Genomic DNA, 72,089 nt, shown 5'->3' on the forward strand with positions numbered 1-72,089 from the left:
ATAAACATGGAAATATCTTCACCGCTATCTGTATAAACATGGAAATATCTACACCGCTATCTGTATAAACATGGAAATATCTATACCGCGATCTCTATAAACATGGAAATATCTACACCGCGATCTGTATAAACATGGAAATATCTACACCGCTACCTGTATAAACATGGAAATATCTACACAGCTATCTCTATAAACATTGAAATATCTACACGTCCATCTTTTTAAAATGGAAATAACTACAAAGTCATCTGTATAAACATGGAAATATCTACACAGCCATCTGTATAAACATGGATATATCTACACAGCCATCTGTATATACATGGAAATATCTACACCACTATCTGTATAAACATGGAAATAACTACACCGCTAATTGTATAAACAAGGAAATATCTACACCGTGATCTGTATAAACATGGAAATATTTACACCGCTATCTGTATAATCATGGAAATTTCTACACCGTTATCTGTATAAATATGGAAATATCTACACCGCTATCTCTATAAACATGGAAATATCTACACCGCCATCTGTATAAACATGGAAATATCTACAATGCCATCTGTATACACATGGAAATACCTACACGGCAATCTGTGTATAGATGGAAACATCAACACCGCCATCTGTACAAACTTGGAAATATCTACACTGCTATCTCTATAAACATGGAAATATCTACACTGCGGTCTGTATAAACATGGAAATATCTACACCGGTATCTGTATAAACATGGAAATATCTGCACTACGATCTGTATAAACATGGAAATATCTACACCACGATCTGTATAAACATGGAAATATCTGCACCGCTATCTCTATAGACATGGAAATATCTACAAAGCCATCTGTATAAACATGGAAATTCCTACACAGTCATGTGTAGGAACATGGAAATATCTACACTGCCATCTGTATAAACATAGAAATATCTACACAGCCCTCTGTATAAATATGGAGATAACTGCATAGGCATCTGTATAAACATGGAAATATCTGCACCGCTATCTGTATAAACATGGAAATACCTACACTGCTGTCTCTATAAACACGGCAATATGTGCACCGCTATGTGTATAAACATGGAAATATCTCCACTGCTGTCTGTATAAACATGGAAATATCTCCACCGCTTTCTGTATAAACATAGAAATATCTACAGCGCCATCTCTATGAACATTGAAATATCTACACTGCAATCTGTAAAAACATAGAAATATCTACACAGGCATCTGAATAAACATGGAAATATCTACACCACCATCTGTATAAACATGGAAATACCTTCAATATCATCTGTATACACATGGAAATATCTACAAGACATATGTATAAATATGGAAATATCTACACCGCCATCTGTATAAACATGGAAATATCTACATTGCCATCTGTAGAAAGATGGAAATATCTACACCGCTATCTCTACAGATATGTAAATATCTACACCGCCATCTCTATAAACATGAAAATATCTACACTGCCATCTCCATAAAGATGGAAGTATCTACTCCGCCATGTGTATAAACACGGAAATAACTACACCACCATCTGTGAAAACATGGAAATATCTACACCGCTATCTGTATAAACATGGAAATATCTACACTGCCATCTGCATGTCCATGGAAATATCTACGCCGCCATCTGTATAAACATGGAAATATCTACACGGCCATCTGTGTATAGATGGAAATATCAACACCGCCATCTGTACAAACATGGAAATATCTACACCGCTATCTCTATAAACATGGAAATATCTGCACTGCCATCTGTAAAAACATGGAAATACCTATACAGTCATCTGTATAAACATGGAAATATCTACAATGCCATCTGTATACACATGGAAATATCTACACAGCCATCTGTATAAACATGTAAATATTTACGCTGCTATCTCTATAAACATGGAAATATCTTCACTGCCATCTCTATAAACATGAAAATATCTACACTGCCATCTCCATAAACATGGAAGTAACTACTCCGCCATCTGTATAAACATGGAAACATCTACCCCGCCATCATGTGAATAAGGAAATATCTACAATACCATCTGTGTAAAGATATAAATATCTGCACCGCGAGGTGCATAAACATGGAAATATCTACATCGCTATCTGTACAAACGTGGAAATACCAACACCGCTATCGGTAAAAACATGGAAATATCTACAACACCATCTATATAAACATGGAAATATCTACACCGCTATGTCTACAAACATGGAAATACCTACACCGCTATCTCTATAAACACGGAAATATCTACACCGCTATCTGTATAAACAAGGAAATATCTACACTGCTATCTGTATAAACACGGAAATATCTACACCGCGATCTGTATAAACATGGAATATCTACACCGCAATCTGTATAAACATGGAAATATCTTCACCGCGATCTCTATAAACATGGAATATCTACACTGCCATCTGTATATACATGGAAATATTTACTAAATTATCTGTATAAACATGGAAATATCTACACCGCCATCTGCATAAACACGGAAATATCTACACAGCCATGTGTATATACATGGAAATATCTACACCGCTATCTATATAAACATGGAAATATATACACCGCCTTCTGTATAAACATGGAAATACCTATACAATCATCTGTGTAAACATGGAAATATCTACACCACCATCTTTATAAACATGGAAATATCTACAATGCCATCTGTATACACATGGAAATACCTACACGGCAATCTGTGTATAGATGGAAACATCAACACCGCCATCTGTACAAACATGGAATTATCTAGACTTCTATCTCTATAAACATGGAAATATCTACACGGCGGTCTGTATAAACATGGTAATATCTACACCGTTATCTGTATAAACATGGAAATATCTACACCATTATCTGTATAAACATGGAAATATATACACCGCTATCTCTATAAACATGGAAATATGTACAAAGACATCTGTATAAACATGGAAATACCTACACAGTCATGTGTAAGAACTTTTAAATACCTACACTGCCATCTGTATAAACATAGAAATATCTACACAGCCCTCTGTATAAATATGGACATATCTGCATAGGCATCTGTGTAAACCTGGAAATATATGCACCGCTATCAGTATAAACATGGAAATACCTACACCGCTGTCTCTATAAACATGGAAATATGTACACTGCTATGTGTATAAACATGGAAATATCTCCACTGCTGTCAGTATAAACATGGAAATATCTCCACCGTTATGTGTTTAAACATGGAAATATCTACAGCGCCATCTCTATAAACATTGAAATATCTACACTGCCATCTGTAAAAACATGGAAATATCTACACAGTCATCTGAATAAACATGGAAATATCTACACCACCATCTGTATATACATGGAAATATCTACAACAGCATCTGTATACACATGGAAATATCTACACAGACATCTTTATAAATATGGAAATATCTACACGGCCATCTGTATAAACATGGAAATATCTACACTGCCATCTGTAGGAAGATGGAAATATGTACACGGCTATCTCAATAAATATGGAAATATCTACACCGCCACCTCTATAAACATGAAAATATATACACTGCCATCTCCATAAAGATGGAAATATCTACTCCGCCATGTGTATAAACACGGAAATATCTACACCACCATCTGTGTAAACATGGAAATATCTACACCGCTATCTGTATAAACATGGAAATATCTACACCGCCTTCTGCATGTCCATGGAAATATCTATGCCGCCATCGGTATAAACATGGAAATATCTACACGGCCAACTGTGTATAGATGGAAATATCAACACCGCCATCTGTACAAACATGGAAATATCTACATCGGTATCTCTATAAACATGGAAAAATCTGCACTGCCATTTGTAAAAACATGGAAATACCTATACAGTCATCTGTATAAACATGGAAATATCTACAATGCCATCTGTATACACATGGAAATATCTACACAGCCATCTGTATAAACATGTAAATATCTACACTGCTATCTCTATAAGCATGGAAATATCTACACCGCCATCTCTATAAACCTTAAAATATCTACACTGCCATCTCCATGAACATGGAACTAACTACTTCGCCATCTGTATAAACATGGAAACATCTACACCGCCATCTGTGTGACTAAAGAAATATCTACAATGCCATCTGTATAAAGATAGAAATATCTGCACCGCGAGGTGTATAAACATGGAAATATCTACATCGCTATCTGTACAAACGTGGAAATACCAACACCGCTATCGGTAAAAACATGGAAATATCTACAACACCATCTATATAAACATGGAAATATCTACACCGCTATGTCTACAAACATGGAAATACCTGCATCGCTATCTCTATAAACACGGAAATATCTACACCGCTATCTGTATAAACAAGGAAATATCTACACTGCTATCTGTATAAACACGGAAATATCTACACTGCGATCTGTATAAACATGGAATATCTACACCGCAATCTGTATAAACATGGAAATATCTTCACCGCGATCTGTATGAACATGGAAATATCTACACCGCTATCTGTATAAACATGGTAATATCTACACCTCCATCTATATAAACATGGAAATATCTACACCGCCATCTGTATAAACTTGGAAATACCTACAATGCCATCTGTAGAAAGATGGAAATATCTACACCGCAATCTGTGTAAACATGGAAATATCTATTCCGATATCTGTAAAAAGATGGAAATATCTACACCGCTATCTGTATAAACGTGGAAATACCAACACCGCTATCGGTATAAACATGGAAATATCTACAACGCAATATATATAAACATGGAAATATCTACACCGCTATGTCTATAAACATGGAAATACCTACACAGCTCTCTCTATAAACATGGAAATATCTACACCGCTATCTGTATAAACATGGAAATATCTACACTGCTATCTGTATAAACATGGAAATATCTTCACCGTGATCTGTATAAACATGGAAATATCTACACTGTGATCTGTATAAACATGGAAATAACTTCACCGCGATCTGTATAAACATGGAAATATCTACCATGCCATCTGTAGAAAGATGGAAATATCTACACCGCAGTCTCTGTAAACGTGGAAATATCTACACCGATATCTGTAAGAATATGGAAATATCTACACCGCTATCTATACAAACATGGAAATATCTACACCGCTATCTTTATAAACATGGAAATATCTACACCGCGATCTGTATTAACATGGAAATATCTACACCGCGATCTGTATAAACATGGAAATATCTACACCGCTATCTTTATAAACATGGAAATATCTACACAGCTATCTCTATAAACATGGTAATATCTACACCGCCATCTGTATAAACATGGAAATACCTACAAAGTCATCTGTATAAACATGGAAATATCTACAGTGCCATTTCTATAAACATTGACAAATCTACAGTGCCATCTGTAAAAACATGGAAATATCTACACAGTCATCTGAATAAACATGGAAATATCTACACCACCATCTGTATAAACATGGAAATACCTACAATACCATCTGTATACTCATGGAAATATCTACACAGACATCTGTATAAATATGGAAATATCTACATGGCCATCTGTATATACATGGAAATAACTACACCGCTATCTCTATAAATATGGAAATATCTACACCGCCATCTCCATAAAGATGAAAATATCTACACTGCCATCTCCATAAAGATGGAAGTATATACTCCGCCATGTGTATAAACACGGAAATATCTACACCACCATCTGTGTAAACATGGAAATATCTACACCGCTATCTGTATAAACATGGAAATATCTACACCGCCATCTGCATGTCCATGGAAATATCTACGCCGCCATCTGTATAAACATGGAAATATCTACACGGCCATCTGTGTATAGATGGAAATATCAACACCGCCATCTGTACAAACATGGAAATATCTACACCGCTATCTCTATAAACATGGAAATATCTGCACTGCCATCTGTAAAAACATGGAAATACCTATACAGTCATCTGTATAAACATGTAAATATCCACACTGCTATCTCTATAAGCATGGAAATATCTGCACCGTCATCTCTATAAACATGAAAATATCTACACTGCCATCTCCATAAACATGGAACTAACTACTCCGCCATCTGTATAAACATGGAAACATCTACACCGTCATCTGTGTGAATAAGGAAATATCTACAATGCCATCTATATAAAGATATAAATATCTGCACTGTGAGCTGTATAAACATGGAAATATCTACATCCCTATCTGTATAAACGTGGAAATACCAACAACGCTATCGGTATAAACATGGAAATATCTACAACGCCATCTATATAAACATGGTAATATGTACATTGCTATGTCTATGAACATGGAAATAACTACACCGCTATCTCTGTAAACATGGAAATATCTACACCGCTATCTGTATAAACATGGAAATATCTACACCGCGATCTCTGTAAACATGGAAATATCTGCACTGCCATCTGTAAAAACATGGAAATAACTATACAGTCATCTGTATAAACATGGAGATATCTACACGGCCATCTGTGTATAGATGGAAATATCAACACCGCCATCTGTACAAACATGGAAATATCTACACCGCTATCTCTGTAAACATGGAAATATCTGCACTGCCATCTGTAAAAACATGGAAATAACTATACAGTCATCTGTATAAACATGGAAATATCTACAATGCCATCTGTATACACATGGAAATATCTGCACAGCCATCTGTATAAACATGTAAATATTTACGCTGCTATCTCTATAAACATGGAAATATCTTCACCGCCATCTCTATAAACATGAAAATATCTACACTGCCATCTCCATAAACATGGAACTAACTACACCGCCATCTGTATAAACATGGAAACATCTACACCGCCATCATGTGAATAAGGAAATATCTACAATGCCATCTGTATAAAGATATAAATATCTGCACCGCGAGCTGCATAAACATGGAAATATCTACATCGCTATCTGTATAAACGTGGAAATACCAACACCGCTATTGGTATAAACATGGAAATATCTACAACGCCATCTATATAAACATGGAAATATCTACACCGCTATGTCTATAAACATGGAAATACCTACACCGCTATCTCTATAAACAAGGAAATATCTACACCGCTATCTGTATAAACATGGAAATATCTACACCGCTATCTGTATAAACATGGAAATATCTATACCGCGATCTGTATAAACATGGAAATATCTACACCGCGATCTGTATAAACATGGAAATATCTACACCGCTATCTGTATAAACATGGAAATATCTACACAGCTATCTCTATAAACATTGAAATATCTACACGGCCATCTGTATAAACATGGAAATACCTACAAAGTCATCTGTATAAACATGGAAATATCTACACAGCCATCTGTATAAACATGGATATATCTACACCGGTATCTGTATAAACATGGAAATATCTACACCAAGATCTGTATAAACATGGAAATAACTACACCGCTAATTGTATAAACAAGGAAACATCTACGCCGTGATCTGTATAAACATGGAAATATTTACACCGCTATCTGTATAATCATGGAAATTTCTACACCGTTATCTGTATAAATGTGGAAATATCTACACCGCTATCTCTATAAGCATGGAAATATCTACACCGCCATCTGTATAAACATGGAAATACCTATATAGACATCTGTGTAAACATGGAAATATCTACACCACCATCTGTATAAACATGGAAATATCTTCAATGCCATCTGTATACACATGGAAATACCTACACGGAAATCTGTGTATATATGGAAACATCAACACCGCCATCTGTACAAACTTGGAAATATCTTCACTGCTATCTCTATAAACATGGAAATATCTACACTGCGGTCTGTATAAACATGGAAATATCTACACCGGTATCTGTATAAACATGGAAATATCTACACCACAATCTGTATAAACATGGAAATATCTACACCACGATCTGTATAAACATGGAAATATCTGCACCGCTATCTCTGTAGACATGGAAATATCTAGATCGCTATGTCTATAAACATGGAAATATCTACACCGCTATCTGAATAAATATGAAATTTCAAAACCGCTATCTCTATAAAAATGGAAATATCTACACTGCTATCTGTATAAACATGGAAATATCCTCACTGCTATCTCTATGATCATGGAGATATCTACACCGCTATCTCTATGAACATGGAAATATCTACACCGCCATCTCTATAAACATGGAACTATCTACACCGCCATCTGTATAAACATGGAAATATCTACACCGCTATCTGTATAAACATGGAAATATCTACACCGCTATCTGTATAAACTTGGAAATATCTACACCACGATCTGTATAAACATGGAAATATCTACACCGCGATCTGTATAAACATGGAAATATCTACACGGTCATCTGTATAAACATGGAAATATCTACAAAGCTATCTCTATAAACATGGAAATATCTACACCGCTATCTGTATAAACATGGAAATAATTACACTGTCATCTGTATAAACATGGAAATATCTGAACTGCCATCTGTGGAAAGATGGAAATATCTACACCACGATCTGTATAAATATGAAAATATCTACACCGCTATCTGTGTAAAGATGGAAATATCTACACCGCAATCTGTGCAAAGATGGAAATATCTACACCGCTATCTCTGTAAACATGGAAATCTCTACGCCACTATCTGTATAAACATGGAAATATCTACATCGCTATCTGTATAAACATGGATATATCTTCACCGTAACCTGTATAAACATGGAAATATCTACACCGCTATCTGTATAAATATGGAAATATCTACACCGCCATTTGTGTAAACATACAAATATCTACAGAGTCATCTGTATACACATGGAAATACCTACACAGCCATTTGTATAAACTTGGATGTATCTACACAACTATCTGTATAAACAAGGAAATACCTACAGCGCTATCTGTATAAACTTGGAAATATCACCACCACAATCTCTACGAACATGGAAATATCAACACCGCCATCTATATAAACGTGAAAATATCTACACCGCCATCTCCATAAACATGGAACTATCTACACCGCCATCTGTATAAACATGCAAATATCTACAGCGCTATCTGTATAAACATGGAAATATCTCCACCGCTATCTGTATAACCATGGAAATATCTACACCGCTATCTTTATAAAGATGAAAATATCTACACCGCAATCACTATAAACATGGAAATATTTTCAACAATATCTGTGTAAACATGGAAATATCTACACAGCTGTCTGTGTAAACATGGAAATATGTACAACGCAATCTGTGTGAGGATGGAAATATCTACACCGCAATCTGTGCAAATATGGAAATATCTACACCTCTATCTCTGTAAACATGGAAATATCTACACCACTATCTGTATAAACATGGAAATATCTACACCGCTATCTGAATAAACATGGAAATATCCACACCACAATCTGCATAAACATGGAAATACCTAAACTGCCATCTGTATAAATATGGAACTACCTACACCGCTGACTCTATAAACATGGAAATATGTACACCACCATCTCTTTAAACATGGAGATATCTACAATGCCATCTACATAAACAAGAAAATATCTACATTGCCATCTATATAAACATGGAAATATCTACAGCGCCATCTGTATAAACATGGAAATATCTACAATGCCATCTGTAGAAAGATGGAAATACCTACACCGCAATCTGTGTAAACATGGAAATATCTACAACAATATCTGTAAAAACATGGAAGTATCTATACCGCTATCTGTATAAACATGGAAATATCTACACCGCGATCTACATAAACATGGAAATATCTACACCACGATCTGTATAAACATGGAAATATCTACACCGCGATCTGTATAAACATGGAAATATCTACACAGCTATCTCTATAAACATGGAAATACCTTCACCGCCATCTGTATAAACAGGGAAATACCTACAAGTCATCTGTATAAACATGGAAATATCTACACAGCCATCTGTATAAACATGGAAATATCTACGCAGCCATCTGTATATACATGGAAATATCTACACCGCTATCTGTATAAACATGGAAATAACTACACTGCTATTTGTATAAACATGGAAATATCTACAACGTGATCTGTATAAACATGGAAATATCTACACCGCCATCTGTATAAACATGGAAATATCTACACCGCTATCTGTATAAACATGGAAATATCTACACCGCTATCTGTATAAACTTGGACATATCTACACCACGATCTGTATAAACATGGAAATATCTACACCGCCATCTGTATAAACATGGAAATATCTACACGGTCATCTCTATAAACATGGAAATATCTACAAAGCTATCTCTATAAACATGGAAATATCTACACCGCTATCTGTATAAACATGGAAATATCTACACTGTCATCTGTATAAACATGGAAATATCTGAACTGCCATCTGTGGAAAGATGGAAATATCTACACCACGATCTGTATAAATATGAAAATATCTACACCGCTATCTGTGTAAAGATGGAAATATCTACACCGCAATCTGTGCAAAGATGGAAATATCTACACCGCTATCTCTGTAAACATGGAAATCTCTACGCCACTATCTGTATAAACATGGAAATATCTACATCGCTATCTGTATAAACATGGATATATCTTCACCGTTACCTGTATAAACATGGAAATATCTACACCGCTATCTGTATAAATATGGAAATATCTACACCGCCATTTGTGTAAACATACAAATATCTACAGAGTCATCTGTATACACATGGAAATACCTACACAGCCATTTGTATAAACTTGGATGTATCTACACAACTATCTGTATAAACAAGGAAATACCTACAGCGCTATCTGTATAAACTTGGAAATATCACCACCACAATCTCTACGAACATGGAAATATCAACACCGCCATCTATATAAACGTGAAAATATCTACACCGCCATCTCCATAAACATGGAACTATCTACACCGCCATCTGTATAAACATGCAAATATCTACAGCGCTATCTGTATAAACATGGAAATATCTCCACCGCTATCTGTATAACCATGGAAATATCTACACCGCTATCTTTATAAAGATGAAAATATCTACACCGCAATCACTATAAACATGGAAATATCTTCAACAATATCTGTGTAAACATGGAAATATCTACACAGCTGTCTGTGTAAACATGGAAATATGTACAACGCAATCTGTGTGAGGATGGAAATATCTACACCGCAATCTGTGCAAATATGGAAATATCTACACCTCTATCTCTGTAAACATGGAAATATCTACACCACTATCTGTATAAACATGGAAATATCTACACCGCTATCTGAATAAACATGGAAATATCCACACCACAATCTGCATAAACATGGAAATACCTAAACTGCCATCTGTATAAACATGGAACTACCTACACCGCTGACTCTATAAACATGGAAATATGTACACCACCATCTCTTTAAACATGGAGATATCTACAATGCCATCTACATAAACAAGAAAATATCTACATTGCCATCTATATAAACATGGAAATATCTACAGCGCCATCTGTATAAACATGGAAATATCTACAATGCCATCTGTAGAAAGATGGAAATACCTACACCGCAATCTGTGTAAACATGGAAATATCTACAACAATATCTGTAAAAACATGGAAGTATCTATACCGCTATCTGTATAAACATGGAAATATCTACACCGCGATCTACATAAACATGGAAATATCTACACCACGATCTGTATAAACATGGAAATATCTACACCGCGATCTGTATAAACATGGAAATATCTACACAGCTATCTCTATAAACATGGAAATACCTTCACCGCCATCTGTATAAACAGGGAAATACCTACAAGTCATCTGTATAAACATGGAAATATCTACACAGCCATCTGTATAAACATGGAAATATCTACGCAGCCATCTGTATATACATGGAAATATCTACACCGCTATCTGTATAAACATGGAAATAACTACACTGCTATTTGTATAAACATGGAAATATCTACAACGTGATCTGTATAAACATGGAAATATCTACACCGCCATCTGTATAAACATGGAAATATCTCCACGGTCATCTGTGTATAGATGGAAATATCAACACCGCCATCTGTACAAACATGGAAATATCTGCACCGCTATCTGTATAACCATGGAAATATCTACACCGTGGTCTGTATAAACATGGAAATAGCTAAACCGCTATCTGAATAAACATGGAAATATCTACACCGCTATCTGTATAAACATGGAAATATCTACAATGCCATCTGTAAAAACATGGAAATAACTATACAGTCATTTGTGTAAACATGGAAATATCTACACCACCATCTGCATAAACATGGAAATATTTACAATGCCATCTGTATACACATGGAAATAACTACACGGCAATCTGTGTATAGATGGAAACATCAACACCGCCATCTGTACAAACATGGAAATATCTAAACCGCTATCTGTATAAACATGGAAATATCTACACTGCGGTCTGTATAAACATGGAAATTTCTACACCGGTATCTGTATAAACATGGAAATATCTACACCACCATCTGTATAAACATGGAAATATTTACACCGCTATCTGTATAAACATGGAAATATCTAAAAAGCCATCTGTATAAACATGTAAATATTTACAAAGCCATCTGTATAAACATGGAAATGCCTACACAGTCATGTGTAGGAACATGGAAATATCTACACTGCCATCTGTATAAACATAGAAATATCTACACAGCCCTCTGTATAAATATGGAAATATCTGCATAGGAATCTGTATAAACATGGAAATAACTGCACCGCTATCGGTATAAACATGGAAATACCTACACCGCTGTCTCTATAAACATGGAAATATGTACACCAGCATCTCTTTAAACATGGAGATTTCTACAACGCCATCTACATAAACAAGAAAATATCTACATTGCCATCTATATAAACATGGATATATCTACACCGCCATCTCTATAAACATGGAAATATCTACACTGCCATTTGTAGAAAGATGGAAATATCTACACCGCCATCTGTAGAAATGAGGAAACGTCTACACCTCTAACTGTATAAACATGGAAATATCTACACCGCCATCTGTATAAACATGGAAATATCTACACCGCCATCTGTATAAACATGGAAATATCTACACCGCAATCTGTATAAACATGGAAATATCTACACCGCTATCTGTATAAACATGGTAATATCTACACCGCTATCTGTATAAACATGGTAATATCTACACCGCTATCTGTATAAACATGATAATATCTACACCGCGATCTGCATAAACATGGAAATATCTACACTGCGATCTGTATAAACATGGAAGTATCTTCACCACGATCTGTATAAACATGGAAATATCTACAAAGCTATCTGTATAAACATGATAATATCTATACCACCATCTATATAAACATGGAAATATCTACACCGCCATCTGTATAAACATGGAAATATCTACAATGCCATCTGTAGAAAGATGGAAATACCTACACCTCAATCTGTGTAAACATGGAAATATCTACAATATCTGTAAAAACATGGAAATATCTACACCGCTATCTCTATAAACATGGAAATATCTACACCGCGATCTGCATAAACATGGAAATATCTACACCGCGATCTGTATAAACATGGAAATATCTACACCGCTATCTGTATAAACATGGAAATATCTACACAGCTATCTCTGTAAACATGGAAATATCTTCACCGCCATCTGTATTAACATGGAAATACCTACAAGTCATCTGTATAAACATGGAAGTATCTACACAGCCATCTGTATAAACATGGAAATATCTACACAGCCATCTGTATATACATGGAAATATCTACTCCGCTATCTTTATAAACATGGAAATAACTACAGTGCTATTTGTATAAACGAGGAAATATCTACACCGTGATCTGTATATACATGGAAATATCTACAGTGCTATTTGTATAAACAAGGAAATATCTTCACCGCTATCTGTATAAACATGGAAATAACTACACCGCTATTTGTATAAACAAGGAAATATCTACAAAGTGATCTGTATAAACATGGAAATATCTACACCGCCATCACTATAAACATGGAACTATCCACACCGCTATCTCTATAAACATGGAAAATTCTACATCGCGATCAGTATAAACGTGGAAATATCAACACCGCTATCTCTATAAACATGGAAATATCTCCACTACTATCTCTATTAACTTCGAAATATCTACACCACCATCTGTATAAACATGGAAATACTTACAAAGTTATCGGTATAAACATGGAAATATCTACACTGCCATCTGTATAAACATGGAAATATCTACACAGCCATGTGTATATACATGGAAATATCTACACCGCTATCTATATAAACATGGAAATAACTACACCGTTATCTGTATAAACATGGAAATATCTACACCGCCTTCTACATATCCATGGAAATATCTGCGCCACCATCTGTATAAACATGGAAATATCTACACGGTCATCTGTGTATAGATGGAAATATCAACACCGCCATATCTAGAAACATGGAAATATCTGCACCGCTATCTGTATAAACATGGAAATATCTACACCGCGGTCTGTATAAACATGGAAATAGCTAAACCGCTATCTGTATAAACATGGAAATATCTACACCGCTATCTCTATACACATGGAAATATCTACAATGCCATCTGTAGAAACATGGAAATACCCATACAGTCATCTGTGTAAACATGGAAATATCTACACCACCATCTGCATAAACATGGAAATATCTACTATGCCATCTGTATACACATGGAAATACCTACACGGCAATCTGTGTATAGATGGAAACATCAACACCGCCATCTGTAGAAACATGGAAATATCTAAACCGGTATCTTTATAAACATGGAAATATCTACACCACGATCTGTATAAACATGGAAATATCTACACCGCTATCTGTGTAAACATGGAAATATCTACACCGCTATCTCTATAAACATGGAAATATCTACAAAGCCATCTGTATAAACATGGAAATACCAACACAGTCATGTGTAGGAACATGGAAATATCTACACCGCGATTTGTATAAACATGGAAATATCTTCACCGGTATCTGTATAAACATGGAAATATCTACACTGCTATTTGTATAAACATGGAAATATCTACACAGCTATCTCTATAAACGGAAATATCTACAACGCAATCTGTATAAACATGGAAATACCTACAAAGTCATCTGTATAAACATGGAAATATCTACAAAGCCATCTCTATAAACATGGAAATATCTACACAGCCGTCTGTATATACATGGAAAATCTACACCGCTATCTGTATAAACATGGAAATACCTACACCGCTATCTGTATAAACATGGAAATATCTACAACGCTATCTGTGTAAACATGGAAATATCTACAACGCCATCTGTGTAAACATGGAAATATCTACACAGCTATCTTTGTAAACTCCGTAATGTCTACACCACTATCTGTGTAAAGATGGAAATACCTACACCGCAATCTGTGCAAAGATGGAAATATCTCCACCGCTATCTCTGTAAATACGGAAATATCAACACCACCATCTGCATAAACATGGAAATATCTACACTGCCATCTGTATAAACATGGAAATATCTACACAGCCATCTGTATAAACATGGAAATATCTACACCGCTATCTGCATTAGCATGGAAATACCTACACCGCTATCTGTATAAACATGAAAATATCAACACCGCTATCCGTATAAACATGGAAATATCTACACCGCTATCCATATAAACATGGAAATATCTACACCGCTATCACTATAATCATGGAAATTCCTACACCGCTATCACTATAAACATGGAAATATCTACACCGCTATATGTATAAATATGGAAATATCTACACCGCTATCTCTATAAACATGGAATTATCTATACCACTATCTGTATAAACATGGAAATGTCTACACCGCTATCTCAATAAACATGGAAATATCTACACCGCCATCTGTGTAAACATGGAAATATCTACACCGCTACCTGTATAAAAATGGAAATATCTACACCGCTATCTTTAAAAACGTGGAAATATCTACACCGCTATCTGTATAAACATGGAAATATCTACACCGCCATCTCTATAAACATGGAAATATCTACACCGCCATCTTTAAAAACATGGAAATATCTACACACTCATTTGTGTAAACATGGAAATATCTACACCATCATCTGTATAAACATGGAAATATCTACACTGCCAGGAGCTCAAGAGCAGCCTGGGCAATACTGCAAGGCCTCATCTCTACAAAAAAAATTAGAAATATTAGCTGGCCATGGTCGTGTGCACCTGTAGTCCCAGCTTCTTGGGAGGCTGAGGTGGGAGGATCTACGGAGCGCAGGATTTTAAGGCTGCAGTGAGCTTGGATAACGACTGCACTCCAACCTGGATGACAGAACAAGAACCTGTTTCAAAAAAGAAAAAAAAACCTAAAAACTAAAAACTGGATGTAGTTTGCTAGTAACTAAACAGCAAATTAATTGTAACATGCTTACATATCAACGATGTCTTTCTTCTTTGATCATAAACCTGCTCACTAAGAAGCTGCTGAAGTCCATGGTAGTGACAGGTAGATGTCTGCATCCTTGTCCTGACCTGCATCTTCTTTGATTGTCCCCATCTGTGTCTCCGACTGGCACTGCCGAACCGTCTTGCTACCTGATCAATGTTGTACTGAACTGGACTGCTAACTGATCAATGTTGTCTAGCTCACTGCACAAAGCTGTTCTTACAAGGTAGATTTCTGCCTGGAATAGCCATACTTACACTGTTTATATTCCTTACTCCTGACCCATCCAACGCAGCACAAGTTCTATTTATTGCCATAGAAACATAGGTCATTTTGAAACACCTCCTTCATTTCTATGGAATTTTCAAACATTTCTGACATTTTGGACTCTGTTCTAGCCTCTTGTTAAATATATCCAGAAAAGAGACAAAGCTTTATGGTGGGGCTATATGCACACATATGCTATAGAATAAGCTATCTAAATGCTTAAAAATACTTTCCATCTGTCACCGCACCTTAATAGGTACACAGAAATTAAGTATGTGTATATCTGTCTGTATAGATACGTATAAATATATATCCCCAAAACAAAAACTCATTCTCTTACTTATACATAGGTAGAATATAGGTGAATATACATATACATTTATAGGTAGAACAAAAAAACCCTCAGCCTCTTTAGGGCCATGTGTTTTCTCTGAGTAATTGTCACAATTAATTAAAATACATGTCTATGCCTTTTTAGATAAATTTCATCAGACCAGTTTCTGTCTGGTTGGAAAATAATAACTGCCTATTTGCTAAGTGCCCCTGCCCCCATACTATGTTCCAGTGAACTAAAGACCTCTGGCAATCATAGATTTACAACTCAGCAAGATTAAACAATTTATTGTTATTTATGACATCCAAGCTGTATCTTCTGTATTATATTCCACATTAGCATCTATCACCTTACATTTGGGAGATCCTGTCCAAAAAATGATTATGCCTCCTAACCAAACATTCAGCAGGGCTGCAGGAACAGGCCCCCTGAACAAACATCCTGCCAAAGTACTTTAAAGCACCGTGAGCTGCCACAGCTGTGCATTTTCAGATGACTCAGCAGATTAGCGTGGAGTCTCTTAGCCTCTGCTTGGTCTGTTCCTTTCAGTGATCTCTCACATGGCCCAGTCCATTCGGTTTGAAAATCCTCATGAAATGAGCAGATTATGATCTGGCTTCAGTAGAGGGCCATGGGGTGGGCATGGAGGGGAGAGGGTTTGCTCTTAACACAGCCTGAGCCTCAGAAAGGTTTCAGATGGAAAAGCATGGCACTGACTCAGCTCATGCTTAACAGGAAATAATGCACAGACCACACCAAAAAAGCCCTTTATGTTGTGTGAAAGTCTATGCCGGAGCAGCTGCTGCCACCTCATGTACTGTGATAGAGTGTGCATGTGTGTGTTTGTGTGTGCATGAGTGTGAGTATGCACACAAATGTGTGCTGGGAGGTGTAGGAGATCACACCTTCCACAGTCGCCACCTCAGCCTTAGCTAGCAGCGTGGAGAATTGCCAAAAGTCAACAGGAAGCTGCACCAAAGCAACTGTGATCACCACATCAGCAGGCGCTTTCTGGTTAGTAAAGCTACTGGGACTGAAAAACACACACAATCTCGTCCTTCTTTTATGTTAATCAGAGCAAACTATTTTTATAATAATTGTGTTATATGAATAAATAATTCATAATGCTGTAACCCATTATCACATTCAATCCTCCCAACAACCCTAGAAGATATGTAGACAAGTATTATTACTTTCCCTATTTTTATAAATGAGGAAATAAACCCCAGGAGGCTAGGCGACTTCCCCACGGTCATAGAAGTTGCAAACAGTAGTATCATGATTCAAATCCAAAGCTTCTCCTTTTGTCTTTATCATTTTAATTTTGAAGGTAATGCATATGCATGTATGATCTTTTAAATCCAGAGATGGATATGGAATAGATAGGAAAAGGGACTCTCCTTCCCCATTATACACCCCCTCCATCCAAGCTATATACACTGTTGACTAGACTATGTCCTTTCAATCCTATTTTCTATGCCTACATTATATACAGAAAAGCAGGATTACGTTACACACAATATTCCAGTCATTGCTGTTTTTCACCAACAAGCTATCATTCACATCTTTTTCATACTACATATAAATTTATATCCTTTATTTTAGTGGTGTATATTGTGCAGTTGTGTCATAAATTATGTACCTGTTCTCTGTTGAACATATAGATTTTTTCTGAGTTTTTCCTTAGCAAAATGCTGCAGTGAGTACCCTTGTACACAGATGTTTGTACATTTGTTCTAGAAAAATCTACAGTAAAGATTCTTAGATTAAGAGATTCCCAGGTTATTAGAAAACTACTCTATTAATTTAGATATATACTTCCAAATTGCCTGACCAAAAAGTTATGTCAATTTAACTTCTATGAACAGTATACAAACATGACAATTTTCCATCACCTACACCAACTCTGGGTAATTTCATCTTTTTTACAAGTTGATGGATTGTTTTAATTTATATTTCTCTGGTTATTAATAAGGTTGGCCACCTGTTCATGTGTTATTATTGATGATATTTGTATTGAATTGTTTGAATTTTCTTGATTTCAAAAAACGTTTTACATGTCATAGATATTAAATATTTGTTGTAAAACTCTCCTTCCAGTATTGTGTATGTGTTTGGTCAAGTAGAATAAACTCTCGTCCTCTGATTTCAGATTCCTTTCTCTTTCCATTAGAAATCCCTAAATGTAAAACTACATATTGATAGCTAAAAACCAGGATGTTTACTAGAGAAAAAGAATACAAAGGCAATAATTAAATATTATATTTATACAAAATACCTACTAGTACCAACTTAAAAAGAGAAAGTAAAAGTCAAATGCTTCTACGACTTCAGACTAAGAAAAAGAACTTTTGAGGTTGAATGTTCCTGAAATTTTTCTTTTCATACAACTACGGACATGACTTCAAAAGTTGATGTGACTAAAAAATGTAAGATATGAAAGATATTTGAAGACTCAGAGAAGGTGGATTTTCATTTTAACAAGTCACATATATATTCTAGATATACTCTTATTCGTAACTAAGTGAGTCAAATCAGATGAAAGAATCTAAAAATTTCCCTTTGACTGTGTTAAGTAGAAGTAGTAGAGGCATATTGGCCAAATCTTGAGTGTTTGCAAATTGACTCTTAAGGCTATAGGCTGGCACAGGTCATTGAAGCCCTAACTTTTTATCTTTAATTTTAAAATCCCCAAACAATTTATACTAATTTTTCTTGTCCATTATTTCCAAATAATCTTGTTTAAAGCTTATTACAGTGCTTGCTCATGTTACTGTTGGCTAACAGAAGGGTATCCGGGGCCTTAAAACTGAGAGGGTTAGGATTAATGATTCCAATACCTATGCTTGGACATCTCCAAAAGGGGGTTCCAACTTCTTGTCCTCAAGTCTGTATAGAAACTAGCAAACTTCCAGAGTTCACAAAAGGCTCAAAGACAACAGATGTTTTATAGAAAATTCTTAGAGCAAGTTTCCCGCATAATGTTGCTGATGCGTGTCTGCCTTTTCAATAAACATCACTATGCTTTATCACAAGATTTAATAAAGCAGCTTAGTTAAAAATGCCATCTGGGTCTCTGGACACATTAAACAAAGCTTAAAATAACCACCCCAGCAACTGGGAGGACCCAGCTGTTCTCATAATCTGTCCCACTCCTTTTACTTCCCCAGAAAAAGAGTGAATGAAGACCACAGACTAAAAGCATCCAGAAGGAACTGACACAAACAGGGAGATAGATGGAGCCAAGGGCTCCTGTAAGTTTGCTATTGCTCACATAATAGATTTGCTAATTCCACAACCTGCGGATGGTGATTAAGAATGGGAAGCAGAAAGAGGGAAGAGAGAATCATAGAAGGGCTCATTCAAGTTTTCTAATGTATCACAAACCTGTCCTCCCTAATGTCTGGATCATAGCAGCCCATTCCATTCACCTATTCTCTAGTGAACTCCAATAGAAAATACAAAGCCATCACCACCCAGTTCTTTCTCCCTTCTAGAGATGAGATATTAGCCACCCAATCCCAGATTCTCAGATCCATTCCAGGAAAGAAGCCCTAGGTATTGAAGCACAGCTTTCCCTCCCTCCCTTCTTTCTTCCACCCCAAGATTTGTTCCCCAGATAGTTCTAGTAAATGCAAAACCAAGTATATTCTCATTCTTTAGAGCAACCAGCTTTTCATGGCCAACTGGAATCAAACACAACCTGCACAAACATCTATCTGGAGGACACTCCCAAGGCTCCTACTGAGCCAGCCTTCTGCATACCACTGCATTTCAGCTTCCTAGTTCACAAGACACTGAGACATTCTTGAATTCTGCAAGGTGCACTGTGTGTTAATATCTTGGCTGCTCATCATGTGGCCAATAAAGGGCATGACTAGTCAACAAATAAATTTTCTCTTGGCTAAAACTTGCAACAAAACTGTAAGCTGTTTACCAAGGGGCCCACTGCAGGTTATATTCAATATATACAGTCAAATCCTAACTATCTGAGATATATTCAGTTGACCATACACCTTTATATTTCAGTAAAAGGTCTTTACATTTCCCAGTGCTATCGATGTTACAAAGTGCTTTCATATGCAGTGCTTCATCTGATTTCCAGGATAATTAAATGATCCTGTCATACCTGATTTTTAGATGAGGAAACAAGTGGTTTCTGGGTATTTCAAGAGGCTAACGCATCTGCCCTCCAACTTGTATGTGAAAACCAAAAACAAAATTCCAAGGCCCTTCAACCATCTGAATGGACTTTGACTCTTTTGGTCAATATATGGCAGAGCTAGGAAAAGCAGGTGAGTCTTCCAGCTGCTGATACAGGGTTTTTTCTGCCATACTCCATTACCTCCAAGGCTAAAGTCAAAAGAGGGTGTGGTTATCACATGAAAAAATCTGGTTTGGATTTCCCAAATGTGTATGTAGTATTTGGGGATTTACCTTAATTTAACCTACAGTTCTTTTGGGTTGTAACAGTCTGACTCCATTTTTGAAAACAAAACAAAATCGATTTTAAATGCTGAATTATAGATCTTTGCTGTCCAGTATGGTAGCTACTAACCACTTATGGTTATTTGCATTTCTATTTTAATTAATTAAAATTCAGTAAAATGCAAAATTCAGTTCTTCAGTTGCTCTAGCCACATTTCAAGTGTTACATTAGTCACATATGGCTAGTGGCTGGGACAATGCAGATTATAGAACAGTTCCATCATCAAAGAAACTTCTATTGAACAGTGCTATTATATAATGTCATCTCCAGAGAAAGAAGACTTTAGAAAAAGTCAGAAACGGCCGGGTGCAGTGGCTCACACGTGTAATCCCAGCACTTTGGGAGGCCAAGGCAGGCAGATCCCTTGAGGTCAGGAGTTCAAGACCAGCCTGGCCAACATGGTGAAACCCCGTCTCTAGTAAAAATACAAAAAATTAGCTAGGCGTGGTGGTGCATGCCTGTAACCCCAGCTACTCAGGAGGCTGAGTTGGGAGAATCACTGGAACCCAGGAGACAGAAGTTGTAGTGACCCAAGATTGTGCCACTGCACTCTAGCCAGGGTGACAGAGCAAGACTCCATCTCAAAAAAAAAAAAAAAGAAAAAGAAAAAGTCAGAAACATCTTGAGGCAGGCATAGTGCTGTCATCTGTCCAATATTGAAGATGATTTAAGAATAAGAAAGAAGAAGAGAACAAAGAAGAGAAAAAGAAGTTGCCTTAGGTGTACCTACCCAGAAAAGGACAAGGGCATTCCTGTAGTCATTGTGTTGTATTTAGCTCTTAAACTTTTTAAGAGATTAGAATAATTTGACACATAGAAGATCTAAACCACTGAAGAGGCTCTGAAGCAGATAAAAGTAGAAAGAAAATAAAAAACTAATTAGTTACAAACTAAGCTTAACCACAATTCGTTTAAACGATACTATTTACTCTTCACATGATTGGTTTTTCTTTTGCTTTATAGTATGACATAGTTTATATCTTTAAAGGGGAATTAAAATATTTCTGGGAATTTTTAAAAGTAAGTTCACACAGCCACATAAAAACTACAGAAACAGATAAAACCTATCTTCTCATTTATTCCCTAATCCATTCAAATTAAATATAAAAATCCAAGCAGCCACAGTGATATTCAAAAAAGCAAAAGTGAGACAAAACAAAATTCATTTGTCACCTGTGGAGGTAGTTAGCTCACCTAATCTTCACTCCAAACACCAGTAATTTTTAAAAGACAGAAATAAACATATGTTCTGCCTTCCCGGAAGGAACTATGTTTCAGGGTAGCCAAATAACCCAGTTGTGAAGAAAATGGTCTGCTTATAGAAAAATGCCAGCTAAAGCATGTAGATAGAATTAGAGAATTAGAAATTCACCATTTTGAAACCCCTAATGAAATAATCAACTCAAGCAAGGATCATTAATAAATGCTAAAACAATCAAGTAACTATTGATACAGAATATAACTGAATATACACATGGTACAAAGTTCACGTCACAGACTACTGGCTTGACCCAAGGGGGAATATAGCAGAGGAGATAGGCAGTGATCACCCTAACCTTGCGATCATCTCACCATCACTAATGATGGGATGTGAATACACATTATTGCCTATGAAATAGTCTTTAAAAAAAGAAGTTGAACCTGAATCTAACTAAACCTTGCAATGGGCTGAACGTGTATGTCTTCCCAAAATTAATATGTTGACATCCTAACCCCAAAGGTGCTGGTATTAAAAGGTGGGGCCTTTAGGGGGTCATTAGATCATAAGGACAGAGGCTTCATGATTGGAATTAGTGCCCTTATAAAAGAGGCCCCAGAGAGCTAGCTAGTCTCTCCCACTATGTGAGGGCCCAGCAAGAAGGCCAATCTATGAACCAGAAAGTTGGTCCTAACCAGATATCAAAACCACATGCTCCTTGATTTTAAACTTGCTAGCCTCTAGGACAGTGAGAAATAAATTTCTGTTCTTTATAAGTCATCCAGTTTTTGGTATTTTGTTATAGCAGGCCTAAAAGCCTTTAGAACTAACTTCCAGTTAACCAGGAAAAAACAGAGTGAAAAGTTAAATGACACCATAAAAAGCAACCAGAAAATTCCAGAAGGGGAAATATTCTACAGGACAACTGACTAGTTTTTCAACAAGTCAATTTCTCTAAATAAATACATAAACAAAGAGTATGGGTATTTTCCAGGTTAAAAAAGTCTTGAGCTAAATAAGCAAATGCAATGTGTATCCCTTGATTAGAAGAAACTAATTTGAACAAACCAGCCACAAAAGATATTTCAGGGAGACCAAGCTGGAAGGATCACTTGAGGCCAGGAGTTTGAGACCAGCCTGGGCAACGTAGTAAGACCTCCATCTCTACAAAAACAATAAATTAGCTGGGCATGGTGGTGTGCACCTCTAGTCCTAGCTACTCAGGAAGCTGAGGCAGGAAGATCACTTGAGCCCAGGAGTGTGAGGCTGCAATGAGCTATGATTGTTTCACTGCACTTCAGGCTGTGTGAAAGAGCAAGACTTTGTCTCAAAAAATAAAAGGACATTTCATAATAATTGAGGAAATCTGAATGTGGACTGGGTAATAAATGATATAAAAAAGCCATTTTTTATTTTGTTTGAAAAGATGATTTTGTAACTATACAGGAAAATGTTCTTATTTTTTTAGAAATCTGTACTAAAGAATTTAGGGGTAAAATATCATTTTCTTTAATATACTTTCAAACACAAGCAAAAGATAGTCATGACACAAATATAGCAAAATGTTTACAATCTATGTTCTATGCTTGCCTGTGAGTGCCATTAATCTCATCTCTCTGCTTTTCTGAAAGTTTGAAAATTTCAAAGTTTTATAATAAATTTTTTTACATCCCATAATTTTATAATATTTTTTTTTAAAGTTTGAAGCAAATCAACAACTATAGCTTCAAAAATATCCTGACCCACAATAAACATTGAACAGGGTATATTTCTCCCATTTCCTAAAAAAGTTGGCCCAGGAAGGAGTATGAGAGCTGCCATAGCTCTCACAAGGCTCATTATTCTCCATCACTCCATGGGAAATCCCAAAATAAATTTTTTAAAAAGTTGTTTAAATTTATAATGTTTTTGATTCTATAATAATTTTATAATAAAATAATTGTAAAATGTTTTTGATTTTATAATTTATAAAAATTTTTATACATGTTTATGTTTGAAATGTCTATTTCAAACTTTATGAGATATTAAAATATAAGTAATATAGTTCATCATTTTAGAAATGCCATGCTTTTCTTCTCCAGCAATTACATAATCAAAGAGTAACTGTAGTTTTTCCTAGAACATTGCTTTGTAGGCTGGGCATGGTGGTTCATGACACTTTAGGAGGCCAAGGCAGGCAGATCTCTTGAGATCAGGAGTTTGAGACTAGACTGGGCAACAGAGAAACCCTATGAGTAGTAAAAACACAAAAATCAGCTGTGCATAGTGGCGTGCACCTATAGCCCCAGCTACTCAGGAGGCTGACGTGGGAAGATCACCTGAATCTGGGGAGGTCAAGGCTACAGTGAGCCAAGACTGTACCATTGCACTCCAGCCTGGGCAACAAAGTGAGACCCTGTGTCAAAAAAAAATGAAATTTAATTGAAAAAAAGAAAATTGCTTTGTAAAATTAATTTTTCAATCAAAACCAAGATTTTTCAGATATAGAGAATGCATCCCACTGGTCAGATTTGTCAGTTCAAAGAGAATAAATTCTAGTTTCCTATTTTTCTAGCCTGCTTATGATTATCCAATAGGATATCAAAAAAGACCAAAGCCTTTGGGATCCATGTTCAGTATTCCTGAGTCTAACTCAGGATGCCAAATCAGGAGACAAGCACATTCTCATCAATTTTCAATCATTCGAGACCAATTTTGCTTATAATTATCCAGTTCTTTTAGACCACCTTTCTCCTGAAGCCAGCCTTATGGCTATTCCCTTCACTTTAGCATAAGCCCCCAAGAAGGTGAACAAAATGAGGAAACGATTGGTTAAAGTTGGCATTTGAAATTCTGAAACATGTCCACCATTCCCTTCACCCATGCCCGCCCCTCTTAGAAGTAGTACTTTCAGATTATTTAAGAGTCGATGCTTCTATGTGGATTGTGTCATCTGTCCTTTATAACAGCTAGTAGGTTTAATTTGACTCTATTTTCAGCATATATTGACCTATGCTAATTATCTGTTAAAATAAATTCCACTCTTAGAGTTAATAAAGTGTGTGTGTCATGGAAGACCCATTGAAGTAAGAAGCTGAGGAGCCCTTATGGTAAAGTGGAACAAGAAATAATAAGACATAATAATTTTCCCATGCAAATCAACAACCGTAGGTTCAAAAGTATCCTGACCCACAACAAGTATTGGACAGGCCATGTTTCTCTCACTCCCTAAAAAATTGGCACAATACCTAGAAACATCAGTGGAATCGAGTATTAAACACTTTAGAACTATTCTCATCAAAGTTCTTTAATATATAATACAGCAAAAGAAAAGTTTCTTTTCTAAAGGCTTCTCTATACTTTTTTTAATAGTTGAATTTCATTTCTGAAGGCTCCTAAAAAGAATAGAATTTAGATCTTTATGAAAGAGGAAATATATTTTCCATGTTTAATTTAAATTACATTCCATCAGTCATTTGCAATCTTAGCCTACACGGAATTTTTTTTTGGTAGTTTTTATGTTTGGGCTTTAGGAGGGGATTCCCAATAATCTCTATATAAATATTATTAATCTCTATATAAATATTTTAACATTTCAATGTAAATTAGTTTTTTAAAGCTATTTTATCCATAAAAATAATAAATTTGCATGGCTGAGGGTGAAATAATGTGTTACCAGGACCCCTCAGTTTTGGGGGTTGTGAGTAGATCCCATCTTCATGTTCCTCCAGCCCAGCCCAAGCCTGGCTCAGGGCCTCCTCCCCCATTTGCCAGGAACCACCATCCCCAGGGATTCTATGTGCCCTGCCTGACCAGTGTTCTCCATCAGAGTTTACCAATCTTTTGTTCATTCCCTCAGAGCACAGCTAAGCAAGAGTACACTAATTTGAAAATTAACTCAAGCAAATAGAGGAACAATATCCCCAACACATTGCATTTTAACATAGGGTTTCCTGGACACACTGTTTCAACCCAAGAGTTGGGCTAATAGTAGGAGTTCCATCTGCTAAAATACAGCTGTCAGCTTCAGAGGGAAATTCATGAACGTCTTCGTAGTTTGTTTTTACGTTTCACTTGGCACTGTTTCTAAAATTTCCTCTGAAGCCAAAAAATAAGTTATTTCCCAGCACACTGGGCACTTTTCATTTATCATTGGATTGACTTTTGTAACTTGCAGTAGGAGCTGAAATCGACCAGGGGGTTCTTATCCAACAGACAGCAGCAAAACTCTTTGTGTATCTGCGTTCCTTTCAACAAGCGTGACTTCCTCAATGGCATCATTCGTGAGCGTAACACAGAGCTCAGCAATAACGTTTCTTCACTAACCCTACCAGGTATCCAACATAGGATGTTACTTCCTTTCACTGTTTTCCGACTCCTGGCAGATATTAATCATTGGGATTTGGGAACAAGGAAATAGAATTTCTGAGAATGCTTGGGAATTCCCAAATTCATATGATTTTCATAACACTTCACTTACAAGTTTTTGAAAAATAATAAGTGACTATAATAACAAGCAAATAGTCGTTTTTTTCTGTAAAAGGATTATATGAAAAGTTTTAGTAGTCTTCTGTTTTTAAAAGATATGATAACAAATGATGATTTCTTATTATTAGGAGCCAACATATTGTAACAAGATTATAAAATCCAATAGCATTAATAGAGAAAACATTAAAAAGAAATGAATATTATCACAAAATAAATGCTAAAGAAAAGTCCTTTAAAGATTGAAAGGTAACACCACAAATACTTAATGCTTTAATCGTTGTTTACATGACATTGTTAAACAAGGCATCAATCATCCCCTCCAATACCATTTAAATAACATAACATTCTGATCTCCTGGCAAGATGAATAGCACTAGAAAGAAGCAACTGTCAAAATGGCCGATTTAAGGGCATATTTTGTTTCTAAAACTTGGCATTTCTTCGAAAACCTCTCATAGGATTTGTAAAACATATACTATGCCTATGAACACATTAATATTTATTTGCAGAAATGGTTCACTGTTAGCAGTGGACAAGGCCATGAACACACACTTGTAACACAGCAACAGATACAAGAAAGTCTGACTGAGGCTCCTTTACTGCTCCTGTCCTGTTCACCTTAACTTTCATCTCCACATGTCAGTGCTTCCTCATCTTGCTTGACTTGAAGTCAGTGCATTTCTTCAAGCCAGTAAGTTCTCTATACTGACTATTAAGCTGTAATTTTCACAGGAAAATTAGAATGTTCCTTCCCATTTTCCTAATTTCTCAACTGATTTTTCTCAGAATTCAGAATCCATAAATATTGAAATGCCAGGAGAGAATTTCCAAATGGAAATGCTGTTCCCTTCGTCCATTTTCAGAAGAAACCGTAGGATAGTGTTATCCTTCTCTTCTCCAATTTTTTTTTTCCTGCAAACTTATGGTTATCACCTCTTTAAGTGAGTAGCTCATAATTTTGCCTCCCCTGCAAATGGTCCCAAAACAGTGAAGTGGGTCCTCTTTAGCTGTGTCTTTAGTACATAATCCTGCATTTCTGACCATATGCAGGGAGTGTGACCCAGGGAAGGATCCGTGACTCAATGGGATTTCTCTTGCTGTCTCTAGAATTTGAACACTGGAACCCAGACGTACAGAGGCTGGGAGCCATCGTGGTGTGCTATATTGATGACGGCAGCAGTGGGTGGTGTGGGGGCAGTTAATTGACAGCTACCTGTTGCTGACATCCCAGGAACTGCCTGAACCTCCTCTTTCCCAGTCATAAGATATCTAAGATTCTGCAGTATTCTTCATTAAATCCTAGCATGGTTTAAGCTAGCCAGAATTAGGTTCTGTTGCTTTCAATCAACAGAACCTTAGCTAATACGTTGTTATTTCCTGGTCTTTGTTCCTTTAATTTTCCAGGAAAAGAAGGGAAAATGGCTTATTGGTTTTAAAAAGAGACAAGGGACAACATACCATTTATGCAAAATTTAGAAGCACTCAAAGGAAACTCTGGAAAGTTCCTGAGACATACCTAGGTAGGATCAGCATAAAACTTGAACAGTGTATCTAGATCATGGTTGCCATGGTTGCCTTGACACAATGAACATCTGTATCAAGATCATATTTTCTTGGTGGGACAGAGAGAAGCACAAGGCGGGACTCACATTTACAGTAATCCTTGTTTTCCAGGGACCATACAACCCAGTTTGTCCAGAGCTGTTCATCTTAAGTTTGTTATCCCACCATAATTATAAATAGAACCTCCTTTTTCTCTCAAGAATATCCCACTTTGGATGATAATTTCTGTGACTACCCATTAACAATATTTAATGACTATAGAAAACTGCTTCTCTATATTTTTTGTATGTTTGAAACATTTTATAACAAAAATATCTTTAAAGTTATCACCTACACAGAATATAGCTGCCAAATGCTCCTACTCTGCTATTCTAACCATGAATCCCTCTGGGGCCCCTTCCTCCTACGGCGCTTGTGAGGATGAAATGAAATAAGCTCTATGAAGTGCCCAACAGTGACCAACACTGAATAAAATACAGCCACCATAGGTGGCCTTCCCTTATGTTCACCAAACTCCTGATAAGTTATTCGGTGATGTTTTAATCTTAATATTTTATGTAGATTATACATTCATCTGATTCAAAATGCAAAAGGTACAAAAGCGTATACAGTTAAAAGTTTCCCAACCCACTACCATTTATCTCCCTGGAGGCAACTGTTTCCAGATTTTTGAATATCCTTAAAGAATATCATATGTATGGAAAAGAAAGATTATATATTTATATGCATCTGTGTATGCATTTTCCTATGAGAGGCTCACAAAGTCTCCTTGAAGAGATATCATTATTACAAATACCCCTCGATTTACAATAGGGTTATATTCCAATAAACTTATGAAAATATTGTAAGCTGAAAATGCATTTAATACACTTAACCTACTAAACATCATAGCTTAGCTCGGCCTACCTTAAACACTCACATTAACCTACAGTTAGGCAAAATCATCTAACAGAAAGCCCATTTTATAATAAAGTGGGCTTTGAATATCTCATGTAATATAATGAATACTGTACTGAAAGTGGAAAACAGAATGGTTGTATGAGTACTCAAAATACAGCTTCTGCTGAATGTGTATTGCTTTCAAACTATCTTAAAGTTGAAAAATCGTAAGTCAAAATATTCTAAGTCAGGGATTGTTTGTACTTCTACTTTACATGATGAAATTGAGCCTTGAAAAGATTAAGTGACTCGCCCAAGGTCACACTGGCAGTTAAATAGTGAAACTTGGATCCAAATTGTTCAGTCACTACATGTATTGTCTTGAAATTTGAAAAAGTGGAAGAGGAATTAAACTACTAAATTGAAGGACTATTTTAGGCATAGAAGAAGCAGATGCCTTCATGTCCAAGTGATTGTGAAAAGCCCACTTGCCCCAAAATATGTCTCCTGGTCATATGAAATTCCACCATTTCAGATTTTTACCTGGGGATTTAGAGTAATCTGCTGTTTTCCTAGAGCTCCCCTAAAATAGAAATAGAAAATTTTGGAAGGCTAAATATATGCTAACATTGGAAAACTCATTTTCTCCCCTTCGTAAGGCAAGGTACTGAAGGAGGGGGCCCTACGGGCTGTGCAGGGACATCCTGGAGGCATGGGGAGAAGAAACTGAAAGGCAAGTTTGTATGGAACAAAGAATACCGATCTCAGGATTCTCCCTTGAACCTGCCCTAACTTTGTTCAAATAGACTTAGCCACTGACCTGCTGTCAAAAGACCACAGCCAATCTGACTTGTTTTCAATATAATGATGAATATTGATTTGGTCCCTTCATCCAACATTCTCAGCTGGATCTTTTTTGACCAAGGATATACATTACTAGGTGAGTACAGGCAGTTAATTCTTCCACACGGGACTTCGGAGTTTCTGAGTTAACCAGAATCACCCACCTTAACATCTGCCAGTTTATACCCCAAGTCCTGACCAGTGCCCCCTACCTGCTATGCCTCATGTTTTCAATAGAGCATAAAATCAGAAATGAAAGATGAAACATCATAGCCAATATCACAGAAATACAAAGGATCCTAAGAAACTGCTAGGTATAATTATACACTAACTAATTGGATCATCTAGAAGAAATGGATAAATTCCCAGACACATAAAACCTACCAAGATTGACTCATGAAGAAATTTAAAAATCTGAACAGACTAATAGCAAGCAAGGAGGTTGAATCCGTGAGAAAATGTCTCCTATCAATGAAAAACCCAAAACCAGATGGCTTCCCAGATTAATTCTACCAAATATTTTAAGAAGAACTAATACCAGTCCTTCTCAAACTCTTCCAAAAAGCTGAAGTGGAGGGAATACTTCCAAACTCATCTTACAGGGCCAGCATTACCCTGATTCCAAAGCCAGACAAGAACACTACAAGAAAGGAAAATGACAGGCCAATAGCCTTGATCTACATAGATGCAAAAATCCTCAACAAAATCCTAGCAAACCAAATTCAATAGCACATTGAAAGAATCATTCACCATGATCATGTCATGGTTCAACATAAGCAAATCAATACATATAATATACCATATTAGAAAAATAAAGGATAGAAACTATATGGCCATCACAATAGATATAGAAAAAGCTTTTGACAAAATTCGAAACCCTTTCATGGTGAAAAAAAAAAACACCCAACAGATCACGTATTGAGGGACTGTATCCCAACAAAATAAAGGCCATATATGACAAACCCATAGCTAACACCATGATCAATGGTGAAAAGTTGAAACTTTTCCTCTACCATCAGGAACAAGACAAGGATGCCCACAGACACCACTTCTCAGGGTAATTAGGCAAAAGAAAGAAATAAAAGGCATCTTAATAGGAAAGGAAGAAGTGAAACTGTCTCTACTGTCGGCATGATCTTGTTATATATAGAAAACCCTACAAACTTCACTAAAAAAAGGTTAGAACTCAACACAAAGAAGGGAACAATAGACACTGGGGGACTCCAAAGGTGGGAGGGAAGGATGGTGGGAGCAAGGGTTGAAAAACTACCTATCGATTACTATGCTCACTGCTTGGGTGGTGGGATCATTAGAAGCCCAAACCTCAGCACCATGCAATATACCTGTTTAAGAAACCTGTAAATCTACGCTCCTGACTCTAAAATGAAACATGCAATATTTAAAAAACAAAAACAAATAAATAAAATTTGAAAACTGTTAGAACTGAACTGATAGGTGATATCAGTAAAGTTGTAGGATACAAAATCAACATATAGAGCCTTGAACACAGCAACATCCAGCTGTCTGACACGAAAGTCTCAGGGGCAAGAAAACCTCTATATGAACTCAGAAACAATGAGCTAAGTTGTGTTTATGTCTGAAAGGATGTTAAGAACTTCATTCATGTTACATCAGAGCCAACAGAAAGAACCAACAGGAAACCTGTACCCAACAAACAGAAATGACAAGATGAAGGGAAAGCAGAGGTAAGGGCTTACCTTAGAAAGGGCAAGTGATTAGCTCAATATACAATACAATGTTTGCTCCTGAGCCAAAAATTTGTACAATAATTTGGATATTACTTGCACAACCAGAAAAATCAGCCACTCATTAGGAAAATGTGTTTCTGTAGAAGTCTTAGGACTCAGCTATCTATAATAACATGAAAAGACAATATTTTCATCCAAAATGAGTATTTTTGTTTGTCTTGGCTTGTTATTCTAACGTCAACAGCCTCTAAATAAACTGTTGAAGTACATGATATAACCACCTCTTTCTCCATCTTTCCCATTGCTCCCATAGGGTTTCAGTTGTGCAATTTCACCATTAGCAAAGCTTTTTGCTGAAATCTGGCTTTTCAAAGGGAGAGTATCCAGAAACAGAAGATGCTGATCTGGGAGGCTCTTCCTAATAGAACTGCTGCTTCAGTTTAACTTGAAAAAGCCCACACCCAGTTCCTAATGACAAACATCTGAACACCGGGTCTTCCCCTGAGCAAGACCATGCTATGCCTCCTGCTCGCTCTGTTCTATAAGCAACCCACAGATTGCTCCCTGTGAAGAGGAGCCTGCCAGGGGAGCAGCATTCCACCAGACCCTGATTTAGCAAGATATTTCCGTATCATTCCCCCAACCAGCTGGAAGTCCTCCACTGCTCTTGTGTAAAAATCTAACTCATCTCGCTGAATTTCCTGATTTAAAAGTCTAATTCATTTCACCAAAAGTGTGACAGAAGGAAACCAAGTACACCATCTCTCTCTTACCAAACCAAAGCTATTGCATGTGCATTCTGGGGGGAAAACATGGTCCAAATATGTTATGGAGGGGGTGCCAGCCCAGTGTCATCCTCTTACTATTGCCATAGGATCTTGGCTGATGGCATCAGAGGAAAAACAAGTTTATCGATTACTTTCAACCATTAAGCTCACTCCTCCATGAAAAATAAGTCACAAGTCCAATGTCTCTTATTAAAAGAAGCACTGCAAAATATAAAGGAGTCACAGTTTTAAAATGGGACACACGTTCTGTAAGCAGTGAACCATGTTAGAGGTGCACTGTTTACATTGTATAAAGTCCCCTGGAGCCAGGGTTAGGAAGCGCATCTGTTCTTTGGTGTTCTGGGATGAAGGAGAAAGGAAAATGTGCTGCCAGAAGTGAGTGGGAAGGAGCCCATGAGATAAAGGAAGTAAATCCATTTGCTGATTGCAATAATAATGGTAATACACGAAGCTATACATACATACATACATACATACATGCAAATTTTCACATTTTTTTAAAAAAAGAACTTCAGGCTTCCACTCATGTAATCAGCCCTTATGAACTCTCCTGATTAGCTGCAAGGAAAATCTTCCTTTCTCCTCTTTCTTGCACCATCCTGGGCTCCCTTTTGACTTGTTTTTTTTTTTTTTTTTTTTTTTAACTTATAAACGATCAGCTCATATTCTGAAGTTTGTAGTCCCCTCCCGCCCCCTCTCTCTCTATACGGCTCATTTACATTGGCAGCTGTCGTGCTGCTGGGCATCCTCAAACCCACAAGTTTCCCTTTAATGTTTGAGCAGACAAACATGATCATGCACTAGGCATCACTGTGCCACTCAAAATGCTTTTTTGTTTTTTTTATTGCATCTGAGAGAAATCTCAAGGTTGCAAACCTGGAGTCAGAATTGTCTCCATGTGTCTCAGTGGGAAGAGTATCGTGTGAAGAAACAAGTTGATTCTACTAATCAAAAGGAATTTTTTTTGATATCAGGTCATCCTCCAAATGAATTTATATTACCGAGTGGAGGGTCACATGAAGAAAATGGTCAAACAGCACCACCTAGAGCAAGAGCTGAGAAGTGCAGTGGAGCCGGGCTGTGTCAGGAAAGAAAAGCAAGCTGGGGCCTGGCTCAGCGCTCTCCCCTCTGCTCCTGTCTGCACGGAAAGATTAGGATGACAGTGGCAGGAAGCCTGTGCACCTAGTATGCATCACTTGAAGGGAACACACAGATTCCAGTAAACAGTTGGAAGGAAATGTTAATACCAGGCTCTGCTAAACAATATGAAATGACTCCTAGATGAGACAAGCAACTTTCATCAAAGTTCCCTGATACCTGAAAAGACAGCCCAGGGGATCCTGCACTACATGTGGTGTGTGTAAATTAAGCGGGTTTTTTTTCCCCTTTGTAATCAAGGCTCATACACAAACAAAATCACACTTTAGAAACGGCCTATTTCAACTTGTAACTAGCTTGCTTTCAGGGGCTCCAGGTCAAAAAGAAATAGAGCACAAAGATGCTTTCTCCTTAGGGATCATACACAAATTCACTCAGTCCGTTTCTTTCCCACATGGAGCAACAAAGCCGTCAGAACTCTCCATCCACACATCGGGTCCTTCCTGATTAAAGTGAGATAAATCACAGCCCTCTCTCTCTAGATGGCAGGCGACAAGAGGGGGATGCTTGGCTCAAGAAGTCCTCCCCATCCCTCTGCATTCATGCAAGCCCGAGCGGAGAGATGCAAGAAATTACGGATGCATTTTAATTCCCCAGACCCTGCAATTAAAAATGGAAATTTTTTGGCCATGCGTGTTGGCTCACGCCTGTAATCCCAGCACTTTCAGAGGCCGAGGTCGGCGGATCACCTGGGGTCAGGAGTTCGAGACCAGCCTGGCCAACATGGTGAAACCCTGTCTCTACTAAAAATACAAAAATTAGCTAGGAATGGTGGTGGGCGCCTGTAGTCCCAGCTACTCGGGAGGATGAGGCAGGAGAATCACTTGAACCCGGGAGGCAAAGTTTGCAGTGAGCCAAGATCGCACCACTGCACTCCACTCTGGGTGACAAAGGAAGACTTCATCTCAAAAAACATTTTTAAAAAATGGAAGTGTTGTTCTTTCATTTGTAAATGTGTTTTGGTAAAAGAGGGGCAGTTTAAGCAACCCTTTCTATTGTCTACATTGTTAAAATTCATCCGACATGGACTCTTGACTCCGTTTTGCCTGGGCAGACCCAATTCAAGCATTTACAACAGCTATAACCTCCTCAAATCAAAAAGAGGAATCAGCATTATTGCTAAGTTCAAATAAGGTCTTGTTTTATTTCATTTTTATTTTTGAATGCAGCCATTCCTCCATGTGCTGTCATCAGGTAAGATTGTCAGTCCTGATTAGGTAAAGGTATTATTACAAAATGCAATTCTTAAAAATTCAGTGTCTAACTACACTTTTAATAAGCCTTTCCCCCTCCCCTATGTATTCTCCCTTAGACACCCCTTCTCAAATTTAAAATCACAGAAACTAAAATATGATGCCTAAAGAGAGCCTAGCGACTGCCCAGTCCTCTAATTTGATGAGTGGGAGTACTGAAGCCCAGAGGAGGTCAAGTAATTTGTTCCCAATGTCTTAGACAAGAAGAAAATGACCAGCTGGGAAATCCCACTCATGTCAAGGCAGAGGCACAGGGTCACAGACTGTGGTTGAATTGTGCCACACTCCTACATCCTTCTTTAGGAATCACAGAACATTCCTGTGTTGAGTCGGAGTCACTGACTTCCTTTTCAGGCTGATTGAGTTCTGTCCTTACAGGCTGCGACAAGATGTTTTGGTATTATGCTACACCAAGACCATTTATCTATTTCAAGAAATGCACAGTCCTTAGAGCCCAGCAACTTTCCCCATGTCCAGTAAATGTAGCTTCTCCATTAGAAGCTGTCAGAATGGAGCCTTCTGGCTCATCTTGATTTTGATTTGTGCAAGAATGAATGGTTGTGCTAAGACAGCTTTCCTAGCTGATAGAGAGCGAAACTTTTTTCTAATAATCTAAAAAAAATTAAATTAGAACTTTTTTCTCATAATCTGTGAAAAAATATTAAATTAAATCTGGCTCGTCTTGATTTTGATTTGTGCAAGAATGAATGGTTGTGCTAAGACAGCTTTCCTAGCTGATACTGAGCAAAACTTTTTTCTCATAATCTATAAAAAATATTAAATTAGAAGCATAGAGTTTATTTCATGACTTTTATCTTCCTGCAATTTTCTTGTGGGCATAAATGATTTGTTTTTATCCTGCCTGCCCCCCAATCCCTTTTCCAAGAGACTAAAAGAGTATCTAGTGCAAAGTGGAGACTCAAATATTTTTTAATAAACAGTGATCCCAGCCACCCAGTGCATGTTGCCAAATGCCAACCCCATAAATAATCAAACACATCATCTCATTCAGCCAATCAAAATCAAGTGCTACCTATTTTTTTAAGTTTTCATAGCCCTTGGGCATCTGCTTTCTCAGCATTTCCCAAACTTGAGTCATTCTCATCCTGCCTTCCTAATTTTGATCTGTCAATTACCTCTACTATTATTTATTTCATATATTTTTAAATAGACCCACTTTTGAAACTTAAATACACGCCTTTTAAAAGGAAGCTTTCTTACTACTATACATCAAAAGCCATTATTACTTGTTCTAAGTACTCATAACAAGATGGTCACAACAATTAAAATTTACTAATGTGCATCCACATACTCTCTAAATTCATGGAGCATCTGCACACACTTTAAGAAACAATTCTGCATTACTCACTCAATTTTCTTGACATCCTTCTGAGGCAGGACAAACCTTGGGCCCAAAGAATTGAGGTAGGAGTCCAAGCAAGTTGCCAGCCACATAAAGGCAAACCTTGGCTCGGAAGTCAGGACTACCAGCCCCTAGGTTATGGTTCATGCTCTTTCCTCTGCTCTCCAGAACCTCCTATCTCCAAGTGTAGTTAGCAGCCCAGATGCAGCAGCATCCTCTAGAGACTTGTTAAAAATGCAGAAGCTCAGGCTCCACCCCAGGCCTATGCAGACTGAATCTGCATTTTAACAAGGTCCAGGTAATTCACGTGCACATTAAGTTTGAAAAGGCCTGGTCTAGATCAGCGGTTCTCTAACTTAGCAGCACATTAGAACCATCTGTAGAGACTTTAAAAATACCAGTGCCTGGGCTTCACCTCCCAGAGAATCTGACTTAAGTGTCTGGGGTTTGCCCTGAGTCTAGGTATTTTTAAAAACTCCTCAGCTTATACAAAGCTGGCAGGGCCGGGCACAGTGGCTCATGCCTATAATCCCAGCAGTTCGTGAGGCCAAAGTGGGCAGATTGCTTGAGTCCAGGAGTTTGAGATTAGCCTGGGCTAAAACCCCATCCCTACAAAAAAAAAAATACAAAAAGTAGTTGGGCATGGTGGTGGCACATACCTGTAGTCCCGGCTACTCAGGAGGCTGAGTCCTCGCTTGAACCCAGGAGGTCACGGTCTGGTCAACAGAGCAAGACCCTGTATCAAAACAAAGAAACAAACAAACAAAAAATGCTAGCAGCTTACCAGCTAGGGAGGCCTGCAGAGCCAAGTTTTCCAAATGGGGCTACATTAGTTGTTCCAGAACTTTAGCTGCATCAAAACCACCTGGATGGCTTGTTCAGCTACAGAGGGTCTGGCCATGCCCCTAGAGTTTCCAGCTGAGGGTCTGGAATGAGGCCCGATGATTTGCATTTCTAACAATCTCCAGGTGATGCTGATGCTGTGGGTCCAGGGACCACATTTTGAGAATCTATGCTAAATGAATCGGAGAAGACCAAAGCTCAAACTTATTCCAAGAACTTTTCAAGGCCCACCTGCAAGTTGTAGTGGAAGTAAGCATCTAAGGGTGCAAAAAAGTTTCACTGTAGACTAAGGCCTTTTACCTGAGCTCTCAAATGTTCACATTTCTCTTATCAACCTAAATAACAAACAGAGAGAGGCTCTCCACAAGAAAAAGATATTCGTTTGGAAACAGAGCCTTGCAATAGAAACAGGCAAGCCAGAGTAAACTATATGCATATTCACGGAGGTAAAGGAAGACAAAAGAAAAAATGAGGAAGATTATATGATCATTTGGAAATGATTATCCTTGGCTACAAAGATCAATAACAAAGGTGATGCCAGGCCCAGGTTGGACAGGCAGTTGTTGGGCAAATATCCTTCAGAAGCATTGTTGTGTGCAAAGTTGCAATGGGCTTTGTGCAAGATTGTGTTTTTTGCAGTCTTCTGTGATAAGTTTTTGTTATCAGGCATACAAGCCCAAGAATCCTTTATTGCATGGCCTTCCCTGGCTCTATTTGTCAGGGTTTTGGTTAGGGGAGGGGTATTTTTAACACTCTCAATGTAAAAAATGCCATAAGGTAGGTACCCCAATTGCTTGTTTCGTCTTCATAAAATAACTTTTCCACCCGAACAAAGTCTACACATAAATTGTAAAAATACCCTGGCATGCAGTCCCTGGAAAAGTCTGGAGTCATTCTCGGGGTTCCCACCCAGGTGGGCAAGCGTAGCCACCACAGATAAACACAAAGTAGGGGTCCCCACTGGGGTTCAGCGGCAGGCAGTGGCCCTGGTTCTGATATTTGGCTGAAAACACAGCTCCTCTTTGTCACCCTCAGGACATTTCAGCTATTTCCTAGATAATAATCTCACTTCACCCTGCACAAAACAGGCACATGATCATGCCACTCTGACCTGGTTTGAGTCCAAGGAGAATTTTGTTTTTAAAATAATTTAGGTTAGTAGTTAAAATATGAACTTTGGGCCAGGAGTGGTGGCCCATGCCTATAATCCCAGCACTTCGTGAGGCCAAAGTGGGCAGATTGCTTGAGTCCAGGAGTTTGAGACTAGCCTGGGCTAAAACCCCATCCCTACAAAAAAAAAAATACAAAAAGTAGTTGGGCATGGTGGTGGCACATACCTGTAGTCCCGGCTACTCAGGAGGATGAGTCCTCGCTTCAACCCAGGAGGTCACGGTCTGGTCAACAGAGCAAGACCCTGTATCAAAACAAAGAAACAAACAAACAAAAAATGCTAGCAGCTTACCAGCTAGGGAGGCCTGTAGAGGCAAGTTTTCCAAATGGGGCTACATTAGTTGTTCCAAACTTTAGCTGCATCAAAACCACCTGGATGGCTTGTTCAGCTACAGAGGGTCTGGCCATGCCCCTAGAGTTTCCAGCTGAGGGTCTGGAATGAGGCCCGATGATTTGCATTTCTAACAATCTCCAGGTGATGCTGATGCTGTGGGTCCAGGGACCACATTTTGAGAATCTATGCTAAATGAATCGGAGAAGACCAAAGCTCAAACTTATTCCAAGAACTTTTCAAGGCCCACCTGCAAGTTGTAGTGGAAGTAAGCATCTAAGGGTGCAAAAAAGTTTCACTGTAGACTAAGGCCTTTTACCTGAGCTCTCAAATGTTCCCATTTCTCTTATCAACCTAAATAACAAACAGAGAGAGGCTCTCCACAAGAAGAAGATATTCGTTTGGAAACAGAGCCTTGCAATAGAAACAGGCAAGCCAGAGTAAACTAAATGCATATTCACGGAGGTAAAGGAAGACAAAAGAAAAAATGAGGAAGATTATAAGATCATTTGGAAATGACTATCCTTGGCTACAAAGATCAATAACAAAGGTGATGCAAGGCACAGGTTGGACAGGCAGTTGTTGGGCAAATATCCTTGAAAAGCATTGCTGTGTGCAAAGTTGCAATGGGCTTTGTGCAAGATTGTGTTTTTTGCAGTCTTCTGTGATAAGTTTTTGTTATCAGGCATACAAGCCCAAGAATCCTTTATTGCATGGCCTTTCCTGGCTCTATATGTCAGGGTTTTGGTTAGGGGAGGGGTATTTTTAACACTCTCAATGTAAAAAAATAACATAAGGTAGGTACCCCAATGACTTGTTTGGTATTCATAAAATAACTTTTCATAAAATCTCTGTAAACGTGGAAATATCTACACCGGTATCTCTGTAAATGTGGAAACATTTACAACGCTATCTGTATAAACATGGAACTATTTACACCGCCGTGTCTATAAACATGGAAATATCTACACCGCTATCTCTATAAACCTGGAAATATCTACACCGCTATCTCTATAAACATGGAAATAGCTACACCGCTATCTGTATAAAGATGGAAATATCTACACTGCTGTCTCTATAAACATGGAAATATCTACACCTCTATCTGTATAAACATGGAAATATCTACACCACAGTCTCTATGAACATGGAAATAACTACAATGCTATCTCTATAAACACACAAATATCTACATCACTGTCTCTATGAACATGGAAATATCTACACCGCTACCTCAATGAACATGGAAATATCTACACCGCTGTGTCTAGAAACATGGAAATATCTACACCGCTATCTCTATAAACGTGGAAATATATACACCGCTATCTCTAAAAACATGGAAATATCTACACCGCTATCTCTATAAACGAGGGAACATCTACACCGCTAACTCTATAAACCTGGAAATATCTACACCGCTATAAGTATAAATGTGGAAATATCTACACCGCTATCTGTATAAACATGGAAATATCTAAACCGCTATCTCTATAAACATGGAAATACTTACACCGCTATCTGTATAAACATGGAAATATTAGAAAGCTATCTCTATAAACATGGAAATATCTACACCGCTATCTCTATAAACATGGAAATATCTACACCACTATCTGTAAAACATGGAAATATCTACACCGCTGTCTGTATAAACATGGAAATATATACACGGCTATCTGTTTAAACATGGAAATATCTACACCTCTGACTGTATAAACATGGAAATATCTACACCGCTATCTGTATAAACATGGAAATAACTACACAGCTGTCTCTATAAACATGGAAACATCTACACCGCTATCTGTAGAAACATGGAAATATCTACACCGCTGTCTCTATAAACCTGGAAATATTTACACCGATATCTGTATTAATGTGGAAATACCTACACCGCTATCTGTATAGACGTGCAAGTATCTACTTCGCTATGTCTACAAACGTGGAAATATCTACACCGCTATCTGTATAAACATGGAAATATCTACACCGGTATGTGTATAAACGTGGAAATATCTGCACCGCTATGTGTATAAACATGGAAATTTCTACACCACAATCTGTATAAAAGTGGAAATATCTTCACCGCTATCTGTATAAACGTGGAAATATCTACACCGCTATCTCTATAAATGGGGAAATATCTACACCGCTATCTGTATAAACGTGGGAATATCTACACCGCTATCCCTATAAACGTGTAAACATTTACATGGCTATCTGTATGAACATGGAAATATTTACACCGCTATCTCTAAAAACATGGAAATATCTACACTGCTATGTCTATAAACATGAAAATATTTACACCGCTATCTGTATAATCATGGAAATATTTACACCGCTATCTGTAAATACTTGGAAATATTTACAACGCTATGTCTATAAAAATGGAAATATCTACATCGCTATCTCCATAAACATGAAAATATTTACACTGTTGTTTGTATGAACATGAAAATATCTACACTGCTATCTCTATAAACATAGAAATATCTACATCGCTGTCTGTATAAACTTGGAAATATCTACACAGCTATCTGTATAAACATGGAAATATCTACACCGCTATCTGTATAAACATGGAAATATCTACACGGAAAGCTGTATAAACATGGAAATATCTAGACAGTCATCTCTATAAACATGGAAATATCTACACCGCTATCTGTATAAACATGGAAGTATCCACACCGCTATCTGTATAAACATGGATATAACCACACCGCTATCTGTATAAAGATGGAAATATCTGCACCGCTATCTTTATAAACATGGAAATATCTGCAACTCTATCTGTGTAAACATAGAAATATCTACACGGCTATTTGTGTAAACATGGAAATATCTGCACCACAATCTGTATAAAGATTGAAATATCTACACCACTATCTGTAAAACGTGGAAATATCTACACCGCTCTCTGTATAAACCTGGAAATATCTACACCGATATTTGTATAAACATGGAAATATCTACACCGCTATCTGTATAAACAAGGAAATATCTACACTGCTATCTGTATAAATATGGAAATATCCACACCGCTATCTCTATTAACATGGAAATAACTACACCGCTTTCTCTATAAACATGGAAATATCTACACTACAATCTCTATATACATGGAAATATCTACACCGCCATCTTTATAAACATGAAAATATCTAAACCGCCATCTTCAGAAACATGGATGTATCTACACCGCCATCTGTATAAACATGGAAATATCTACACCACTATCTGTATAAACTTGGAAATATCTTCACTGCCATGTGTATAAACATGGAAATATATACCCGGCCATCTGTATAAAGATGGAAATATCTACACCGCAATCTGTATAAATATGGAAATAACTACACCGCTACCTCTATAGACATGTAAATATCTACACCGCTATCTGTATAAACATGGAAATATCTACACTGCAATCTGTATAAAGATGGAAATATCTACACCGTGAACTCTATAAAGATGGAAATATCTACACCGCTATCTCTATAAACATGGAAATACCAACACCGTTATCTGTATAAACATGGAAATATCTACACCGCTATCTCTATAAACATGAAAATACTTACACGACCATCTCTATAAGCATGGAAATATTTACACCGCTATCTCTATAAACATAGAAATAACTACACCGCCATCCCTATAAACATGGAAATATCTAAACCGCCATCTGCATATACATGGAAATATCTAAATACACATCTGTATAAACATGGAAATATCTACACTGCCATCTGTATAAACTTGGAAATATCTACACTGACTTCTGTAGAAAGATGGAAATGTCTACAAAGCGATCTGTATAAACATGGGAATTTCAACACCGCTACCTGTATAAACATGGAAATATCTACACCACTATCTGTATCAACATGGAAATAACTACACCGTAATCTGTATTAACATGGAAATATCTACAATGCTATCTCTGTAAACATGGAAATATCTACACAGCTATCTGTGTAAACTTGGAAATATCTACACCGCAATCTGTGTAAATTTGGCAGTACCTACACCGCAATCTGTGCAAAGATGGAAATATCTACACCGCTATCTCTGTAAACATGGAAATATCTACACAGCTATCTGTATAAACATGGAAATATCTACACTGCCATCTGCATAAACATGGAAATATCTACAGCTCAATCTGTATAAACATGGAAATATCTACACTGCCATCTGTACAAACATGGAAATATCTACACAGCCATCTGTATAAACATGGAAATATCTACACCGCTATCTCTATAAACATGGAAATATCTACACCGTTATCTGTATAAACATGGAAATATCTACATCGCTATCTGTATAAACAGGGAATTATCTACACCGCTATCTGTATAAACATGGAAATATCAACACCGCTTTCTGTATAAAGATGGAAATATCTACACCGCTATCTGTATAAACATGGAAATATATACAATGCTATCTGTGTAAACATGGAAATATCTACACAGCTATCTGTGTAAAAATGGAAATATCTACACAGCAATCTGTGCAAAGATGGAAATATCTACACTGCTATCTCTGTAAACATGGAAATATCTACACCGATATCTGTAGAAACATGGAAATATCTACATCGCTATCTGTATAAACAGGGATATATCTCCACCGATGTCTGTATAAACAAGGAAATATCGACACTGCCATCTGTAGAAACATGGAAATATCTACACCGCAATCTGTATAAACATGGAAATACCTACACCGCTATCTGTATAAATATGGAAATATCTACACCGCTATCTCTATATACATGGGAATATCTACACCGCCATCTCTATAAACATGAAAATATCTACACCGCCATCTTCAGAAACATGGATGTATCTACACCGCCATCTCTATAATCTTGAAAATATCTACACCACTATCTGTATAAACATGGAAATATCTTCACTTCTATCTGTATAAACATGGAAATATCTACACCACCATCTGTATAAAGATGGAAATATCTACACCACAATCTGTATAAATATGGAAATACCTACACAGCTACCTCTATAGACATGTAAATATCTACACCGCTATCTGTATAAACATGGAAATATCTACACCACTTTCTGTATAAACATGGAAACATCTACACCGCTATCTGTATAAACATGGAAATATATACAATGCTATCTGCGTAAACATGGAAATATCTACACCGCTATCTCTATAAACATGGAAATACCAACACCGTTATCTGTATAAACAAGGAGATATCTACACCGCTAAATCTATAAACATGAAAATACTTACACCACCATCTCTATAAGCATGGAAATATTTACACCGCTACCTCTGAAAACATAGAAATAACAACACCGCCATCCCTATAAACAAGGAAATATCTACACCGCCATCTGCATATACATGGAAATATCTGCACACACATCTGTATAAACATGGAAATATCTAGACTGCCATCTGTATAAACTTCGAAATACCTACACTGACATCTGTAGAAAGATGGAAATGTCTACAAAGCGATCTATATAAACATGGGAATTTCTACACCGCTGCCTGTATAAACATTGAAATATCTACACCACTATCTGTATCAACATGGAAATAACTACACCGCAATCTGTATAAACATGGAAATATCTACAATGCTATCTCTGTAAACATGGAAATATCTACACAGCTATCTGTGTAAACTTGGAAATATCTACACCGCAATCTGTGTAAATTTGGCAATACCTACACCGCAATCTGTGCAAAGATGGAAATATCTACACCGCTATCTCTGTAAACATGGAAATATCTAAACAGCTATCTGTATAAACATGGAAATATCTACAGTGCAATCTGTATAAACATGGAAATATCTACAGCGCCATCTGTATAAACATGGAAATATCTAGACTGCTATCTCTATATACATGGAAATATCTACACCGCCATCTCTATAAACATGGAAATATCTACACCGCCATCGTCAGATACATGGGTGTATCTACACCGCCATCTGTATAAACATGGAAATATCTACACCAATATCTGTATATACATGGAAATATCTTCACTGCCATCTGTACTAACATGGAAATACCTACACAGCCATCTGTATAAACATGGAAATATCTACACCGCTATCTCTATAAACATGGAAATATCTACACCGTTATCTGTATAAACATGGAAATATCTACATCGCTATCTGTATAAACAGGGAAATATCTCCACCGCTATCTGTATAATCATGGAAATATCTACACCGCTTTCAGTATAAACATGGAAATATCTACACCGCTATCTGTATAAACATGGAAATATATACAATGCTATCTGCGTAAACATGGAAATATCTACACAGCTATTTGTGTAAACATGGAAATATCTACACAGCTATCTCTGTAAAAATGGAAATATCTACAGAGCAATCTGTGCAAAGATGGAAATATCTACACTGCTATCTCTGTAAACATGGAAATATTTACACCGCTATCTGTATAAACATGGAAATATCTATACCGCAGTCTCTATAAACATGGAAATATCTCCACCGCTATCTGTATAAACATGAAAATATCTACAACGCTATCTGTATAATCATGGACATATCTAAACCGCAATCTGTATAAACATGGAAATATCTACCACGGTATGTGTGTAAACATGGAAATATCTACACAGCTCTCTGTGTAAACTTGGAAATATCTACACAGCTATCTGTGTAAACATGGAAATATCTACACGGCAATCTGTGCAAAGCTGGAAATAACTACACCGCTATCTCTGTAAACATGGAAATATCTACACCGCTACCTGTATAAACATGGAAATATCTACACCGCTGTCTGTATAAACAAGGAAATATCTACACCGCCATCTGTAGAAACATGGAAATATCTACACGGCAATCTGTATAAACATGGAAATACCTACACCGCTATCTGTATAAATATGGAAATATCTACACCGCTATCTCTATAAACATGGAAATATCTACACTGCAATCTCTATATACATGGAAATTTCTACACCGCCATCTCTATAAGCATGAAAATATCTACACCGCCATCTTCAGAAACATGGATGTATCTACACCGCCATCTGTATAAACTTGGAAATATCTACACCACTATCTGTATAAACAAGGAAATATCTTCACTTCTATCTGTATAAACATTGAAATATCTACACCGCCATCTGTATAAAGATGGAAATATCTACACGGCAATCTGTATAAATATGGAAATACCTACACCGCTACCTCTATAGACATGAAAATATCTACACCGCTATTTGTATAAACATGGAAATATTTACACTGCCATGTGTATAAAGATGGAAATATCTACACCGCTATCTGTATAAACAGGGAAATATCTCGACCGCTATGTGTATAAACATGGAAATATCTACACCGCTTTCTCTATAAACATGGAAATATCTACACCGCTATCTGTATAAACATGGAAACATATACAATGCTATCTGCGTAAACATGAAAATATCTACACCGCTATCTCTATAAACATGGAAATACCAACACCGTTATCTGTATAAACATGGAAATATCTACACCGCTATCTCTGTAAACATGAAAATACTTACACCACCATCTCTATAAGCATGGAAATATTTACACCGCTATCTGTATAAACATACAAATAACAACACCGCCATCCCTATAAACATTGAAATATCTACACCGCCATCTGCATATACATGGAAATATCTACACACACATCTATATAAACATGGAAATATCTACACTGCCATCTGTATAAACTTGGAAACATCTACACTGACATCTGTAGAAAGATGGAAATGTCTACATAGCGATCTGTATAAACATGGGAATTTCTACACCGCTACCTGTATAAACATGGAAATATCTACACCACTATCTGTATCAACATGGAAATAACTACACCGCAATCTGTATAAACATTGAAATATCTACAATGCTATCTCTATAAATATGGAAATATCTACACCGCCATCTCCATAATCATGAAAATATCTACACTGCCATCTCCATAAAGATGGAAGTATCAACTCCGCCATGTGTATAAACACGGAAATATCTACACCACCATCTGTGTAAACATGGAAATATCTACACCGCTATCTGTATAAACATGGAAATATCTACACCGCCATTTGCATGTCCATGGAAATATCTACGCCAACATCTGTATAAACATGGAAATATCTACACGGCCTTCTGTGTATAGATGGAAATATCAACACCGCCATCTGTACAAACATGGAAATATCTACACCGCTATCTCTATAAACATGGAAATATCTGCACTGCCATCTGTAAAAACGTGGAAGGACCTATACAGTCATCTGTATAAACATGGAAATATCTACAATGACATCTGTAGAAAGATGGAAATGTCTACACCGCAATCTGTGTAAACATGGAAATATCCTCACCGATATCTGTAAAAACATGGAAATATCTACACCGCTATCTGTATAAACATGGAAATATCTACACCGTGATCTGTATAAACATGGAAATATCTACACCGCTATCTGTATAAACATGGAAATAACTACACCGTTATCTGTATAAACATGGAAATATCTACACAGCTATCTCCATAAAAATGGAAATATCTACACCGCCATCTGTAGAAACACGGAAATACCTACAAAGTCATCTGTATAAAGATGGAAATATCTACACAGACATGTGTACATGCATGGAAATATTTACACCGCTATCTATATAAACATGGAAATAACTACAGCGCTATCTGTATAAACATGGAAATATCTACACCGCAGTCTTCATAAACATGGAAATATATACACCGATATCTGTATAAACATGGTAATATCTACACCACCATCTATATAAACATGGAAATATCTACACCGCCATCTGTATAAACATGGAAATATCTACAATGCCATCTGTAGAAAGATGGAAATAACTACACCGCAATCGGTGTAAACATGGAAATATCTACACCGATATCTGTAAAAACATGGAAATATCTACACCGCTATCTATATAAACATGGAAATATCTACACCGCGATCTGCATAAACATGGAAATATCTACACCGCGATCTGTATAAACATGGAAATATCTACACCGCTATCTGTATAAACATGAATATATCTACACAGTTATCTCTATAAACATGGAAATATCTACACCACCATCTGTATAAACATGGAAATACCTACAAAGACATCTGTATATACATGGAAATATCTACAAAGCCATCTGTATAAACATGGAAATATCTACACAGCCATCTGTATATACATGGAAATATCTATACCTCGATCTGTATAAACATGGAAATAACTACACCGCTAATTGTATAAACAAGGAAATATCTACACCGTGATCTGTATAAACATGGAAATATTTACACCGCTATCTGTATAATCATGGAAATTTCTACACCGTTATCTGTATAAATATGGAAATATCTACACCGCTATCTCTATAAACATGGAAATATCTAAACCGCCATCTGTATAAACATGGAAATACCTATATAGACATCTGTGTAAACATGGAAATATCTACACCACGATCTGTATAAACATGGAAATATCTGCACCGCTATCTCTATAGACATGGAAATATCTACAAACCCATCTGTATAAACATGGAAATACCTACACAGTCATGTGTAGGAACCTGGAAATATCTACACTGCCATCTGTATAAACATAGAAATATCTACACAGCCCTCTGTATAAATATGGTGATAACAGCATAGGCATCTGTATAAACATAGAAATATCTGCACCGCTATCTGTATAAACATGGAAATGCCTACACTGCTGTCTCTATAAACATGGCAATATGTGCACCGCTATGTGTATAAACATGGAAATATCTCCACTGCTGTCTGTATAAACACGGAAATATCTCCACCGCTATCTGTATAAACATAGAAATATCTACAGCGCCATCTCTATGAACATTGAAATATCTACACTGCAATCTGTAAAAACATAGAAATATCTACACAGTCATCTGAATAAACATGGAAATATCTACACCACCATCTGTATAAACATGGAAATACCTTCAATATCATGTGTATACACATGGAAATATCTACAAGACATATGTATAAATATGGAAATATCTACACCGCCATCTGTATAAACATGGATATATCTACACTGCCATCTGTAGAAAGATGGAAATATCTACACCGCTATCTCTACAAATATGTAAATATCTACACCGCCATCTCTATAAACATGAAAATATCTACACTGCCATCTCCATAAAGATGGAAGTATCTACTCCGCCATGTGTATAAACACGGAAATATCTACACCACCATCTGTGAAAACATGGAAATATCTACACCGCTATCTGTATAAACATGGAAATATCTACACTGCCATCTGCATGTCCATGGAAATATCTACGCCGCCATCTGTATAAACATGGAAATATCTACACGGCCATCGGTGTATAGATGGAAATATCAACACCGCCATCTGTACAAACATGGAAATATCTACACCGCTATCTCTATAAACATGGAAATATCTGCACTGCCATCTGTAAAAACATGGAAATACCTATACAGTCATCTGTATAAACATGGAAATATCTACAATGCCATCTGTATACACATGGAAATATCTACACAGCCATCTGTATAAACATGTAAATATTTACGCTGCTGTCTCTATAAACATGGAAATATCTTCACCGCCATCTCTATAAACATGAAAATATCTACACTGCCATCTCCATAAACATGGAACTAACTACTCCGCCATCTGTATGAACATGGAAACATCTACACCGCCATCATGTGAATAAGGAAATATCTACAATGCCATCTGTATTAAGATATAAATATCTGCACCGCGAGCTGCATAAACATGGAAATATCTACAACGCCATCTATATAAACATGGAAATATCTACACCGCTATGTCTATAAACATGGAAATACCTACACCGCTATCTCTATAAACATGGAAATATCTACACCGCTATCTGTATAAACATGGAAATACCTACACCGCTATCTGTATAAACATGGAAATATCTATACCGCGATCTGTATAAACATGGAAAAATCTACACCGCGATCTGTATAAACATGGAAATATCTACACCGCTATCTGTATAAACATGGAAATATCTACACAGCTATCTCTATAAACATTGAAATATCTACACGGCCATCTGTATAAACATGGAAATACCTTCAAAGTCATCTGTATACACATGGAAATACCTACACGGCAATCTGTGTATAGATGGAAACATCAACACCGCCATCTGTACAAACTTGGAAATATCTACACTGCTATCTCTATTAACAAGGAAATATCTACACTGCGGTCCGTATAAACATGGAAATATCTACACCGGTATCTGTATAAACATGGAAATATCTACAACACGATCTGTATAAACATGGAAATATCTACACCACGATCTGTATAAACATGGAAATATCTGCACCGCTATCTCTATAGACATGGAAATATCTACAAAGCCATCTGTATAAACATGGAAATACCTACACAGTCATGTGTAGGAACATGGAAATATCTACACTGCCATCTGTATAAACATAGAAATATCTACACAGCCCTCTGTATAAATATGGAGATAACTGCATAGGCATCTGTATAAACATGGAAATATCTGCACCGCTATCTGTATAAACATGGAAATACCTACACTGCTGTCTCTATAAACATGGCAATATGTGCACCGCTATGTGTATAAACATGGAAATATCTCCACAGCTGTCTGCATAAACATGGAAATATCTCCACCGCTTTCTGTATAAACATAGAAATATCTACAGCGCCATCTCTATGAACATTGAAATATCTACACTGCAATATGTAAAAACATAGAAATATCTACACAGACATCTGAATAAACATGGAAATATCTACACCACCATGTGAATAAACGTGGAAATACCTTTAATATCATCTGTATACACATGGAAATATCTACAAGACATATGTATAAATATGGAAATATCTACACCGCCATCTGTATAAACATGGAAATATCTACACTGCCATCTGTAGAAAGATGGAAATATCTACACCGCTATCTCTACAAATATGTAAATATCTACACCGCCATCTCTATAAACATGAAAATATCTACACTGCCATCTCCATAAAGATGGAAGTATCTACTCCGCCATGTGTATAAACACGGAAATATCTACACCACCATCTGTGAAAACATGGAAATATCTACACCGCTATCTGTATAAACATGGAAATATCTACACTGCCATCTGCATGTCCATGGAAATATCTACGCCGCCATCTGTATAAACATGGAAATATCTACACGGCCATCTGTGTATAGATGGAAATATCAACACCGCCATCTGTACAAACATGGAAATATCTACACCGCTATCTCTATAAACATGGAAATATCTGCACTGCCATCTGTAAAAACATGGAAATACCTATACAGTCATCTGTATACACATGGAAATATCTACAATGCCATCTGTATACACATGGAAATATCTACATCACGATCTGTATAAACATGGAAATATCTGCACCGCTATCTCTATAGATATGGAAATATCTACAAAGCCATCTGTATAAACATGGAAATACCTACACAGTCATGTGTAGGAACATGGAAATATCTACACTGCCCTCTGTATAAACATAGAAATATCTACACAGCCCTCTGTATAAATATGGAGATAACTGCATAGGCATCTGTATAAACATGGAAATATCTGCACCGCTATCTGTATAAACATGGAAATACCTACACTGCTGTCTCTATAAACATGGCAATATGTGCACCGCTATGTGTATAAACATGGAAATATCTCCACTGCTGTCTGTATAAACATGGAAATATCTCCACCGCTTTCAGTATAAACATAGAAATATCTACAGCGCCATCTCTATGAACATTGAAATATCTACACTGCAATCTGTAAAAACATAGAAATATCTACACAGTCATCTGAATAAACATGGAAATATCTACACCACCATCTGTATAAACATGGAAATACCTTCAATATCATCTGTATACACATGGAAATATCTACAAGACATATGTATAAATATGGAAATATCTACACCGCCATCTGTATAAACATGGAAATATCTACACTGCCATCTGTAGAAAGATGGAAATATCTACACCGCTATCTCTACAAATATGTAAATATCTCCACCGCCATCTCTATAAACATGAAAATATCTACACTGCCATCTCCATAAAGATGGAAGTATCTACTCCGCCATGTGTATAAACACGGAAATATCTACACCACCATCTGTGAAAACATGGAAATATCTACACCGCTATCTGTATAAACATGGAAATATCTACACTGCCATCTGCATGTCCATGGAAATATCTACACCGCCATCTGTATAAACATGGAAATATCTACACGGCCATCTGTGTATAGATGGAAATATCAACACCGCCATCTGTACAAACATGGAAATATCTACACCGCTATATCTATAAACATGGAAATATCTACACTGCCATCTCCATAAACATGGAACTAACTACACCGCCATCTGTATAAACATGGAAACATCTACACCGCCATCATGTGAATAAGGAAATATCTACAATGCCATCTGTATAAAGATATAAATATCTGCACCGTGAGTTGCATAAACATGGAAATATCTACATCGCTATCTGTATAAACTTGGAAATACCAACACCGCTATCGGTATAAACATGGAAATATCTACAACGCCATCTATAATAACATGGAAATATCTACACCGCTATGTCTATAAACATGGAAATACCTACACCGCTATCTCTATAAACATGGAAATATCTACACCGCTATCTGTATAAACATGGAAATATCTACACCGCTATCTGTATAAACATGGAAATATCTATACCGCGATCTGTATAAACATGGAAATATCTACACCGCGATCTGTATAAACATGGAAATATCTACACCGATATCTCTATAAACATGGAAATATCTACACCGCTATCTCTATAAACATTGAAATATCTACACGGCCATCTGTATAAACATGGAAATACCTACAAAGTCATCTGTATAAACATGGAAATATCTACACAGCCATCTGTATAAACATGGATATATCTACACCGGTATCTGTATAAACATGGAAATATCTACACCACGATCTGTATAAACATGGAAATAACTACACCGCTAATTGCATAAACAAGGAAATATCTACACCGTGATCTGTATAAACATGGAAATATTTACACCGCTATCTGTATAATCATGGAAATTTCTACACCGTTATCTGTATAAATGTGGAAATATCTACACCGCTATCTCTATAAACATGGAAATAACTACACCGCCATCTGTATGAACATGGAAATACCTATATAGACATCTGTGTAAACATGGAAATATCTACACCACCATCTGTATAAACATGGAAATATCTTCAATGCCATCTGTATACACATGGAAATACCTACACGGCAATCTGTGTATAGATGGAAACATCAACACCGCCATCTGTACAAACTTGGAAATATCTACACTGCTATCTCTATAAACATGGAAATATCTACACTGCGGTCTGTATAAACATGGAAATATCTACACCGGTATCTGTATAAACATGGAAATATCTACACCACAATCTGTATAAACATGGAAATATCTACACCACGATCTGTATAAACATGGAAATATCTGCACCGCTATCTCTATAGACATGGAAATATCTAAAAATCCATCTGTATAAACATGGAAATACCTACACAGTCATGTGTAGGAACATGGAAATATCTACACTGCCATCTGTATAAACATAGAAATATCTACACAGCCCTCTGTATAAATATGGAGATAACTGCATAGGCATCTGTATAAACATGGAAATATCTGCACCGCTATCTGTATAAACATGGAAATACCTACACTGCTGTCTCTATAAACATGGCAATATGTGCACCGCTATGTGTATAAACATGGAAATATCTCCACAGCTGTCTGCATAAACATGGAAATATCTCCACCGCTTTCTGTATAAACATAGAAATATCTACAGCGCCATCTCTATGAACATTGAAATATCTACACTGCAATATGTAAAAACATAGAAATATCTACACAGACATCTGAATAAACATGGAAATATCTACACCACCATGTGAATAAACATGGAAATACCTTTAATATCATCTGTATACACATGGAAATATCTACAAGACATATGTATAAATATGGAAATATCTACACCGCCATCTGTATAAACATGGAAATATCTACACTGCCATCTGTAGAAAGATGGAAATATCTACACCGCTATCTCTACAAATATGTAAATATCTACACCGCCATCTCTATAAACATGAAAATATCTACACTGCCATCTCCATAAAGATGGAAGTATCTACTCCGCCATGTGTATAAACACGGAAATATCTACACCACCATCTGTGAAAACATGGAAATATCTACACCGCTATCTGTATAAACATGGAAATATCTACACTGCCATCTGCATGTCCATGGAAATATCTACGCCGCCATCTGTATAAACATGGAAATATCTACACGGCCATCTGTGTATAGATGGAAATATCAACACCGCCATCTGTACAAACATGGAAATATCTACACCGCTATCTCTATAAACATGGAAATATCTGCACTGCCATCTGTAAAAACATGGAAATACCTATACAGTCATCTGTATACACATGGAAATATCTACAATGCCATCTGTATACACATGGAAATATCTACATCACGATCTGTATAAACATGGAAATATCTGCACCGCTATCTCTATAGATATGGAAATATCTACAAAGCCATCTGTATAAACATGGAAATACCTACACAGTCATGTGTAGGAACATGGAAATATCTACACTGCCCTCTGTATAAACATAGAAATATCTACACAGCCCTCTGTATAAATATGGAGATAACTGCATAGGCATCTGTATAAACATGGAAATATCTGCACCGCTATCTGTATAAACATGGAAATACCTACACTGCTGTCTCTATAAACATGGCAATATGTGCACCGCTATGTGTATAAACATGGAAATATCTCCACTGCTGTCTGTATAAACATGGAAATATCTCCACCGCTTTCAGTATAAACATAGAAATATCTACAGCGCCATCTCTATGAACATTGAAATATCTACACTGCAATCTGTAAAAACATAGAAATATCTACACAGTCATCTGAATAAACATGGAAATATCTACACCACCATCTGTATAAACATGGAAATACCTTCAATATCATCTGTATACACATGGAAATATCTACAAGACATATGTATAAATATGGAAATATCTACACCGCCATCTGTATAAACATGGAAATATCTACACTGCCATCTGTAGAAAGATGGAAATATCTACACCGCTATCTCTACAAATATGTAAATATCTCCACCGCCATCTCTATAAACATGAAAATATCTACACTGCCATCTCCATAAAGATGGAAGTATCTACTCCGCCATGTGTATAAACACGGAAATATCTACACCACCATCTGTGAAAACATGGAAATATCTACACCGCTATCTGTATAAACATGGAAATATCTACACTGCCATCTGCATGTCCATGGAAATATCTACACCGCCATCTGTATAAACATGGAAATATCTACACGGCCATCTGTGTATAGATGGAAATATCAACACCGCCATCTGTACAAAGATGGAAATATCTACACCGCTATATCTATAAACATGGAAATATCTACACTGCCATCTCCATAAACATGGAACTAACTACACCGCCATCTGTATAAACATGGAAACATCTACACCGCCATCATGTGAATAAGGAAATATCTACAATGCCATCTGTATAAAGATATAAATATCTGCACCGTGAGTTGCATAAACATGGAAATATCTACATCGCTATCTGTATAAACTTGGAAATACCAACACCGCTATCGGTATAAACATGGAAATATCTACAACGCCATCTATAATAACATGGAAATATCTACACCGCTATGTCTATAAACATGGAAATACCTACACCGCTATCTCTATAAACATGGAAATATCTACACCGCTATCTGTATAAACATGGAAATATCTACACCGCTATCTGTATAAACATGGAAATATCTATACCGCGATCTGTATAAACATGGAAATATCTACACCGCGATCTGTATAAACATGGAAATATCTACACCGATATCTGTATAAACATGGAAATATCTACACCGCTATCTCTATAAACATTGAAATATCTACACGGCCATCTGTATAAACATGGAAATACCTACAAAGTCATCTGTATAAACATGGAAATATCTACACAGCCATCTGTATAAACATGGATATATCTACACCGGTATCTGTATAAACATGGAAATATCTACACCACGATCTGTATAAACATGGAAATAACTACACCGCTAATTGCATAAACAAGGAAATATCTACACCGTGATCTGTATAAACATGGAAATATTTACACCGCTATCTGTATAATCATGGAAATTTCTACACCGTTATCTGTATAAATGTGGAAATATCTACACCGCTATCTCTATAAACATGGAAATAACTACACCGCCATCTGTATGAACATGGAAATACCTATATAGACATCTGTGTAAACATGGAAATATCTACACCACCATCTGTATAAACATGGAAATATCTTCAATGCCATCTGTATACACATGGAAATACCTACACGGCAATCTGTGTATAGATGGAAACATCAACACCGCCATCTGTACAAACTTGGAAATATCTACACTGCTATCTCTATAAACATGGAAATATCTACACTGCGGTCTGTATAAACATGGAAATATCTACACCGGTATCTGTATAAACATGGAAATATCTACACCACAATCTGTATAAACATGGAAATATCTACACCACGATCTGTATAAACATGGAAATATCTGCACCGCTATCTCTATAGACATGGAAATATCTAAAAATCCATCTGTATAAACATGGAAATACCTACACAGTCATGTGTAGGAACATGGAAATATCTACACTGCCATCTGTATAAACATAGAAATATCTACACAGCCCTCTGTATAAATATGGAGATAACTGCATAGGCATCTGTATAAACATGGAAATATCGGCACCGCTATCTACATAAACATGGAAATACCTACACTGCTGTCTCTATAAACACGGCAATATGTGCACCGCTATGTGTATAAACATGGAAATATCTCCACTGCTGTCTGTATAAACATGGAAATATCTCCACCGCTTTCTGTATAAACATAGAAATATCTACAGCGCCATCTCTATGAACATTGAAATATCTACACGGCAATCTGTAAAAACTTAGAAATATCTACACAGTCATCTGAATAAACTTGGACATATCTACACCAACATCTGTATAAACATGGAAATACCTTCAATATCATCTGTATACACAAGGAAATATCTACAAGACATATGTATAAATATGGAAATATCTACACTGCCATCTGTATAAACATGGAAATATCTACATTGCAATCTGTAGAAACATGGAAATATCTACAGCGCTATCTCTACACATATGTAAATATCTACACCGCCATCTCTATAAACATGAAAATACCTACACTGCCATCTCCATAAAGATGGAAGAATCTACGCCACCATGTGTATAAACACGGAAATATCTACACCACCATCTGTGAAAACCTGGAAATATCTACACCGCTATCTGTATAAACATGGAAATAACTACACTGCCATCTGTATGTCCATGGAAATATCTACGCCGCCATCTGTATAAACATGGAAATATCTACACGGCCATCTGTGTATAGATGGAAATATCAACACCGCCATCTGTACAAACATGGAAATATCTACACCGCTATCTCTATAAACATGGAAATATCTGCAATGCCATCTGTGAAAACATGGAAATACCTATACAGTCATCTGTATAAACATGGAAATATCTACAATGCCATCTGTATACACATATAAATATCTACACAGCCATCTGTATAAACATGTAAATATTTACGCTGCTATCTCTATAAACATGGAAATATCTTCACCGCCATCTCTATAAACATGAAAATATCTACACTGCCATCTCCATAAACATGGAAGTAACTACTCCGCCATCTGTATAAACATGGAAACATCTACCCCGCCATCATGTGAATAAGGAAATATCTACAATACCATCTGTATAAAGATATAAATATCTGCACCGCGAGCTGCATAAACATGGAAATATCTACATCGCTATCTGTATAAACGTGGAAATACCAACACCGCTATCGGTATAAACATGGAAATATCTACAACGCCATCTACATAAACATGGAAATATCCACACCGCTATGTCTATAAACATGGAAATACCTACACCGCTATCTCTATAAACATGGAAATATCTACACCGCTATCTGTATAAACATGGAAATATCTACACCGCTATCTGTATAAACATGGAAATATCTATACCGCGATGTGTATAAACATGGAAATATCAACACCGCGATCTGTATAAACATGGAAATATCTACACCGGTATCTGTATAAACATGGAAATATCTACACCAAGATCTGTATAAACATGGAAATAACTACACCGCTAATTGTATAAACAAGGAAATATCTACACCGTGATCTGTATAAACATGGAAATATTTACACCGCTATCTGTATAATCATGGAAATTTCTACACCGTTATCTGTATAAATGTGGAAATATCTACACCGCTATCTCTATAAACATGGAAATATCTACACCGCCATCTGTATAAATATGGAAATACCTATATAGACATCTGTGTAAACATGGAAATATCTACATCACCATCTGTATAAACATGGAAATATCTTCAATGCCATCTGTATACACATGGAAATACCTACACGGCAATCTGTGTATAGATGGAAACGTCAACACCGCCATCTGTACAAACTTGGAAATATCTACACTGCTATCTCTATAAACATGGAAATAGCTACACTGCGGTCTGTATAAACATGGAAATATCTACACCGCCATCTGTATAAACATGGAAATATCTACACTGCCATCTGTAGAAAGATGGAAATATCTACACCGCTATCTCTACAAATATGTAAATATCTACACCGCCATCTCTATAAACATGAAAATATCTACACTGCCATCTCCATAAAGATGGAAGTGTCTACTCCGCCATGTGTATAAACACGGAAATATCTACACCACCATCTGTGAAAACATGGAAATATCTACACCGCTATCTGTATAAACATGGAAATATCTACGCCGCCATCTGTATAAACATGGAAATATCCACACGGCCATCTGTGTATAGATGGAAATATCAACACCGCCATCTGTAAAAACATGGAAATATCTACACCGCTATCTCTATAAACATGGAAATATCTGCACTGCCATCTGTAAAAACATGGAAATAACTATACAGTCATCTGTATAAACATGGAAATATCTACAATGCCATCTGTATACACATGGAAATATCTACACAGCCATCTGTATAAACATGTAAATATTTATGCTGCTGTCTCTATAAACATGGAAATATCTTCACCGCCATCTCTATAAACATGAAAATATCTACACTGCCATCTCCATGAACATGGAACTAACCACTCCGCCATCTGTATAAACATGGAAACATCTACACCGCCATCATGTGAATTAGGAAATATCTACAATGCCATCTGTATAAAGATATAAATATCTGCACCGCGAGCTGCATAAACATGGAAATATCTACAACGCCATCTATATAAACATGGAAATATCTACACCGCTATGTCTATAAACATGGAAATACCTACACCGCTATCTCTATAAACATGGAAATATCTACACCGCTATCGGTATAAACATGGAAATATCTACGCCGCTATCTGTATAAACATGGAAATATCTATACCGCGATCTGTATAAACATGGAAATATCTACACCGCGATCTGTATAAACATGGAAATATCTACACCGCTATCTGTATAAACATGGAAATATCTACACAGCTATCTCTATAAACATTGAAATATCTACACGGCCATCTGTATAAACATGGAAATACCTACACAGTCATGTGTAGGAACATGGAAATATCTACACTGCCATCTGTATAAACATAGAAATATCTACACAGCCCTCTGTATAAATATGGAGATAACTGCATAGGCATCTGTATAAACATGGAAATATCGGCACCGCTATCTACATAAACATGGAAATACCTACACTGCTGTCTCTATAAACACGGCAATATGTGCACCGCTATGTGTATAAACATGGAAATATCTCCACTGCTGTCTGTATAAACATGGAAATATCTCCACCGCTTTCTGTATAAACATAGAAATATCTACAGCGCCATCTCTATGAACATTGAAATATCTACACGGCAATCTGTAAAAACTTAGAAATATCTACACAGTCATCTGAATAAACTTGGACATATCTACACCAACATCTGTATAAACATGGAAATACCTTCAATATCATCTGTATACACAAGGAAATATCTACAAGACATATGTATAAATATGGAAATATCTACACTGCCATCTGTATAAACATGGAAATATCTACATTGCAATCTGTAGAAACATGGAAATATCTACAGCGCTATCTCTACACATATGTAAATATCTACACCGCCATCTCTATAAACATGAAAATACCTACACTGCCATCTCCATAAAGATGGAAGAATCTACGCCACCATGTGTATAAACACGGAAATATCTACACCACCATCTGTGAAAACCTGGAAATATCTACACCGCTATCTGTATAAACATGGAAATAACTACACTGCCATCTGTATGTCCATGGAAATATCTACGCCGCCATCTGTATAAACATGGAAATATCTACACGGCCATCTGTGTATAGATGGAAATATCAACACCGCCATCTGTACAAACATGGAAATATCTACACCGCTATCTCTATAAACATGGAAATATCTGCAATGCCATCTGTGAAAACATGGAAATACCTATACAGTCATCTGTATAAACATGGAAATATCTACAATGCCATCTGTATACACATATAAATATCTACACAGCCATCTGTATAAACATGTAAATATTTACGCTGCTATCTCTATAAACATGGAAATATCTTCACCGCCATCTCTATAAACATGAAAATATCTACACTGCCATCTCCATAAACATGGAAGTAACTACTCCGCCATCTGTATAAACATGGAAACATCTACCCCGCCATCATGTGAATAAGGAAATATCTACAATACCATCTGTATAAAGATATAAATATCTGCACCGCGAGCTGCATAAACATGGAAATATCTACATCGCTATCTGTATAAACGTGGAAATACCAACACCGCTGTCGGTATAAACATGGAAATATCTACAACGCCATCTACATAAACATGGAAATATCCACACCGCTATGTCTATAAACATGGAAATACCTACACCGCTATCTCTATAAACATGGAAATATCTACACCGCTATCTGTATAAACATGGAAATATCTACACCGCTATCTGTATAAACATGGAAATATCTATACCGCGATGTGTATAAACATGGAAATATCAACACCGCGATCTGTATAAACATGGAAATATCTACACCGGTATCTGTATAAACATGGAAATATCTACACCAAGATCTGTATAAACATGGAAATAACTACACCGCTAATTGTATAAACAAGGAAATATCTACACCGTGATCTGTATAAACATGGAAATATTTACACCGCTATCTGTATAATCATGGAAATTTCTACACCGTTATCTGTATAAATGTGGAAATATCTACACCGCTATCTCTATAAACATGGAAATATCTACACCGCCATCTGTATAAATATGGAAATACCTATATAGACATCTGTGTAAACATGGAAATATCTACATCACCATCTGTATAAACATGGAAATATCTTCAATGCCATCTGTATACACATGGAAATACCTACACGGCAATCTGTGTATAGATGGAAACGTCAACACCGCCATCTGTACAAACTTGGAAATATCTACACTGCTATCTCTATAAACATGGAAATAGCTACACTGCGGTCTGTATAAACATGGAAATATCTACACCGCCATCTGTATAAACATGGAAATATCTACACTGCCATCTGTAGAAAGATGGAAATATCTACACCGCTATCTCTACAAATATGTAAATATCTACACCGCCATCTCTATAAACATGAAAATATCTACACTGCCATCTCCATAAAGATGGAAGTGTCTACTCCGCCATGTGTATAAACACGGAAATATCTACACCACCATCTGTGAAAACATGGAAATATCTACACCGCTATCTGTATAAACATGGAAATATCTACGCCGCCATCTGTATAAACATGGAAATATCCACACGGCCATCTGTGTATAGATGGAAATATCAACACCGCCATCTGTAAAAACATGGAAATATCTACACCGCTATCTCTATAAACATGGAAATATCTGCACTGCCATCTGTAAAAACATGGAAATAACTATACAGTCATCTGTATAAACATGGAAATATCTACAATGCCATCTGTATACACATGGAAATATCTACACAGCCATCTGTATAAACATGTAAATATTTATGCTGCTGTCTCTATAAACATGGAAATATCTTCACCGCCATCTCTATAAACATGAAAATATCTACACTGCCATCTCCATAAACATGGAACTAACCACTCCGCCATCTGTATAAACATGGAAACATCTACACCGCCATCATGTGAATTAGGAAATATCTACAATGCCATCTGTATAAAGATATAAATATCTGCACCGCGAGCTGCATAAACATGGAAATATCTACAACGCCATCTATATAAACATGGAAATATCTACACCGCTATGTCTATAAACATGGAAATACCTACACCGCTATCTCTATAAACATGGAAATATCTACACCGCTATCGGTATAAACATGGAAATATCTACGCCGCTATCTGTATAAACATGGAAATATCTATACCGCGATCTGTATAAACATGGAAATATCTACACCGCGATCTGTATAAACATGGAAATATCTACACCGCTATCTGTATAAACATGGAAATATCTACACAGCTATCTCTATAAACATTGAAATATCTACACGGCCATCTGTATAAACATGGAAATACCTACAAAGTCATCTGTATAAACATGGAAATATCTACACAGCAATCTGTATAAACATGGATATATGTACACCGGTATCTGTATGAACATGGAAATATCTACACCACGATCTGTGTAAACATGGAAATAACTACACCGCTAATTGTATACACAAGGAAATATCTACACCGTGATCTGTATAAACATGGAAATATTTACACCGCTCTCTGTATAATCATGGAAATTTCTACACCGTTATCTGTATAAATATGGAATTATCTACACCGCTATCTCTATGAACATGGAAATATCTACACCGCCATCTGTATAAACATGGAAATACCTATATAGACATCTGTGTAAACATGGAAATATCTACACCACCATCTGTATAAACATGGAAATATCTACAATGCCATCTGTATACACATGGAAATACCTACACGGCAATCTGTGTATAGATGGAAACATCAACACCGCCATCTGTACAAACTTGGAAATATCTACACTGCTATCTCTATAAACATGGAAATATCTACACTGCGTCTGTATAAACATGGAAATATCTACACCGGTATCTGTATAAATATGGAAATATCTACACCACGATCTGTATAAACATGGAAATATCTACACCACGATCTGTATAAACATGGAAATATCTGCACCGCTATCTCTATAGACATGGAAATATCTACAAAGCTATCTGTATAAACATGGAAATACCTACACAGACATGTGTAGGAACATGGAAATATCTACACTGCCCTCTGTATAAACATAGAAATATCTACACAGCCCTCTGTATAAATATGGAGATAACTGCATAGGCATCTGTATAAACATGGAAATATCTGCACCGCTATCTGTATAAACATGGAAATACCTACACTGCTGTCTCTATAAACATGGCAATATATGCACCGCTATGTGTATAAACATGGAAATATCTCCACTGCTGTCTGTATAAACATGGAAATATCTCCACCGCTTTCTGTATAAACATAGAAATATCTACAGCGCCATCTCTATGAACATTGAAATATCTACACTGCAATCTGTAAAAACATAGAAATATCTACACAGTCATCTGAATAAACATGGAAATATCTACACTAACATCTGTATAAAGATGGAAATACCTTCAATATCATCTGTATACACATGGAAATATCTACAAGACATATGTATAAATATGGAAATATCTACACCGCCATCTGTATAAACATGGAAATATCTACACTGCCATCTGTAGAAAGATGGAAATATCTACACCGCTATCTCTACAAATATGTAAATATCTACACCGCCATCTCTATAAACATGAAAATATCTACACTGCCATCTCCATAAAGATGGAAGTGTCTACTCCGCCATGTGTATAAACACGGAAATATCTACACCACCATCTGTGAAAACATGGAAATATCTACACCGCTATCTGTATAAACATGGAAATATCTACGCCGCCATCTGTATAAACATGGAAATATCCACACGGCCATCTGTGTATAGATGGAAATATCAACACCGCCATCTGTAAAAACATGGAAATATCTACACCGCTATCTCTATAAACATGGAAATATCTGCACTGCCATCTGTAAAAACATGGAAATACCTATACAGTCATCTGTATAAACATGGAAATATCTACAATGCCATCTGTATACACATGGAAATATCTACACAGCCATCTGTATAAACATGTAAATATTTATGCTGCTGTCTCTATAAACATGGAAATATCTTCACCGCCATCTCTATAAACATGAAAATATCTACACTGCCATCTCCATAAACATGGAACTAACTACTCCGCAATCTGTATAAACATGGAAACATCTACACCGCCATCATGTGAATTAGGAAATATCTACAATGCCATCTGTATAAAGATATAAATATCTGCACCGCGAGCTGCATAAACATGGAAATATCTACAACGCCATCTATATAAACATGGAAATATCTACACCGCTATGTCTATAAACATGGAAATACCTACACCGCTATCTCTATAAACATGGAAATATCTACACTGCCATCTGCATGTCCATGGAAATATCTACACCGCCATCTGTATAAACATGGAGATATCTACACGGCCATCTGTGTATAGATGGAAATATCAACACCGCCATCTGTACAAACATGGAAATATCTACACCGCTATCTCTGTAAACATGGAAATATCTGCACTGCCATCTGTAAAAACATGGAAATAACTATACAGTCATCTGTATAAACATGGAAATATCTATAATGCCATCTGTATACACATGGAAATATCTACACAGCCATCTGTATAAACATGTAAATATTTACGCTGCTATCTCTATAAACATGGAAATATCTTCACCGCCATCTCTATAAACATGAAAATATCTACACTGCCATCTCCATAAACATGGAACTAACTACACCGCCATCTGTATAAACATGGAAACATCTACACCGCCATCATGTGAATAAGGAAATATCTAAAATGCCATCTGTATAAAGATATAAATATCTGCACCGCGAGCTGCATAAACATGGAAATATCTACATCGCTATCTGTATAAACCTGGAAATACCAACACCGCTATCGGTATAAACATGGAAATATCTACAACGCCATCTATATAAACATGGAAATATCTACACCGCTATGTCTATAAACATGGAAATACCTACACCGCTATCTCTATAAACAAGGAAATATCTACACCGCTATCTGTATAAACATGGAAATATCTACACCGCTATCTGTATAAACATGGAAATATCTATACCGCGATCTGTATAAACATGGAAATATCTACACCGCGATCTGTATAAACATGGAAATATCTACACCGCTATCTGTATAAACATGGAAATATCTACACAGCTATCTCTATAAACATTGAAATATCTACACGGCCATCTGTATAAACATGGAAATACCTACAAAGTCATCTGTATAAACATGGAAATATCTACACAGCCATCTGTATAAACATGGATATATCTACACCGGTATCTGTATAAACATGGAAATAACTACACCAAGATCTGTATAAACATGGAAATAACTACACCGCTAATTGTATAAACAAGGAAATATCTACGCCGTGATCTGTATAAACATGGAAATATTTACACCGCTATCTGTATAATCATGGAAATTTCTACACCGTTATCTGTATAAATGTGGAAATATCTACACCGCTATCTCTATAAACATGGAAATATCTACACCGCCATCTGTATAAACATGGAAATACCTATATAGACATCTGTGTAAACATGGAAATATCTACACCACCATCTGTATAAACATGGAAATATCTTCAATGCCATCTGTATACACATGGAAATACCTACACGGCAATCTGTGTATATATGGAAACATCAACACCGCCATCTGTACAAACTTGGAAATATCTACACTGCTATCTCTATAAACATGGAAATATCTACACTGCGGTCTGTATAAACATGGAAATATCTACACCGGTATCTGTATAAACATGGAAATATCAACACCACAATCTGTATAAACATGGAAATATCTACACCACGATCTGTATAAACATGGAAATATCTGCACCGCTATCTCTGTAGACATGGAAATATCTAAAAATCCATCTGTATAAACATGGAAATACCTACACAGTCATGTGTAGGAACATGGAAATATCTACACTGCCATCTGTGTAAACATAGAAATATATACACAGCCCTCTGTATAAATATGGAGATAACTGCATAGGCATCTGTATAAACATGGAAATATCTGCACCGCTATCTAAATAAACATGGAAATACCTACACTGCTGTCTCTATAAACATGGCAATATGTGCACCGCTATGTGTATAAACATGGAAATATCTCCACTGCTGTCTCTATAAACATGGAAATATCTCCACTGCTTTCTGTATAAACATAGAAATATCTACAGCGCCATCTCTATGAACATTGAAATATCTACACTGCAATCTGTAAAAACATAGATATATCTACACAGTCATCTGAATAAACATGGAAATATCTACACTACCATCTGTATAAAGATGGAAATACCTTCAATATCATCTGTATACACATGGAAATATCTACAAGACATATGTATAAATATGGAAATATCTACACCGCCATCTGTATAAACATGGAAATATCTACACTGCCATCTGTAGAAAGATGGAAATACCTACACCGCTATCTCTACAAATATGTAAATATCTACACCGCCATCTCTATAAACATGAAAATATCTACACTGCCATCTCCATGAAGATGGAAGTTTCTACTCCGCCATGTGTATAAACACGGAAATATCTACACCACCATCTGTGAAAACATGGAATTATCTACACCGCTATCTGTATAAACATGGAAATATCTGCACTGCCATCTGTAAAAACATGGAAATACCTATACAGTCATCTGTATAAACATGGAAATATCCACAAAGCCATCTGTATACACATGGAAATATCTACACAGCCATCTGTATAAACATGTAAATATTTACGCTGCTATCTCTATAAACATGGAAATATCTTCACCGCCATCTCTATAAACATGAAAATATCTACACTGCCATCTCCATAAACATGGAACTAACTAATCCGCCATCTGTATAAACATGGAAACATCTACCCCGCCAACATGTGAATAAGGAAATATCTACAATGCCATCTGTATAAAGATATAAATATCTGCACCGCGAGCTGCATAAACATGGAAATATCTACATCGCTATCTGTATAAAAGTGTAAATACCAACACCGCTATCGGTATAAACATGGAAATATCTACAACGCCATCTACATAAACATGGAAATATCTACACCGCTATGTCTATAAACATGGAAATACCTATATCGCTATCTGTATAAACATGGAAATATCTTCACCGCTATCTGTATAAACATGGAAATATCTACACCGCTATCTGTATAAACATGGAAATATCTATACCGCGATCTCTATAAACATGGAAATATCTACACCGCGATCTGTATAAACATGGAAATATCTACACCGCTACCTGTATAAACATGGAAATATCTACACAGCTATCTCTATAAACATTGAAATATCTACACGTCCATCTTTTTAAAATGGAAATACCTACAAAGTCATCTGTATAAACATGGAAATATCTACACAGCCATCTGTATAAACATGGATATATCTACACAGCCATCTGTATATACATGGAAATATCTACACCACTATCTGTATAAACATGGAAATAACTACACCGCTAATTGTATAAACAAGGAAATATCTACACCGTGATCTGTATAAACATGGAAATATTTACACCGCTATCTGTATAATCATGGAAATTTCTACACCGTTATCTGTATAAATATGGAAATATCTACACCGCTATCTCTATAAACATGGAAATATCTACACCGCCATCTGTATAAACATGGAAATATCTACAATGCCATCTGTATACACATGGAAATACCTACACGGCAATCTGTGTATAGATGGAAACATCAACACCGCCATCTGTACAAACTTGGAAATATCTACACTGCTATCTCTATAAACATGGAAATATCTACACTGCGGTCTGTATAAACATGGAAATATCTACACCGGTATCTGTATAAACATGGAAATATCTGCACTACGATCTGTATAAACATGGAAATATCTACACCACGATCTGTATAAACATGGAAATATCTGCACCGCTATCTCTATAGACATGGAAATATCTACAAAGCCATCTGTATAAACATGGAAATTCCTACACAGTCATGTGTAGGAACATGGAAATATCTACACTGCCATCTGTATAAACATAGAAATATCTACAGAGCCCTCTGTATAAATATGGAGATAACTGCATAGGCATCTGTATAAACATGGAAATATCTGCACCGCTATCTGTATAAACATGGAAATACCTACACTGCTGTCTCTATAAACACGGCAATATGCGCACCGCTATGTGTATAAACATGGAAATATCTCCACTGCTGTCTGTATAAACATGGAAATATCTCCACCGCTTTCTGTATAAACATAGAAATATCTACAGCGCCATCTCTATGAACATTGAAATATCTACACTGCAATCTGTAAAAACATAGAAATATCTACACAGTCATCTGAATAAACATGGAAATATCTACACCACCATCTGTATAAACATGGAAATACCTTCAATATCATCTGTATACACATGGAAATATCTACAAGACATATGTATAAATATGGAAATATCTACACCGCCATCTGCATAAACATGGAAATATCTACATTGCCATTTGTAGAAAGATGGAAATATCTACACCGCTATCTCTACAGATATGTAAATATCTACACCGCCATCTCTATAAACATGAAAATATCTACACTGCCATCTCCATAAAGATGGAATTATCTACTCCGCCATGTGAATAAACACGGAAATAACTACACCACCATCTGTGAAAACATGGAAATATCTACACCGCTATCTGTATAAACATGGAAATATCTACACTGCCATCTGCATGTCCATGGAAATATCTACGCCGCCATCTGTATAAACACGGAAATATCTACACGGCCATCTCTGTATAGATGGAAATATCAACACCGCCATCTGTACAAACATGGAAATATCTACACCGCTATCTCTATAAACATGGAAATATCTGCACTGCCATCTGTAAAAACATGGAAATACCTATACAGTCATCTGTATAAACATGGAAATATCTACAATGCCATCTGTATACACATGGAAATATCTACACAGCCATCTGTATAAACATGTAAATATTTACGTTGCTATCTCTATAAACATGGAAATATCTTCACTGCCATCTCTATAAACATGATAATATCTACACTGCCATCTCCATAAACATGGAACTAACTACTCCGCCATCTGTATAAACATGGAAACATCTACCCCGCCATCATGTGAATAAGGAAATATCTACAATACCATCTGTATAAAGATATAAATATCTGCACCGCGAGCTGCATAAACATGGAAATATCTACATCGCTATCTGTACAAACGTGGAAATACCAACACCGCTATCGGTAAAAACATGGAAATATCTACAACACCATCTATATAAACATGGAAATATCTAAACCGCTATGTCTACAAACATGGAAATACCTACACCGCTATTTGTATAAACATTTAAATATCTCCACTGCTATCTCTATAAACATCGAAATATCTACACCGCCATCTGTATAAACATGGAAATACTTACAAAGTTATCTGTATAAACATGGAAATATCTACACCGCCATCTGCATAAACACGGAAATATCTACACAGCCATGTGTATATACATGGAAATATCTACACCGCTATCTATATAAACATGGAAATATATACACCGCCTTCTGTATAAACATGGAAATACCTATACAATCATCTGTGTAAACATGGAAATATCTACACCACCATCTTTATAAACATGGAAATATCTACAATGCCATCTGTATACACATGGAAATACCTACACGGCAATCTGTGTATAGATGGAAACATCAACACCGCCATCTGTACAAACATGGAATTATCTAGACTTCTATCTCTATAAACATGGAAATATCTACAAGGCGGTCTGTATAAACATGGAAATATCTACACCGTTATCTGTATAAACATGGAAATATCTACACCATTATCTGTATAAACATGGAAATATATACACCGCTATCTCTATAAACATGGAAATATGTACAAAGACATCTGTATAAACATGGAAATACCTACACAGTCATGTGTAAGAACATTTAAATACCTACACTGCCATCTGTATAAACATAGAAATATCTACACAGCCCTCTGTATAAATATGGACATATCTGCATAGGCATCTGTGTAAACCTGGAAATATATGCACCGCTATCAGTATAAACATGGAAATACCTACACCGCTGTCTCTATAAACATGGAAATATGTACACCGCTATGTGTATAAACATGGAAATATCTCCACTGCTGTCAGTATAAACATGGAAATATCTCCACCGTTATGTGTTTAAACATGGAAATATCTACAGCGCCATCTCTATAAACATTGAAATATCTACACTGCCATCTGTAAAAACATGGAAATATCTACACAGTCATCTGAATAAACATGGAAATATCTACACCACCATCTGTATATACATGGAAATATCTACACCACCATCTGTATACACATGGAAATATCTACACAGACATCTTTATAAATATGGAAATATCTACACGGCCATCTGTATAAACATGGAAATATCTACACTGCCATCTGTAGGAAGATGGAAATATGTACACGGCTATCTCAATAAATATGGAAATATCTACACCGCCACCTCTATAAACATGAAAATATATACACTGCCATCTCCATAAAGATGGAAGTATCTACTCCGCCATGTGTATAAACACGGAAATATCTACACCACCATCTGTGTAAACATGGAAATATCTACACCGCTATCTGTATAAACATGGAAATATCTACACCGCCTTCTGCATGTCCATGGAAATATCTATGCCGCCATCGGTATAAACATGGAAATATCTACACGGCCATCTGTGTATAGATGGAAATATCAACACCGCCATCTGTACAAACATGGAAATATCTACATCGGTATCTCTATAAACATGGAAAAATCTGCACTGCCATTTGTAAAAACATGGAAATACCTATACAGTCATCTGTATA

The sequence above is a fragment of the Pan paniscus genome, chromosome 6, assembly GCF_029289425.2.
Source record: "Pan paniscus chromosome 6, NHGRI_mPanPan1-v2.0_pri, whole genome shotgun sequence".
In the NCBI taxonomy this organism is placed as follows: Eukaryota; Metazoa; Chordata; class Mammalia; order Primates; family Hominidae; genus Pan; species Pan paniscus.